This window comes from Camelus ferus, chromosome 13, assembly GCF_009834535.1.
Source record: "Camelus ferus isolate YT-003-E chromosome 13, BCGSAC_Cfer_1.0, whole genome shotgun sequence".
NCBI classification, from domain to species: domain Eukaryota; kingdom Metazoa; phylum Chordata; class Mammalia; order Artiodactyla; family Camelidae; genus Camelus; species Camelus ferus.
In genome coordinates this window covers 60,509,267-60,581,355 of record NC_045708.1, presented here as the reverse complement: position 1 = coordinate 60,581,355, position 72,089 = coordinate 60,509,267, and the positions used below count along the sequence as shown (strand labels likewise).

At 35.9% G+C, this 72,089-nt stretch overlaps 1 pseudogene; it reads right to left on the bottom strand.

Annotated features, from left to right (window-relative positions):
* Positions 1–59,463: 59,463 nt before the first annotated feature.
* LOC116668180 lies at positions 59,464–59,764 on the bottom strand (annotated as a pseudogene).
* Between the last annotated feature and the right edge of the window lie 12,325 nt (positions 59,765–72,089).

Here is a 72,089-nt window from a genome sequence, read left to right as displayed (position 1 = left end):
TAAAAAGGTGAGAATAAGAAATAGTTCTTTGGTGTGATTTTTATCTGAATAGGATAAATAATTAAAAAACAGGAAATATTAGCAAGAAAGAAAACTTTTAATAAGGTTTCTAGTTCACTTTTTAGAAGCAAGTGCCTCTTGGTTATATGTTTGTGGCTCATCCACTTTCTGTACTATCTAGGTTAAATCTGCACCCCTGGGGCAGACTTCTCCCTTGTCTGAATCTTTCTGGGTCAAGTCCCTCTTTCTGTGCCCTCTCCCCGAGGCAGTTTTTATGTCAAGGAATGCAAACCAATTTTAATATTAGCCTAAGGTAAACATAATTAGAAGCGTAAATTTTCTGCCCAAAAGGGGGAAATCATACAATGTATTTCAGACTGAAATGTAATTTTGTAAAACAAATTCATGTCCTATACTTCTCCAAAATACTGTCATATCAAAGAAGATCAGGGTTAGAGATCATCCCTAAATAATTACCACTTGTCCACTGAGGAGAGTAGCTTTGAAAATAATTTTGTTAAAATCACTAAACATGTATTTTTCTTGCAAGATATTCAACAAATCCCCTCTAACTTACCAACAAATTGCAACACCACAGATAAATATATAGAACTCCATAAATATTTAATATCCATAAAATGCATTCTAGGTAGTTGAAAAAATCAGGAAGTAAAATAAAGAAAATATGGAGAAAAGATAAACAGGGAGCATAATTATAATTAAAGAGTGGGGTGGTTTCGTGCACAGGAATGGAAAATTGGCATTGCAAGTGTGGGTCTGACCTTCTTGAGGATAGGTACTGATTGCCTTTTCATCATCATATTCTCCCAGCAAACAGAGGAACATTTCAGTAAATCACTGGAGAAGGAAGGGTAGGATAGGTTAGGCTAGGAGTAAAGCAAGCCTGAAATCTGTACATGAAAAAAAAAAAAAAGTAAAAAGCTGGCAGAAGGAAAAAGATGTATGAGTTATGAAAACAAATTTCATTTAACATTTTAAAAATGGCTTGATTTTCCTTATTTTTAGTTCTATAGATAAACTTTCAGGTCATTGTGATTTTTATGGTTATTTTCTAGTTTTTCCATGTTCGTGTTTTTCAGTCAACTTAGTTCTGTCTGTTGTGTTCCTCTGCAATACACATACTTGTATATGTTTTTAGTCTTTATATTTATGCCTAGGAGGGATGAACAATTTTCTAATTGGCAACAAAAGATCACCAACCCAGATAGCAGTTGGGTTTTAATAGGTGCCCTGCCACACAAGGGTGATCGGATTCTTAACTTCCAGGCTCAAGGACCTTCCTCCGCCCACTGACCTTCTGTGCCAGGCAGTGCAGAGCTGATGGGTTAGGAGAAGATGGGAATTCCTAAACACAACACTCGCTGGACAACAAGAGTGGACAAATTCCACATGCATCTTTAAGCATTTCCATCCCATCTTTTCTCCCATTGGCGCTTCTCTTGTTTGTAGCTTTTAAACATGGATCCCACTTATGCCACTGGTTAATCTTAAAATATTTATAGTACAGATTTGACCTATCCCCCTTCCCCCAAATTCGGGAAACTTATCTCACTTTCTCCACCAGCTTCGTGCTAAAGAGCTTTCCAAGGCGACCTGAGAACAAAGTCAATTACTATTAGTAAGAGTATTTTTGTGTTTTACTTTCAGAGCTCACAGTTCACCTGTTTTCTAGGCAGACAAACTGGGGTGATTTAGAAATAGTTCAGCCTAATGCTCTTTTGAATCAATCGTTTTGATTAAAAGAAAATCTGCCTGTTTAAGAGAAGGGCTCAGGTATTTCAGCGACTTGAAGTAGAGAGGCTGGGATCTACAGTCTAATGGTACAATACAGCTTTCTGAGAAATGAGTGGCCGCAGGAAGCAGCATAGCCGCATTGCAGCTCTGGGTCCCTGGATGCTTCTCTGGAGGCAGAGAGTAAATTGCATGAGCAGTGTCTTGGGGGAACAAATGATCTCCACAACAAAAAAGTTAAAAACACAGCAACTAAAACTAGACAAACTCTCTTATGTTGTAATTCAGTACTGGACCCTTTGACCTTAGTCCTCTTATACAAATGGATCTGGGATTTTAATGGGGGTTTTATGGATATTAGGTATGGAAAAGAAAGGAACTGTATAGTGAATTGAGGGAATAAGTTGCATATTTCTGTGATCTCTAAGACAAGAAAAGTTTGTCAGCAGGCAGATCTTGCCCATCTATGATTATTAATGGCTTTCAAGGTTTCAGAGGTTGGCAGTATATTGTCCGCAACATTTCATATTATTCTGTCCCTGTTTATCTCTCCCTGGTAGACACACATGCCACTTAAAATGAGGAGCTCTTTCTAAGAGACAGCTGCAAAGGGTTCTATTTATGCACACAAGACTTGAAACAAGACATATCCTAACCTTTAATTATGAATTACTACCTAAGTTTCAAGGAGTGTGAAAAGGGCTGGAAAAGCAATGAGAAAATCAGGCAGATATATATATTTTTAAGATGACAGAACCTTGAGGCTGATTTAATAGGGATTCTTTGACTTTAAAAGTCATATGCTGAAAACTCTCGTGGAAAAAAACAAGATTGCACAGGTCACCCTGCCAAGGATAAACAATCATTCTTAAGTCCTTTGTTTCAGGCCACAGTGAAACTTAATCCCCGAGGTGTTCCTGTCTGTCCAGGCATGCATGCGATCTCACCATTCCTCTAGTCCTGGTGCTTGTGTTCAAGCACAGAGCTCCTGACTGCAAGGCATTTGATTTCTGGTAATTAATCAGCTCATCATACACGCTGGGTTTCTCCCCCAGGCCCAGCTCAAGTGAGTGATCCAAATCTGGCTTCAGGAAAAAAGGAAAGCATTTATTCTGAGCACAGAATGAAACACTGATAAACACTTCTTGGTAAAACATTGAATTCAGATGGCATTATTTTTCTTTTCAAGCCATAAGTCATCTTAAAAAAATACACACAGCAACAAACAAGAAAACAAAATAAAAGTCAAACAAAACCATGTTGGATGCCCTTTAAATAGAAAACATTTTGTCCAAATAAGAGTTATCAAGATTTGGTGGTGTTTGTGAGTTTGGTGCTGCAGCCTTTTAAAGTGTTTGTCTAGATTGTTAATGTTCATTTTTTTAAACACCTTTTTGTTTGAATCTTTATCCACAGCATTTTATCTCAGACTATCTTGTTTGGCTTGTCTCTGTAATAACCCAGTTACTACTAATTTTATCAGTTGTTGTGAACAATCTGAACTTGTATTAGTAATTCTTCACGCCTAGAGATTTGGCGACTTTCACTCTTTTCAATTACTTACTTGTCTGCTTCAATAGCCATTTGTAAAGAAAGGTTCTATTTTTAAAACTGAGAATACCCTAGTGTATTTGTCTTGCAAGTAATTTTGAGCCCTTTTGTTTCTATAAATAATGTAGTCCTATACTGGGTTCCCTTTTCTTGCCAATTATTCTGCTCAAAACTGAGATTAATCAATCAATCAGTTGTCAAAAGAATTTTTGAATTGTCTGTGTTTGATTTATAGAAGCTATGCATGAATGTTAAGCAGTGGGAAACATGGTGTATCAAAACTGTAATAAACTTGAATGATTTTGAAGGCAGCATGAATTTCAAGTAAAGCCAACCCACATATGTTTCTTCAAGTCTGATAATTACTCATTGCTATGATGTAATAATCTTATCTTAAGGAATTATTTATTCTCGACATCTGACTCATAGACTTTTACAGTGATAGATTTCATCAGAGGTTCTCAAGATTTTGTTTCCTAGGAGACTTGGCCATTCTGGAGACGTTTTTGATTGTCACAACTGGGAAAGGGAGATATTACTGGCATCTAATAGGTAGAGGTCAGAAATGCTTGTAAACATGCTGCAATGCACAGGGCAACACCCTAGAACAAGGAATCATGAGGCCCAAAATGTCAGCAGTGCTATGATTAAGAAATTCTGGCCTACATATATATGTATGTTATTTATTTTTAATTTAAGTACGGGGTACAGAAAGTGTACATATCATACATATACAACTTAAACACATTTTACACATTGACTACAACCATGTAAGTAACAGCAAGTTCAAATAAAACAAAATGATCAGCACCCAGAAGCCTCCTCATGTTCTCTTTTAGCCCATAACCCCTCCAAAGGGGTTACCCCAATTTCTCAAGGTATCCAAATGGAATCACGGGATAAGTTACATACATATGGTACATAAATTCTGTTGACACACTTCTCTTCTTCTCTTTGATCCTAAGGGCCACTGAGTCCTACAAATTAGGGATAGGACTTCTTCGAAATCAGGGAAAATTGAGGAACGTTGAGTTTACAATACATTTATTGAGGGGTTCTATTTATGATTACTTAAGCAATGAAAGAGATGGTAGTAATTTCCAGTGTATATCTGTCTATACACCTCCATACTATCTCATTTAATCTTTGTTGTGATGAGAGAAAGACATGGTCTCTGGTCAGAGTCAGAACCTTTACCATGATGGGAAGGGGGAGACCTGGGTTCATAAAAGAAAGCAGACAAGATCTGGTCAATAAAATAAAATGAAGACACATTTTCTGAGCTTTTGCTTGTTTTATTTCAAACAAACTTACATACAAAGAGACACCCTTGAAGCCACTAGTAAATGATGCAGACCCTTAGCCCAACGAGAAAGTACCTTCTCTGTCATGTGTGGTATGCTTGTGCTGTTTCCAATTTTTCCTGCTTCTTAGTTCTAAGCATACCATCTACATCAATGCTATAAACCACACTGGGCTAGAGCTTAAGTTAAATATCAAAATCACTGCATGCTGACCGTGAAAACTTACTCAGGCTGAACATTTGTGGGTTATCGGGATCAAAGAAGACTTCGATACTTATCAAAAAATTTATCCTACCATGGTTTAGTCTTCATTAACCTGGTATGTATTTGAAGAATTCAGTAGAGTTAATGCCAGCCAAGCCTGAACTGAAATTTTTTTAACTTAGGAAAACACTTATCCTCTTGAAGAGATAGGTATCAGTTTTTAAATATTGAGAAAGGGCAGAATAACATACAGGTCCCACATGCTATTTGGTTGTCTGAACACAGTGAGCTCTCAGCAGGAATGAATTATTCTTTGTCCATGAAGAGACCCAAGAACAAATTTGTCTTCTCCATAATGCTTCTAGTAATGATTTGAGGTACTATGGGACATCATACTGAGTCTAGACAACACAATTTTTCTGGTTTAGATCCAGAACTCTTAAATAAGGACAAGCCCAGTTGCAAAAATCATAAGCTGCTACAGACATGGGATAAGCAGAGAGATTCCTCCGCCAAATTTCACTTATAAATGTTTTCCCCACGGAGAAGTCTGGGTGATGGGGTGGTCTCTTTTGAATCAGAGACAAAGAGATGTTTACCTTAAAAAAAAAAACAAACCTATTCCTTTATGGTATCATTGCCTGGCTGCGTACAAAGTGGTTAGATAGTTCATCATTCTATGTAAAAATTTCAATATTACAGTCACTGGTGTGTTTACTGCCACTTACCATTTCACTGTATTTCTTACTTAGAAGCAGGGCTATTTCATTCATTATATCTGTTGGGGGATAGTGCTGTTGAGGGTGAGGGTTAGAGGGAAGGTGAAGAAAGATCAAAAAGAAAAAAAATACGTTATTTGCATCAAAATGCTGAAGAGATTTTCCAGGTGATGATTTTCTGGTATAAGGGAAATACTCTGAATCAGAGAAGGACAGACAGAGGCGGAGGAAGAAACTCACAAATTTAAATCAAGAGTCTAAAAGTTTCCAGGCAAATAATTAGCACAGCACCTGTTATTATGTGATCTTACATATGCCATCTTATTTAACATAGGGATAAAAACATAATACATTTTTTTCCTAAGAAGGTATGCTTAGGAAAAAAGTCATTTGCTTTTATAGACTTTACTTCATTTATTAAATGTCCATTATTTAGACAACAAAAATAGAGATTTGCCATTTTCTCTTTAGCTATAGTTATAATTCAGTGCTGTGTTGTTTTCAAGGTCAGTTTTCTCCTATCTCTGAGAAACCCTGCTTTGGTAATAGAATTGCCTATGCATAATAAGTATGCAATACTAAAATTATTTGAAAATATTAGTTAATTTCTGAAACTACAGAATAAATTATCAAGGTACAACTTTAATGTCGCACAAGTTACCCCTGTGTTTTTTCTGTTAGTGCAAGGCATTCCTTGCAACTATGGTATACATAGCTGCAAACACTCACAAGAATCCTTTGGCAAGAGTTTTGCATTCATCTTAAAACAATGTTTCTACAACTGTGGTCTGAGGATCACCAACTTCAAATTCCTTGGGAAGCATAAGGTGGTTGTCAAAACATAGATCCATTGTCCCCACTGTAGTTCTGTTAAATCAGAATATCTGAGGGCCATGTCTAGCATGATGCATTTGAATACATGTGCGAGTAATTCTTAGGTAAAGCTTGAACCTCAGTGTTCTAGAAAAATGCTGATATGGTTACATCATCTTCAGAACTACAATTTCTCCTGGAAAATGAAAAGTATTAAAAAAAATCTATTTGGAAGACATTTAGAGAGAAACAAATAGCTTTGGTATAGAAGGTCTAGATATGAAACCATTTCAGAAATAAAATTTTGCTCCTTTTTATATGTTGAAGTTTTAATTTTAATGCATAAACAGATATCTGGATTTAAAAAACATTTTTTTTTGTTTGTATAGCTAACCTGTCATAGCCGTGTATTTAAGCTAACCTTGAAGTAGGGACTATCATTATCACTCTTACATTTGAGGAATCCTAGGCTCAGAGAAATTGTGACTTAGTCAAGGTTACACAGATACTAAATTGTGGAGCTGTCATTTACACAAGGCAATTTGGTGCTACTTTACATAGTGTCTCATGCATTTTTTAGACTTAAATATTGTAGGATATTAAATCTGATTTTTACCTCAAAGTCAAAGCTGAAAAGAAAAGATGCTAGGCAACTTGTCATTCCAACTCAGCTTGCACTACCAATGTCTGATTGGCAAAGGTACTGATACTTGAATTTCCTTTGCATCTGGAACCATGAAAGGTAACTGAGCTAAGGGAGCATTGCTGGTCCCTCGCCTTAGATCGGCCACCCCATACTGGATGTGGAGACACTATTTACTCCTGTTGAGGAGTTGAGTTGAACTTGAGCTTGAATCTGAGCCCAGTATTGAGGAAATTTCACTGGGCTAACCCACAGAGCACATTCACAGCCCAGGAAGGTCACAGCCCACATTCGGACAATGGTGATGCAGAAGGCACTGCCACTCAGTGCTGAACAAAGGAACTACAGCACTCTTGCCCTGTTACAAAACCAGATGTTTGCCCTCTTCCCCTCTGCTCTCTTCCCTAGTCCAACATCATACATGGAGGCAGAAGGGAGGTGTGCGGAGTGCAAGGGCTGCTTCTATCTCCACTCACGTTCCTCAGGCCCAGGAGCTCAGCCTCTGCTGGGAGAAGAGCTCTACAAAGCAGATACACGACTGACGCTTCGAACCAACTTGAACTGAATTTTAATTGTCAAAAGCGTCCAAAGATTTGAGAAATCTCCTACTCTCATTAAGGATTGAGGCATTAAGATTTAATACAGCATGAGAAATAGCAGTGATTGAGAAAAAAAATTAAATTTGTGCCACCCTCTCCCCATTTAAGACCTCTCAATAAGAGGTCTGTTTATGTAAATTACATATTTCTAGTAGAATTTCTTAATCATAATCCCCATCCTGAGAGTTCACAATAAGTACAGTAAGGTCTGGTAAGGACCTCCAGATGTTTCCTACAGGCTAGGATATAGGAAAGAGAGACAAAGCTGTATGTGAGCACATTCAGGAATACACAGCAGTATGAAGAATCTGAAAATATGGCCTTAGCTTTAACATTGGAACAAATATTTATAGACTTTAAAAAGTGAGACCATTTTCATGCGTCATCTTCTATCACATCCATGTAGGCTTGCAAATAATTATTGACCTCAGCAGATGGGCCCTGGGACCAAGCCTCTCTATGGCAGCGCTATTTCTGTTAGTCCAGCAATAAACTCTTTATACCAAGCCAAAGCGTCAGGATTATAATCCTTTTTGTGTTGTTCAGCTAGTGAGCTTCATCCACTGGCAAGGTGAATGTTGAACTGACCACATAGAAGAGGAACTTGGCGCCACTAGTGTGATTAGTAACCAGAAGTGAGGGCGTCAGAGCTTCAGAACTGTCTGCTTTGAATGCTTCTCACACAGCTCCTCTCTGCTTTATTGACTATACCTACTTGGCTTTCTGGAAGCTTTCTCCAAAAGCATAGGGCTGTTATGGTAAGAACGTCAAGATGGGTGTACAGGTGGTACACATGAAATGGCAAACATGAAAAGAACACAGTGAATCATTTAGGCTTGGAATGGGAACACAGCACAGTTTATCTGGATATTAATGCTGACTCTTAATTCAGTTGCTGGCAAGAAGTTTGTAACACTCATGACAGTAGCTGGCTAAAATTTTAATACTTTAGGAAAAAAAGAGGTGCTACCCTATAACTCTATAAAGTGTGTAGAGGATAGAATGCTTGATATAAATAAAGCCAATTGAAGAAGCCTCCAATTTATGTCACCGTAAATACTTTATATACATGTGTGGCGAAACTGCAGCTTACATTGTATTCACAGCACAGAGCAGAGTTCCGGTATGAAGAATCAGCAGGCCACCTGTCTTTATTGAAAATGACACATTGGAATGTATCTGCAGTTGTTTGAATTGGGAGAGTGAGCCAAATTATTTTACCAGAAATCCTCTCTTGAGGATGGAATGTTTGCATGTGTATATTGTTACCTGCACTCGGGGGTTGACAGAACACTTCCCTATTGTTGGGGACCTGTCTCATCATTCAAGGAATGTGTCTGGCCAGCCATCCGAGACATCTCATCACTATACGGAGGACTTATCCCAAAATGAAACAACAGGTCTGAGGGAGACCTGTTTATTCACTTCATTTCTTGCTATCCTAGCTTTCTTTGGTATTTTTCATCTAGGAAGTCAGCAGACACAGCTGTTTACTGATAAGCTTAGATGGGAGCAAAGTTCTGACCTGCAGGCTGTTGGTCATCTTCAGTTTATTATCAAGAATCAAATGTCAGGAGATAGAACACAAGCCAGCCATGTACCATCAACAGACTCAGAATCATCTGTCTATTAATGGGAAAGAAATGAAAACATTAAAGGAGGTTTTCTTTGGAGGTTATATAACTAAGTACTGTGCACTTGTTAAATATTAGGGCATAGGTTGAAAACAATTGCTTACAGACACATCATTATTTATGCGTTTAGTAAACTTGGCAAGAGGTAGTGATGACATTTGTAGACACTGTGGTGTGGTATGTCTTTCTGAACATTGTCAGAGGTAAGATGCAAAGTTTTACTTCATTATCAAATGCATTTGATATTTTGCCCTATTTAGAAATACTTCCTTCTACCAAGGGATCTACTAGCTTAGATTTCCATAGGCATATTCACTTAAAACTAGTTATTCAGCATAATCATAGAAGGTCATGTGTGTCCTACTTGTTGAAACCAGTGAATCATGTCTATGATTTAGCCTCTGATGCTCATCAAGGTGTATTTTCAGGCTTTTGGAGATGCTTGGCATAACATCACACTCCAAAAGGAATCCCAAACATTCCTCATTTGCTTAAAATATTCATTTATAAATTAGTTACTCTGCAAATGTATTCAAAATGGTTTTTGAACCCATTTAGCCATAAACTATCTTTTAAAGGTGATGACATTTTAATTATTGGGAAGCCCAAAGGTTTCTACAGCACAGCCGGGACGCCTATGTCATACTGGGCTCTCCTTCCTTCCTTGCTGCAAGCTGGCCAGATTCCTCTGTCAGTTTTCCTCTCTTCAGTAAGCACTGTCACCCACTCCATCTTTTGGGGTTTTGTTATCGACCCAGAAGAGAGGCAGAGGCTTGTGAAGTCTGGCCAGTTTGACCCTTTATTTACTTACCTTTGACAGAATCACACAGACTTCTTTTGTTTTAAGAGTTTTACTGCTAATTCCTCTGGGAAAATATTGAAGAGATTAAAAATAACAAACGTGGGAAAGTGATAAAGGTTACAGACATTTACAAAGTTCTTACAGACTTAGTCCCTTTGTGGTGGCTCCTTGACTCTCTTCTGAAGACAGGAACTGGAAACTTCCCTTTGAATTCTGTCCTATGATTTTATATCTAAGAGTGGGGCTAATCCAAATGTCACTTCTCCTCTGACCCATCCATCAAGTAAGGGATGTGCAATCTTTTCTCCTTGAGGGCTCCTGGCTCACTGAGGGAAAGGTTGAGGCAGCTGCAAATGTTCAGATGTTCCTCCATTAATCTGGTGTTTATTCACACAGGAGTTACAGCTTTCAGACACTTTCTCATAGTATGTTACAATCTATTGTCTAAAGTCTTGATTCCTTACCCATGTCACATAATGCATTTTCTCCCCAAAGTCCAGGTATATTTCCTTGTTCTAGTGTTTCACATTTCAATCACAGACCCTCTCAGTCTTAATTATTTTCATCTCGTCTCACATGTAACTTCATCTGTCGTCTCAATTTTTATGCTTCTTAGAGACTTTCTTGGAGTGTGACATCCAGGAATACAAATGATTCAGTTTTAGTACAAGGGCAGATTTTTACATTTAGTAAACTTGTATTTATCAGCTAGTAATTGCCAGGGACTCTTGTAGGCATTGGGGATGCAGCTGTGAGCAAAACAAACAAAAAAAAAACTTTGCCCTCATGAAGGTTACATTCTAGTGGGTGCAGAGAGACACTAGACAAAGAACTACAGCACATAGTGTGTTTAATGGTGAGAAATGCTATAGAGAATGTAAAGCATAGCAGGAGTAGAGATTGCTGGCTCGTAGGAGAGTGTTTACAATTTTAAGTGGAGTTGCACGGGAAGCTTCATAGAAAAGAGATACTGGAATAAAGGCTTTAAAGTTTAGGGAGAGAATCATGTGAATATCTAAAGGAACAAAAACTAAGAGCATCAGCGAGCCAGCTGTTTACTAGATAAAAGGAAGGGTCAGTGCAAAAGCCCAGAGGTGGGAACGTGCCAGGTGGTTTCCAGGAAAAGCAAGAGGTTTGGTGAAGGTGGGTAGAGCAAATGAGGGGAAGAGAAGCTGAACAAGCCAGGAGGATTAGAGAAGTAATATTCCTCCCCCACAACTCTGGTCACTGTTCTTCTTAACATACTCAGTGTTTTCTAGGACATTTTGACAAGAGCAGATATAGTGCCTTGTTTTTAAAGATACCTTCAAAGACATCTGTCCAGAGATTTCTTATTATTCCGTCTCCAGTTATCAAAAGTGCTATGTCTGGTTGAACTATTATAAATAAGTTATAAAAATCATAAAACAAGTTATAAAGATGCTTAGACATTTACCCAATTCTTGAATTACTTCCCGGCAATCATACCAGAAAACATATCAACATAATAAAACAAACAATGAAACAAAACAAAATAAAATAAAAAACAAATCAAAACATTGGCAAATCAGCTAACAAACCCTTTTTGGCTGAATAGCTGAGTAGCAAGAAGTTCCAGGGAGCTTAAAATCTATGCCAGGAACACCTGGGACTAAGAACAACTCGCTTTGCCAGTGCATTCTCATGATTATCAAAGATAAAAACCTTATTTTTTATTTTTTTATTGAGGTATAGTTGGTTCACAATGTTGTGTCAATTTCTGGCGTACAGCGCAATTCTTCAGTCATACATGAACATACACATACTCATTTTCATAATCTTTTTCATCGTAAGCTACTACAAGCTATTGAATATATTTCCCTGTGCTGTACAATATAAACTTGCTTATACATTTTATATGTACCACTCAGTGTCTGCAAACCTTGAACTCCCAGTTTATCCCTTCCCACCCCCCCAAAGAGAAAAACTTTGGATCATGTTCACTTTAGGAAGTTTTAGCAATCAGAAATCTGTTACTCTAAGCAATAACATCCACATTCAACTGGTTTAAATAATAAAAAGGGATTTAGTGATTCACATACAACTAAAAAAATTGAAGGAGGGAGTTTCAGCAATGGCCTCCTACAGCAGTGTAATGACAGCATGAGCCATTGTTTTTATTGTGACTTTTTTCCCACCTGAACACTGCCACATATAGAGTTGGCTTCATCCTGAGATTAGTTGTCCTCAAGATGCAAATTTTTTGTTTTCTGAAAACTTTGAGGACTTCATGTTTCCATGATACCACCTAGTGTGGGAGAACCCATATCTTTGTCCCAGAATTCTTGGCAAACTCGTAAGGAGTTTAGTTTGGTTGGTTAGATTAATTCATCTACCAATTTCTAGAGAATCATTTTAGCCAGGGGGATGCTATGTAACGGAAGCAAGGAAATGATACAGCTTCTCCTGAAGCTCACAAGTTAAAAGTGAGGAATAGGACATGTTTTCCCTGAACCAAACTGAGGGAATCTTGCCCAAAGGAAAAAGAAGATTCCAGGAAGTAGGAAATACAAATGTCCCCATAGTGATGCAATACAAGTAAACTGTCTTTGTATTCTCAGGGCTTTGTACTGTCTGGTATATGGTAGGTGCTTATGCTGATTCACTTAATGAATAAATGTTTACTGAATGAATAAACATTGCTGATTAAGAATATAAATGACAAAAAGATCCCTGTGTATATGTTGTGGGAAATCTAGGGTAAAAGCTATCTATCTCAGCTCTACTATTTCTAAGGAATGACCTTACCTCTAGTTTTATCTTTAAAATTCTCAATAGAATAATCTGGAGAATAAAACATGACTCTGGTTTGGAATCGAATTAAGGTACTCTGAGAGGGAAGAAGAATTTCATATCCAGAGAAGGGGAGTGAAGTTCAGGTAAGTGTTCTTTGAATCTTAAAAAAAAATCAAACAGCTTTTCATTGCCTATTCCTCTATGTCATCCGTCAAGTTACACTTTCAAGTAAACTCCTCTTTTGCAAATTTCTCAGTTCATCAGGTTATCAGAGAGTATTTAAAAGTTATGGCTTTGCACATTGCTAGATGGCTTATACATGTTATTTCATTTATTCCCACAAAAATCTCACAAGGTAGGATAGATCAGAGGTTAAGAAACCAGATACTGAAATCAGACTGCCTGAGATCAAATCCTGGCCCCTTCACTTACTAGCTCTGTGACCTGGGGAAGGCTCTGTAATCCACTATTTCATCATCTCTACCATGGGGAGATAATGTTTACTTCACAAGTTTGTTACAAGGAATCACTGAGTTAAAATACGTACAGTACTGAAGAGTATGCCTGGAACATGTGTATCTTGGTCCATGCTGAGCTAACGATGATTTCTGAGGAGTTACATTGGCATAAAACTGCATGAAAACATGTTATACACCAAGTAGAAACAATTCTCAAGAACTGTCAAATGTATGTTCAGTGGGGAGACAGAACATACATACATACACACACCATAAGCACCAAACACATCACAAACATAAAAAACAAAAATTCAGCAACTCAAATATCCATGCATTTGCCAAAGAAACTACTTATGTCAATATACTGTGCCTATTATATAGAAAGAACTTTAGGGTAAGTTGAGTCATCTAACAGATAAAATGTAGCATATTAAAAACATGATTAGACTTTGTCTTAAGAGGTTTGTTTGTTTGTTTGTTTGTTTGTTTGTTTACCAGAAGAAAAGGTTATTCTTTGTGTGTATATACACCTGGCTTATCCAAACATATTTAACAACAGGTCACAAGACTGAGAGCTAATTACATCATAGAAAACAATGGGCCTCCCGATCCATGTGTTTTCACTTTCCAATATTTAAAAGGAAGTTTAAAGACATGGCAAAAGATGCTTCCCGTGTGTGCTATTGTCAGAGGAATCATGCAATTTAGTAGGATCTAGAACATTTTGCAGTAAATGATCCAAAAGGAGAAAACCAGATTAGTCCGATCTCTCACTGGTGCTAAGCATGATCGAATTAAGCTGCATAACTAACCCAAAATCGCCAGCAAGGGAGATGGGCAGCAAGGTAAAAAGTCAGAAAAGAATACAGAATTTCCACAAGAAAAAAATAGGACCTTTTGTCTTTGGAAGTAGGGCTCCTGCCAAAAAGCGAGACTGCTTTTGAGTAGAATCTAATTCAGAGTATTGAGCCCCATAAAATCCCTTTGTCAGCACTTCTCACTTTATGCATTTTGTCTATAAACAAAGGGAGAATGGAGCATTTTAATGCTTTTCCAACACTTCCAATATGTAAGAATTATTTTTCATTCTTTTTATGTTGGAAATAATTAATACGCTGGTTAAAAAAATGATTTTTAAAAGCCTAAAGCACATCATGATTTTGGTTTAAACCTATTTTCCTTTGTCTTCTGTATTCATAGATTTACAATAATTCTATTTTTAATCCTCAGGAACTTTGGTCCTTGGTGCGTTCCTCTTATAATTCTCCTGCTCTAGTGTCTCTTCAGTTTGAATTAATCTTACTCTAATTCAGGTGAAAACAATGAAAGATATTGATATTTGCAAATGCTGAGTGTTTAGCCAGAGGATATGAACAGCAACAGAGGTTATGAGAGGAGCCATCTCAAAGGTGCAGCTAGGTATCCTGGACCTTCTTCTTTTTTTTTTTTTAAGTACAGTCAGTTATGATGTGTCAGTTTTTCTGGTGTACAGCACAATGCCCCAGTCATATATATATATATATACACACACACACGCATATATTTATTTTCATATTCTTTTTTATTAAAGGTTATTACAAGATATTGAATATAGCTATACAGAAGAAATTTGTTTTTTAATCTATTTTTATATATAATAGTTAATATTTGCAAATCTAGATCTGATTTTGAGCCAAGTTTCACTTTCTGTTTAAGACGTCACATTGAATCAGAAGCATGAGGTGCTTTGAAATGAGCTCCCTGAAACCTGAGACACCTAAGCTCCCTTGGAACTGTACCAAACTGTGAGTGTTTTCTGCCACAGAGTAATATGGAAGAACTCGGGTCTGAACTAGACCCTTACAAGCTGTAAAACTGGTCTGGGGTTTAGAGATCTGGACCCCACATTGTCTTGTGTGTATTGAAATGGTCCAGAAACTCTCTGTTGTCTTTTTTGCCCTGAGCCTGGGTTGTCAACATCGTGAAATGAGGGTTGCTAGAATGACGTGGTGGCTAAATACACTAAAATGATAATGATGTTCATGTCATTTTAAAATTTTGTTTTGTTTTCAGTCTGGTTAAAATGATGAAGCAAACAACAAGATATGCAGACACATTTACTGTGAAGTTGCGTCCTGAATCAATATTCAGTGCTTGCCACTCTCCTATCCAATTCTCAGCCTTGGGTCTCTCCTTTGCATTGTTATAGCTTTATTTATTTAGTTAGTTGTTTATAGCTACTTTATCTTCAGATTTTTCTTATTCAAGACAGAATTGTATTTAAATGTACTCAGCTAATCACTAAATGTGCTTTATGGAAAAGAAAGCCCAAGAAGGCACATCTGAGGCAGTGACAGCAGAACAATACAATCATTTATTTAAATGATTAACCTAAATGGTTTATGCATAAAAAGTTCAATAAGTTATAAATCTCAGAAGCTGGCCTGTGTTTATCAGAATTTTAAAACCCTTTTATCCTCTGCAAAATATTTCTATCTAAGTCATGGTCATGACATTTCATTTAAAATAAAAGTAAGGCTCTGAAAAATCCCCACAATTTCCCTATTTGTAATCAGGAGTACTGATTAACATAAGTTCAGTTTTCCATTACAGGGTAATACAGTGATAAGATAAAGCTTCGATTTCAAGGTTGAAATAATACTGCTTAATTCTATTGTGTGTTTTCACCTTGAATTTTTGTTTTTAACCAGAGTAGTTATGTTCCAAGTAATTAAGATGCCGACACTCTCTTTGAAGCCCAGAGAATCTAATCACTTACACAGAAAAGGTTTTATTCCCATAAGTTAACTGCTGGCAATTACAGATGTTTTTGAGCAGCCTTACATTCCAGAGTTCCAAGAGACTTCCTAGCTAAAGAACAGCATGAACTTTGCTTCTTAGTGTCATCCACAATTTTGTAAAAGAAAACTGATTCGTTTTTAATTTCGTCTAGATTTTAGCCCCTTTCACCAAAGCAGCATATAATAAAATGATTTCTATTGATTTTCCCATAGAAAGGCAAAGCTTTCTAAACATCAAATTCTATTTCCTTCGTAAGAAAACAATCAAGATTTGTAGCCATCACCACTCAGGCCTGTTAGCCTCGCTAATTCTCCATTTACACTTTCCTTTCAAATCCTTCAAAAGACAAGTTGCAAAGAAGAGGCCCATGAGCAATTTTTCTTGTAACGTTCTGCAATTGCCTTCTTGATTTTTTTTTTTTCGTTCACGAATTAGGTTTCTTTATTTTGGGGGGGCAGAAAGCCAATATTTTGACCTCCTTGAATTTATTCAGTGGCAGGATTTTCATCTTTTGACAAACGGGTTGTACCGATTACCAACCGAAGAGAGCAGAGAATAATTAGAAAGCAGAGTTCCAGTTGGCACCTGAGGTGATTTGGAAGCAAAGTGGCAGTCAGGTTTTACAATACATGTGACAGTTTCTCACACCTACAAGAAATAACTAAGGGACACTTTGAAGTAGACCTTATGGACTGTCTGACTTTGTAGGAGAGAATTGCCAGAATCAACAGATTGTGAAATATAATCTTATATCAAAACAAATATTTTTCTTATAAACAATATATACATTGTATTTATGGTCATGCTCTGACACTTGTTCTTTGGCCATGGCTTGACACTGGAGAGTTTGAAGAAATTTTTCCTATTACCATTCAAAAACGTACTGGTGCAGAGATTTGCATTTGACAGCTCAAGCTAGATGAGAGGAGATTCCAAACAAATGCCTTCTGTGTAGGCATATTTAATGTCTGTTGCAATACATACATGACAAAATACTATCGATAATTTTGTGACCTGAAAATGATGACCTCAAAAGTAAAATAGCGAATTTTTAGTGGTATCTACTCACATTAACCCTCCTCTGATATGTCATTACTGTGACAAGTTTAAAAAAAAAAAAAAGACAGTCAAGTCAAATTAAAAGCAACTTTTGATAGAAATAAGATTTAGGACATCAAAGCACATAAAAAATTAGAAAAAAATTTTTAAATTACAATATTTTTAATAGATTAGCTCTGATTATCTAAAATCTGAAGTAGCAGACGAAAGAGAAAATGTAAGCTTGTCATGAAAATTCAATCTCTTTTTGGAATGAAAGGCTCTTCTGTTACCAGGATAGATGAATATGTAATGTATTTGTTGAGTGCAAATATATGTGTTGATTGAATGCATGAGTGATTGAATAAATTAGATAACTTACTCATATTCCTATGAACATAATGTACACTGTTCAATCAAGGACCTTTTTATTATTCTTAAACGGAAAATCAGAACAACGTTGTCCTAAACTCCAAGTGGCTAATCCCCTATGAAATTGCTACTTATATAATATTGTGTTTATTCAACTTGATGGAACCCCATAGAAGTCTGTGAAACCTTTCCTGATTTCTATATAAAGAGTGTTGAAGGATTAAATTCAACTGAACGCTTTTTACTACTTCTGTAACAATGACCAAGGTGAAAATAAACCTCAGAATTCACCAACCCTAGAATCTGCTACATTTGACTATCCTTCTACGTTCATTCTTACATGGATGGTTCAGTTGGCTACAGATTGAGTTCAGTCCAGCAGGGCAGAAGCGCAGAAGAGCCGATAAACTGGCTCCTTGAACACTGTCTTGGAGACTTTTAACATTATCTTACAAAAAGCAAAAGTGGAGTAAGCATAACACCAGAAAGAAAATAGAGGAGGTGGTTGGAATTTTTCTTTAAAATTGTGAGTATTTCTAATACCATAACAAAAGTAAATCCACATTTTATCAAAAGAGCTTTGAGAATAACACTGAGAAAAAAATTTGTATTTTCAACATTGATCTGTGCAAATGTTTGAAAACAATATTTTAGAATGTATTGGAACTATTAATAACTCACCACACTATTGATCATTGACTTCATGATTTTGGACTTGCTGACAGGAGGGATGAGCTGGGATGTGATTCTGCTTTAGAGGATGGTCTTCATGGGAAGCGGAAGTAGAAGTGGAAGTGTGCAGTCTGCTTCTGCTGTTATCTCCATGAGTAGCTTTGTTCTGACACTGGAAAGCTGAGGAACAATCCTGATTGTTGTTGTTCTGTAAAATTCGAAATATCTTTCAGATTTTGAACAGTATGACCATTAAACTGTTGAATACCACTGATTCACCAAATGTCTCCTAAGTTGGCAATGAAAGACTCACCCTGAAGTGAAGGTAAGATAAGAATAACAATTTAGCCTTTAAAACGTTGCACTGATTTCCTTCCAAGCTCAGGGTACATTATAGACATTGTGTCATTAACCCCATTACACCCCCAAGTACAGCTCCAGTCAGGTACAAACAGGGGGAAATCTCCTTTCCTTCATTTATTATGTTAAAATTCTAATATCTCTGTCAGCTGGCCTATGAAACTTTGATCGTAGACACCAGAGAAACATTTAGATGGATGGATGGAAAATAGGTGAAGTTAAGGGTACACCAAGTTGCATGTCTGTTACTGTTGAGGATCCATTAACTACCAGTTTTCTACTTGAGCTTTTTCATTGTGTTAAAAGCCTCCATATTTTTTAGTGAATAGCTATCATCTTCCAGGCCCAAGACATCACTATTTCAACTAGGAGACAGTAAAACATGTCTGAACAAAAGAAACAGTGCAGACTCCCATGTAATGGATCCCTATTTATTTTTAAAGTAATCAATAGTGGTTGGCAAGTAATTGCACGGTATAATCTGTAAGTAAGGTAAGACTGAAAACACACATCTGAGTTATGAGATGGTCTCATCTGTTCAAATAAGGGGACAAATTACAGGATGATCCTAAGACGTCTAGTTTTGGTAAATCATCATTGTGACCCTTACAAGGCAGGCTTTGTACTGGATATTTCCTGTGAATTTCAAAGGAAGAGTAAACTTCCTTGAACCACTGAACTACAATACTGACTGAAGGACTGCATTTCTATAGAAATCAATGAAGCTAATCACACAAGCACAGTTCAACATTTCCCATTCAGCAGTCTTGAAAATACTCGAATATCATAACTGGTCTGCAGCTAAGCACATTTTGGTCTTTAGATCCAAGGGGGATGAAGTATTCTTCTCAGTTCACCATGCATACATGAATAATGAAAAATTTAAACCACAGAGTGGTGGTGTTTTTTGTTAAAGAGACTACTCTTGAAATGGTTACAGAGGGCTAAAGTCTCTTCTTCCTACCCTTTCTAAAATGACTAGTCCTGAACACTGCAAACATGCTATTTCCAAGCAAATAATGCATTAAAAACTAAAACCTTATCTTTTAGGGAAAAAAATAAATGTTTTTATCAGTAAAAGGAATTTGGGAATAATAAGTTTCAGAAGGCATGATAGGTCAAGACATTATGCTAAACACTTAACCCAACATTTGCTCTGAAAGCAGTACTTATGAAGAAGGTATTATTGTTGTCTCTGTTTTGCAGATGAGAAAACTGAGACTTAAGTCACCGATCCAAGTATATAGTCAGGGGTATCTGGATCCTATAGACTTGAGTTTAGATGTGTAATACTTATTCTAAACCGGCCAAACGGAATTACATATTTGGCAAGCAAAGGTGTATTCTTTCTCCAATGCTGCTTACATGCAAAGCATTAGTGTGGTGGGCAAAGCAGGAACATTGATTTTAGTCAGCACCTCGATCTCATTTATGCCTCAAATTACAGTGGTCCTGCTAATGTGAGCAAATCTCCTACCCTCCTTTCCTGTCTTTGTATTGTAATCTACAAAGTCAAGATATTTACCTTCTATTTATGGTATAAGGATACTGAGAATATTTTATTTGCATTTAAAAAACATTGGTAGATTGCTTTGACTGTTTTGAAACAGTTGCTTCTCAAATGGAGAGTCCAAAGCTGGGACTGTACAGCAATGTGATCCCAGGGACAGTCAGCCATGATGTCATCATGGTGTCCAAAATCATGAAAAGTGGTCATTTATGCATGTTTTGAGAGAAGAAAAAGGAGGGACAGTGTGGTACTTCTATAGAATGCAGTGTAAGCCCCATGACTCCAAGTAGCTCAAAGCAATGTTTCAATTATAGCTGCAAAAGATGGATTATTTGGGAGTCCTACTACAACATAAGCAAAATCCGTTCTACCTACTGTTTGTCCACTTAGGGAGAGAAATGCTTTGCCTTATTCAGGTTACTGGGCTTTTTGTCTACAACTGAATTTCAGTGAGGGCATTTTTCACAGCTTGTGAAGACTGCCACAAGGCAACTAAATTGCCTTTTTAGTATAATAAGTGGATATAGTTATAAATACAAGAACCATTTGCTCTACTATGCTTTTGTCAATTCCTATTATGTCTAGAAATCAACTCTTTCCTGACTTGTCCAATTCCTGCAGTGGCATTTCCTCCTTTCATTCTCCAAAGCTCAGTAATTTAGTTCTTGCCTCATGTATCCAATCAGTTGCCAGGTCAGCAATCTCAAATTCCTTCTGCAATGAAATTAGGTATAAATAAATTACAAAGCAAACAGACAACATCAAATCACCAAATCTTGTTCAATCATCCTCTCCAGTATTCTGAAGACCCTGGGTTTTTTTTTATTCCTATGTTATCGTTCTGTGTACTCTATAAAAGTGGGAATTATAAAGAAATTACTACAATTCTCAGAGAATTCTTCTTGCAAATTCTCAGTAAACTTCTCAGTAAATTCTTCTTCTCATCCCATTTGTAATACAGCTGTGTTGACCTCTTTCCATGTCTATGAACCCAATCTAATTGAGTATGTGCGTTTTCATGAAGACATCACTGTTTCTATGAAATTTTCCTCTATTTCCTCAACTGAGGTAGTTCTTCCTTCTTCTGAGTGTCAGTATCTCTACTTATGTTATTATGGCTTTGTTTTTCTACTTGTAATAAATTATGCAACTACCTCAGTATTGGTTTGTAAGATTCTTACAGGCAATTTCTTCAGAATCTGAGAGATATAGTCAATATCATCATGGGAATTTAATAAATATTTTAAAATTAATTATTTCAGTTTAACAATGTTCTATTAAAACTGAAAAGAAAGTAAATTTTCATTAATATATAAATGATTTCAAAAATTGCAATCCTCCCAGAAGTACTTGCGTTTTAAAGAAAAGATACAGCGGACCTTTCTTGTTTGACTTTGAAGTATATGTTTTCCTCTCTGTGGTAGTGGCATCTAAATTTCCTTGGAAAATCCCACTGTTCCTCTTGGGTGGAGCTCACTCCTATTGCTTCAGTTCCAAGGGTAGTGTGTAATGAATAAATATGGTAATTGAGACTGTTTTGTAAAATTTCCTTTGGCCTTAATGGTTAGATCAAAGATGAGCATGTGACCAAACCAAAGCCAATAGTACTCACAGAGGTTTTTGCTGTGTTTGCTAAGGAGGCAGATGATCTTTACCACTGGACTCACATCTGGGAAGATGAGAAGCTTGGGTTGTCACAGCTATCTCCCACCATACTTGAGAATTCAGCCAAGATAATAAAATGCAACACAGAGAGCTGCACTGGGTAATGTTAACACATATGTGCTCCTGGATCTGTCCTGTCTACAGTCACACGTATGCCTGGGTAGTTCAGTTATGTCAGCCAGTAAATTCTCTTCACAGCCCAGTGTAGCTTAAGCCAATATATTGATTAAGGTTCATTGCAGGAAATTGAAGCCACAAGATATTTTAAGCAGAAAAAAATTTAAAAGAGTGAATTAAATGGTTACAAAATGATTGGAAACCCCAGGGGCCTGAGCCTCTGGAGGGGACTTTAAAAACACTGAAGAGTTGTCCTCCCAGGGGATCTATAACCTAGGCTACATCTAGAGTGTGGAATGAGGAGCAGTGTTAGTTCAAGAACACAATGCAAGAGATAAAAGTCTGGGAGCAGGAACAAGGATCAGTAAGCCCCTCACTTTAGAATCGTTTTTTAAAAACCATTTTCAAAGCTGGAGACTACATACTGGAATAGGGTGCCTGGCTTGTCCATTTTGCCACAGCTGCTACCCAGCACCCACAGGGCTAGAGAGGGACACAATGGGATACTAGTGCAGAAAAATTCCACTTCTTTATGATCTTGCTGATCAGAAAAAATAACAAACATTAATAGCACATAGATTCTGCCTGCTTTCCATCTTCTTGTTCTTATCAGTGTGTCTAAAAGAGGATTTTTTTTCCCACATAGAATCCAAGAAGTCTGGGAAGTGTAGTTTTTAGCTTTTCAATCTCTGCCATAGATGAAGGTGCACTAGAAAGATGTGGGAATAAAAGATGAGTGTGTCAGTAGATCCCAGAGAGTTTGAGGAGAGTGTCATTCACTTGAAGTCAAAAGATTCTTGATTAATATGGAAGCCTCTTGTTAACTTAGGTCAATTCCTAAGTGATGAAATTTCAAGCAATGTAACCCAGTGCAAACACTTCTGCAAAATAGTGAAAAATAAATTCAGGAATAATCTGGCATCAGTTTCCTAAAATGCAGTATCAAACACATCATAAATCCTTAGAAAAATATTTGTTGAAATTGTTCGATGAAAGTGGACATTCTTGTTTCTGTCTATGGCATCTTCTTTTCCTCCAGTTACAAATTCAGATATTTCAAAGCTCTAAGTTTTTTTTCCAAGTCTCCTACAGCAAGAAAGGTGATGTGTAGGTTAAATATTTAGTATCATTTTTTAAAATGTTGATTAGTTTATACCATTTTTGTCATACCTTTTCCAATGTAACACTTTTTAAAAATTTCTGAATGATATTGTTAAAATGTCCATACTACTCAAGGCAATCTATGGATTTAAAGCAGTCCCTATCAAAATATCATTGACATATTTCACAGAACTAGAATAAATAATTCTAAAATTTATATAGAACTACAAAAGACCCTGAATAGCCAAAGCAATGTTGAGAAAAAAAGAACAGAGCTGGAGTTATCATGTTCCCTGACTTCAGAATACACTACCAAGTTACAGTAATCAAAACAGTTTGGTGCTGGCATGAAGACAGACACATAGATCGATGGAATGGAGGAGAGAGCCTAGAAATAAACCTTCACACCTATGATCAATTAACCTATGACAAAAGGAGACTAGAATATACAATAGAGAAAAGGCAGTCTCTTCAGTAAGTGGTGCTGGTAAAACTGGAAAGCCACATGTAAAAATGAAATTAAAACATTTTCTCACATTTACAAAAATAAACTCAAAATGGATTAAAGACCTAAATGTAAGACTAGAAAGCACAGATCTCCTAGAAAGAAACAAAGGCAGAACACTCTTTGCCATAAATCATAGCAATATTTTTTTTGGATCTGTCTCCCAAAGCAAAGGAAACAAAAGTAAAAATAAACAAATGGGGCCTAATCAAACTTAAAAACTTTTGCACAGCAGAGGAAATCGTCAACAAAACAAAAGACATCCTATTAGGCTATTGAATGGGAAGAAAATCTTTGCATCACATGATAGATAAGGCGTTATATCTAAAATATACAAAGAGCTCATACAACTCAATGTCAAAAATAAAAAAAACTCAATTAAAAAAGGAGCAGAAGACCTGAATAGACATTTTTCCAAAGAAGAGATAGACATTCCCAACAGGCACATAAAAAGATGCTCAGCATCACTAATCATCAGAGAAATGCAAACCAAAACCAAAGTGAGATATTACCTCACACCTGTCAGCATGGCTCATTTACAAGTAACAAATGTTGGCGAGGATGTGGAGAAAAGGAACACTAGTACATTGTTCATGAGAATGTAAATTGGTATAGCCACTATGGATAACAGTATGGAGATTCCTCAAAAAACTAAAAATAGAACTAACATATGATCCAGCAATTCCACTGCTGGATATATAACCCAAGAAAACAAAAACACTAATTTGAAAAATTACCTACACCCCAATATTCATAGCAGCATTATTTACAATAGCTAAGTAACGAAAGCAACCTAAGTGGCCATCACAAATGACTAGATAAAGAAGATGTGACTTATATAATATATATATAACCATTATTCAGCCATAAAAAAAGAATGAAATGCTTCCATTTGCAGCAAACATGGATGGACCCTAGAGGGTATTATGCTTAGTGAAATAAGTCAGACAGGTAAGTACAGATACAGTATGTTATCCCTTATATGTGGAATCTAAAATATAAAACAAAGAAATGAATATGACAAAACAGAAATAGACCCACAAATGGAACAAACTAGTGTTACTAGTGGGGAGAGGAAAGGGGGGAGGGGCAAAATAAAGGCAAGGGATTAAGAGGCACCAACTACTATGTATAAAATAAATAGGCTACAAGGACATATTGTACAGCACAGGGCAGAGAGTTAATATTTTTAATACCTTTAAATGGTGTATAATCTATAAAAATATTGAATCATAATGCTGTACACCTGAAACTAATATAATATTATAAATCAACTATACTTCAATTTAAAAATTTCAGATGACCATGATTGCTGTACTTTTTGACAGTAGATTGAGAATGTACTATAATAAATACTAAGCTAATTGCAATAACATTTTTACTGAAGTTTTAAAATCTGACACAACCAAAAAAAAGAAAAACCACAATAGATGCTACATACATTTTGTGGATAGGAATATACATAGAAAGAAAGACTGTGAGCAAGAAAGAGAGGTGTTCAAGACTTTTTATGCAGTGCAAAGACATTGTCTGGTTACACACACAGCATGAAGGACAGAAATCGTTAACATACAGTGGAGTAACATACTGATTACTGTAAAGATGTCTCTATACCACCTTGCTTAACTGGATGAGTTAATAACGTTTTTGAGGGTACTGAGAAAATTTGGATGGGTTGTAAATATTTTGTCCTTGGCTCATGGAATTTCACAGAACGTAGGACAATACCTTGTAGAAATGTCACCCAATATATTTTTAGTAATTCTATATGCTTTACAGATTTACAAATATTTCATCAGTTGTATTACCTGCTCTAGATTTAGGAAAAAAATACTTTATATATGAAATATTAATGGATAGCTGTAAAAATTTTGAACTAACAGCCCTCATGAGTGAAAAATGAATGTAAAAAATTGACTAAAGAAATGAATAATAATGTGCCATGTATGGCTGGCTCATACTTTTCCAGATAAAATAAACTGAAAAGTAACTGAAATACAGAAAACTTATATGAAAATGTAAAGGGCCAAATAAAAGTTGATACCCTGGGATAGTTCCTTAGTGAAACCTTAGACCTGTAATTATATAGCAATGAGAAAATATTTTCTCCACTCCCCTTGAAAATATACCTTAATATGACTGACTATCATTTGTTGAATTTCTTATGTTTTATACTCTTAAAATGTTATCAAATGAAAATGCAAACTACTCTGTACACTTACAAACATGTTTGATTAGCAAATAGATACAATCTGACACTTCAACTTAAACTTGTTTTTCACTATGTTAATGTTTTATTTAATAAGGCGGAAAAATAACATTTTATTCATTAAAAGCTTATTTTTCAATAGAAAATGTAATAAGTGGATCCATAAAACATGCATAAATATGAAATTCACACTAGATAGCATGCTAGAATCTGTGGAAATAAAATTTGTCAGCAAGAGGATTGCTGGAAGAATCTGAAGATTTCAATAAGATACCATTTAGATGACTGAATTTTGTCTTTCCTCTTTCCTACAAATTACTTGAGTACCACCATAGTGATTTTTATTGATGAGGGAGACCATGTTTCTCCTTGGTGTCACAGCAGATTAAAAAGCTTTGTTTATTTTTTCATAACTATAGTGAACATCTTCCATGTCCAGATTCTTATATACATCCAAGATTCCTTGAGATACATGGATTTAATGTTACAGGCATGATAATTATGATGGGAATTACATTTCAATTTATGTCATAGTGTAAACATAATTAAGTTTGAAAGATGTGTGGAGTTTCAAGAGTCTGGTAAAGAGATTCATTATTGCAACTACAATTCTAAACCAGTTGGAAAAAAAAAAAAGACAAAAGAGGAAAGCAAAAGGGAAATAAAAATATCAGCTTTATTATTACTGTTACTGTCATTGGCCACTGTGGTTTATGCCTGAATCTAAATCAGTTTCCTTATATTGAAATTCAAAATTAGCTAGAATTTTGAGCAGTCAAAACCTTCCATCATGAAAACAGATCTTTGGGGCCAAGTTGACTATTTGACCATAGCAACTGAGAATCTGTACCCTTTGTGGGTGGGTCTACTCTTGAAAGAGACAGAAAAGGACTTGGCTTAGCAGCACCAGTATTTATTACACGCTCTTCCATCTGATTAAGAACTCATATGTGAGGAGGAATAAAAGAAAAGTGGAGAGGCCAGGAATTTGCACAAGTAGGGCTTGCTTCACATAAAAGAAAACATCAGGTTGAGGGGAAATTGTTTCCACTTAATGAAGGATACTAAAAAAAATTGGACACCAAACATCTAAATAATCATTTGACCTTCAAATAGTTACGATATAAGTAGATGTATTTCCAGGGTCGAATCTTACTTAAAAACAAATAATCAAATAAAAACTTAAATCATTAATTCACATAGTCAATACATCTTTACTGAGTGATAACTATGTGTTAGGCACTGGTGATACAAATTGAAATTCATGTTTCTGACTTCAAGTTATTTATAATCCAGAAGGAGTCAGATTTTTGAGCAAACCAATGGAGTCTAATGTTATCAAAGTCAAAATACGTACAATATGAAGTTAAGACTTCAGAGGGGTAACTCCTTAGTCTGAATTGCCAAGTCACGGACGACTTCTTAGAGAAAGCAGCATTTGGGCTGAGACCTGAAAGGTAAGTAGGGAAAGTTGAATAAGTTAGGGAAAGTATTTTACACATAAGAACTTGATATTCAAACACACAAATGCATGGGAGAGTATATTTTGGAGAGGTTGGGGAACTGCAAGTAGTTGGATAATAAACCAAAGTTAACTCAAATAGCAATAACCCAAAACTTACTTTCTACTGTGTAGTTTGCTAAATGTTTTGTGTGGATCATTTTATTTCTCTCCATCACAACTGTAGGAATTAGTTAATATTTACTATCCCTGTTTTACTGATGGGGAACTTGAAGCTTAAAGAAACTAAGTGAAGCATCCAAGATTGGTGATGGACCTGGGAGTGAACCCCAGGTAGCTTGCCTCCAGAGCTGGGAAAGTAGCTCCTGGGTTATTCTGCTTCTGAAATGGGGGATTATAAGAGATGTGAGCAGATGTGTAGATGTAGATTACATCCTAAAAATAACTTCTAGCTCATGATTAGGAATTTAGATTTTTATCCTGCAGTAAATATATTTGCCATTAGGATGAACAGAATCTTTACAGAAGATAGATGCTTGTCCTATGAAAATATTTTTTTCTGTTATCAAATATTTATTTATAAATTACAACAAAATGGAAACTTCTTCACAGTTTAAAAAGAAAAATAAATCACAATTCTTACATACCTATTCAATTCAAAATGCATTAATTGCACTTCTTAACAGAAATGACACCATCTATGGATTCTTTTGAAGATAATGCTATAATTGTAGATAATCTCTACATTCCAGTTCTACATAACTGAATATAAGTGTTGATAGTCTTTAGTTAAGAAAACTCCCAAATCATTTGATCAATCACATACTATGCTAAATAATTTATTATCAATATTTATTGGGTAGCTAATATGTTTCAGTCTCTATTCTAGACAGTGAGAATATAGTAATAAATAAAAATTATAATAGGACAATACAATAAACAAACACATATAAAATGTAAGATGTCAATTGATAAGTGATGTGGAGAGAATAAAATGAATGGGATGGATTGGAAAGGTTGAAGGGTTATCATTTTAACTATAGTGATCAGAGAAGACCTCATCAAGATGAGCAAAGATCTGAAAGAGATGAGGGAGTGAGCAATGTGGCAACAATTCTAGGCAAAAGGAACAGTGTGTGTGAAAGCCATATGGAAGACACAAAGAAGAGGACCTAGGATGGTTGGTCTCAAGGAGTTCATAAGACTAGTACATGTTAATAATTAATTACAGGGTAGCGTAAGAGGCAGTGAAATGCAGTAATCAAAGCAGGCTCTGGTTTCCAGTTAATTTGGTTTGAATCCCAGTTCTTCTTACCCATTGTTTTAGCTTGGACAAGTCATTTAGCCTTTCTGCTTTATTATCTATAAAATGTGAATCACAATAGCTCCAACCGCTATGTTGTTCTGGTTTAGGTGGAACAGTGCCTGGCTTATTATAAGTACACAGGAAATGCTAGTAGTTTAGAAGAAAATTGTCATCTCATGTTATAGCCAAAGAGTACTGTATTATTTTCAAAGTACTTTTTTATAAATGTTTTTATAGGGTTTTGGAATTGAGTCATAGAAGGCAGCTATTAGACTCATTTTATAATAAACCCATTCCCTCATGGAAAAGGGAACCAGAGGTTTAGTGACTTACTTAAGGTCATAGCCTTGCTATGTATTGGGGCTGAAACTAAAACCCAGTCCTTCATTCTAGTTATTTAAACTTTGTCTATTTTCCACTCAAGCATCCCAGTGGACTCCACTGTCCTCAAGAGCCATGCAGATGTGGAAGAATTCTTCCAGAGCAAGTGGAATGTGGAAGACATAAAAAAATTAAGGTAAATGGAAAGGGGAGAGGAGGTCATGTCAAGCAAAGAGAAACAGAATTAGTAGTCAGATAAATCATGGGATTTTACTGGGGGCTGTGTCAACAGGGTGTTGGGGTAACAGTGATTAGACCACTTTAAAGCAAAATTATATATAGATGTACAGGGAACCAGGCAAAAACCATAGGCAAGTTGAGGCCAGATGGTAGAGAATTTTAAATGTCAACTTAAGGCATTTGAGCTTCATTTTTGGCATCAAGGAAACCATTGATGGTTTTTTAAGTAGAGGAGTGATATGGAAAAAATGTGCATTTTTAGGAAGAAATCTGGTAGAATAGATAGGTGGTAAGAAAGAAACAGAGAAATGGAGATGAATTCAGAGGCTATTAGGAGTAGTCCAAAGGAAAAATAAAATATTCAGAAAGGACCATATAAGGATAAATTAATACAGCTAAAATTAAATTTATTTCAAAACAGAAGCTTCCTAGGCTGTTAAAGCAGAGCTACCCCGTGTTTGGAAGTTTAGTTATTTCCAGGTGCCTCAGGTGAGACGCAAGCATGCACTAGACTCTTACTGGAACATTTTGCCTGTGTGCTGTTCTGTGTTTCAGATGGTGACAGTTTGAGTGTGATATGTTGCACATGCTGCTTTGGAGACATATGAAGAAACATCAAATGCACGTGTCATGCAATGCATAACTTAGAATACGACTCTTTTTCTTCTGCTTAGCAGCTGCAGTTAACACTTTGTGGAGTTTGAAATGCCCCAGTATCTCTTCTGCTGGTTGTTCTAATAGCAGCATCAGGGAAGCACCATAGCAGCCGGTCAGCTGTGTAATTCCCAGGGTGCATCTCAGGAATATAAAGTTACTTGATGGAAGGAAGGGAAAATGGTCCATTGTGAAGCAACGCATAGGTTAAGAGAGAACTAATAACCAAAGGCAATATGACCTGTGACATCCAAGACTTACTCATATCCATCTCTCCTCTCTCTCTCTTTTTTTTTTCTCTAGTTTGCTGATAGTTTAGAACAAAACAAAACAAAACAAAACAAAGGAATTACATACTTATGGCCAAGTTACTAGACTCACCAGCTATTACTGATCCTTTTTGGTATGTGTGTCCTAGTGCCAAGTGATCGAATGAGGCATTGTTTACAATGGCAGCTAGAGAAATCAATTACTATTTTACTGGACGCATGAAAACAAGTACCTGTTAATTAGCTTGGGAAAAAAAGTCCTTTTCAGGCCTGCAGCTATTTCTTGTCGAGTTGGAATCACATTATTTCTCACGAGCTAAGTGGGTTCTGAACTTGCAGCAAAGCCAGGGAGAACCCAGACACTTCCCCAAGGCGTGTAGATGACCAGGTGTGGTCCTTCTGCTCTCTGTAATGATGAAAGGCTCTGAATTGCTAAAAGTACTAGCACGGGCCCTTTCACAGTGAGATTCATACTGAGGCAAATGCCAACCACAATTCTCTGTGCACATTGTCTGTTACTTCCTATCACAACACAATCATTCCAGTAGAGGCAGATAAATATTTGTTGTTCTGTCTGAGTTTCCTTTGAAGACAGAAAACTTGACTGTTTCATGGCAAGATACTCAGTTTTTCCTGAAAGTGGATTGAAAGATTTTTTTTCCATAATCAACTGATGTAATTTCAAACTCTCACAAGCCACTTCATTTTCAAACCAAGCATAAATTGTAGGGCAATGGAGGAATGATCTGGAATCTAATTGTTGGATAATCCAGTGGACAAATGTGAATTTTTCTGATAGGCTTTTTATATTCTAGGTGGTAAATTCAGTTTTTGGAGTAGAGAGACTAAGAAAGAAGAGAACATCCAGTGGGAAGGAAGAAGAGAGAGGGGAGCTATTGCCAAAGAAAAAGAAAGAAAGAGGGAAAAAAGCCAGGAGACAGGAGGAGGTGAGAGAACAGAGGAGAGGAAGAGAGGCACTCATTTCAGGTGGAAGTACTGCTTAGTATCCCAGCCCAACCGACACTTAGGGACAACTGCTTCTTCTTAGAGTTTAAGTAGCTGCATGGCTTTCCTCTGATGATAATTCATGAACAACAAATGGTCATCAAGACTAATTTGTAGCAGAAGTCACTGGGCACTTCCACTGGAGATGATTCAGAACTAGCGGAAAAATGGCAGGTTAGGGTGTTTTCATTTACTTTGATGAATTATTTATAAATAAGATAGAACACACAAGTTAAATGAAAGTCTGCAATATTTACTTCCATTCCTCTTGAAAGTCTCTTCAGTGATTTCATGGGTATAATATAAGCCCTCACTAGAATTTCCTTCTCTGACTCTCCAAGTCATCAGAACGTCACATCAGGATGCCTGAAAGAGAGCTCTGTAGGTCAAATGGTACTTCGGTCCACTCCAGTCATTCATGAAGTTGTTGCGGTCAATGGAATTGTCCTCAGGATGGCAGCCAGAGAACTTGCTTAGGCCAAGATAAATGCATTAGAAAGCAAAAGAGGAATGCAGCTCAATGGGCAGTGAAAATCAATGAGAGCAAATTGGCCCATTTTTGCCTCACTGACTTGTACTGTCCATTAAGCTCTATTTGCTGGTTCATGGTTGTTCACTACATTTACTTCCTAATCCTTCTTTTGCCAGCTTGGCACATCTCCAGGTTCGTGCGATCCTGTTAATTGCCATCGCCTGCTACTGACTAACTGTGACACAGGCCTTATCACCTAGTTACAGGGATTGGACATGAAACTCTACACATGAAACCCAGCGTGAGGCCAGCTTCTTTTAGGATTGGGACTTAAATCAGATATGATCTCACAGCTTCTTGGGAATGGAGATTTTCCATGTCCTCATGCCTCCAAAGGAGCTGGGATTTGCTTCGGCTCACTTCACTTTTACAGTCTCATTGTCACTGTGATCACTGCAGCACTTTAAACAAGAAAGTTGGAAAGTGGAATACTCTATGATGGGACAGTTTTTAGAAATTTCTTTCCCTGTGGAATTCAGGCTCCCTCATCACTTGGTACAAGGACTGTGTTAGTGAATTTATTGTACTGGGTTGTAACTGCTGGTCTCTGTGTATTTTTCCACTAGCATGAGCTTCTTAAGGGCGAGGGAGTTATATATTTTTATTGTTTGTTCCCAGCAGCTAGCCCAGCACTGGCCAATAATAATTTGTTGATTCAGTCCACCAAACAGCTTTAATGGAGCACCCACCACAAACTAGCTCATTCTCAAAATAACACTGTGGGGCTAAATACTATTATTTCTATGCTCTTGATGATGGAACCTCAGGCCAAAAAGGTTAACTTGCATGTCTGTGATTGGCAAAGCGAGAATGGAAGCTCAGGATTCCTGACCTTAAAGCCCCTAGACTTTTCTCTTATCTCATATTAAAGCAACTTAATAGATTTGATTTCATAATGAGACCATTAGAAGTGAATCACATACATCAAAGCATCTTCTGTAAACTGAAGACAAATTCCAAAGTCTTAATTTTCATAACATTGCTAAATATGTTGACAATTTGAAAAACATATAAATCTTACTTTATAATATATTTCATTTTAATGAAATATCTATTAATGCAAAATCAAAAAAACCCTGCTCTTTAAGAACATTTTATTTTAATCTTTCTTCCCCCCCCCCCCCATATGGTATGTCTGGTTATTCAAAGAGAAATCAGTTTGGGACTGGACTTAATATTTAGTAAGAAAATTTAAGCTCTCAGAAAATATCTGGTGACTTTATTTTGTGAGTGGTAGTCCCTATCTTTTAGTTACTCTTTGACTCTCTTTTAGTTACTGAATAATAAATAGTAAAAAAAAATTCTCTTTTAGATCCTTTTGGTTACTGAATAGTGGTTGGAACTATAATAGTCTATCTTTTAGTTTCTGAATCAAAATATAATTGAGTGCAGAATCATCTTCTCATATGGAATTACGCAGAGTGTGGGCTTTCCATAAGCATTTGTACGTGTGTTTGACTCCATGATCCCACATGTAGGCTCGGTGTATATTTTCTCTAAATGCCATGTGATAAGCTACACTGACTCCCGTTCAGCCTCATTATTCTCGGCAGACTCCAATTTATATAATTATCTCTGTCACCTCAGTTCCCCCTAAAGTTTCAATTGAATACATTTCTCTTTTTCACTTTGTGTCTCAAACTCCCGCAGTGTTGTTTCAGTGTTTGATACATATTTTTATGTGAATTTATTTCTTAGCTTAAATAGTCCAAACACTCACTTTTTTCTTTTCATAATAAGTGTGAAGTTTTGCACTTAAAAAAGCCTCAGCCCATACTTTTTTTTTCACGTATGCAGATTTTGTGCACCAAATTTATACCTTTGCAAATATATCCCTTTCTTTTTTGTTTCACCTGCCTGCAAACTCACTTTTCTAACATATTGTGTTATCCATCATTCAACTCCACACCAAATTCGCAACTGTAAAGAAAATTTGTTTTTTGGTTTTTTTTTTAAATGCAATTATCCTTCATTTAAAGTCTGATTCTGGCTACCTTTAAGCTGGTTATTTAAAGTTATGTAAGATGTCTCTGCTTTTTTTTTTTTTTTTTTTTTTCTTATCTCACTGGTAAATAACAAAGCCCCCCAGAGGCAAGACAACAGTTGGCAACATTTATCCTGCAACCCACTACTTTCTATCAGACTCCCACAACCATTTCCATTTTTGTAGCACAGAATTCAATTGAGAATTTTTGAACTTCCTTTTGCTATTACAAAAATATCAGTTTAAGGTACTGAAGGTGTACATACAAATCTCTGATAATTTTTAGCTTTCCTGCTTTTGAACAGTTAGAAGCTCTGAGTCAATTTCTCGCCTCCCTTCTGAACCCATCCACCTCTGGGTACCGTGTCCTTCCAACAGTGAGGGTGTGAAAAGAGAGTAGGGACAAACACTTTGTGTAAATCAAACTTCCACCCATTTTGATCCTGAGTATTTACTTGCCCATTTATTCAATCTACTGATGCCCCCTGCCCTCTGGGATTTCGTGGTAAACATTACTTTTTCAGATCAGTGATGTGTGATTTTTGGTAAATTATTATTTGGTCTAGCCTCAGTTACCTTCTGAACCAAACCTGAATTTGAGAAGGCTGTATTCCTGAAAACTCTGTCAACTTTCTCTGAAGACTCCAGTTCTTATGTTTACACAGTAGAAAGATTTTCATCTGAATAAAGCACAAAGGAAGCATTTTAGTGATACCTCTTTTATCCCATGTACTGGTATTAGTTCGCAGCCTGCGTTTTGCAAGCACTGTTGTAATTTGAAGTCATACATCTGCAGTAACTTTTCATTCAGCCAGAATTCATACATAATGTTTAAACTAGATCAGGCCTTAAAAAATAAAATGGAAGCAAGTTTTGTTGCTAAGCAAATGCTGTACTATCGACCACAAAACAGCTTTCTCATTAAAAGCAAATGAAGAGTTTGATTTCTACTGTTTAAATTGTACATTGAGATATAGAAATTCAGGTGTTAAGTTCTGAATATGTGATTTTACGTTGCTTTAAACAAAAATATTCTAGTTAAGTGAGCAAGTAGTGAACAGTAATATTGATATAAAAGAATATATATATTTAAATAGCATAAGAAGAGGTATAGACATGATTTAATGCTTTAAAATGTAATATTTATAAGCAAATGCTTATAGTTATAATCTTTATATGCCAAAATGTCCCTAGAGGTATATAAGAGAAAATAATTATGAAAAGTAGATGCAGAGAGATCCTCAAGGGGAATATTATTATTCACAGTATGTTTTAGTTCTCAAACATATGTTAAAATAAGAATAATATTGTTGGAGTTGATTTCAAAATAATTTGGAAAATCAATAATACTTATTTCAGTGTTGTAGCTAGAGGAATATTTATTGTTTATCTGATTCCATTTCAGATGACTTAGGCACACAGAATATTGGAAAGAGAAATACAAAGTAAGGGACTCTAAAAAGTTATTTTCCCCTTATTGTTTCTGGGCTAATTAAGAAAATGGTGTTGGTGGAACCAAACTTGGATATTTTCACCACAATTCCACTGTTTTATTTAATTTTAATGTCAGTATCAGAATTCTAGTAGTTTAATTAAGAGTAAGACATTTAAACATAGGGAGTGAAGAAGGTTTCACCCATGCCTGATATCACCTAAGAAAATTCTTACTTAAGAGCTGCAAGGAAATGAACAACAAAATAAAGATACAAAGACACAGCATTTTCAAGAATTTTTTTTTTACTCTTGCAACTTTAAGGTTAACAAAATAAAAAATTCTAGACACATGCCATTATAATTTTTACAAATGTGCTTATGAATACATTTACAGCTTTAATTACAACATACATAACACATAAACAGGTTGCTAAATACATTCTTGAGTTCAGTAAATCCAAGAATTAAAATTACAGCTTAAAGCTGCTACATAATAATTAATTTGGTTGAATTTAGATATTTTGCACATTGTAATCTTCAAGTAAGGAGTTTTAGATATTTTAAAACCACTTTTTCATTAATTATTAATTGTATTTAGTGGATTCGATGGTTAAGATTTTTGGTATTTTCTTAAAAATGTGTGCATAAAAGGGACCATTTATATAAAAGTCCATAGCTCAGTAGGCATTAGGAAATTAGGACTAATGAACCATGGTATTTTGTGGCATTTCATTAATAAGATATTTTTTCTCTGTTCTTATATAGTTTTTGTATACTTAGAAATTTTCTGCCAAGTTATGATCAACTAGTGACTAATTTTCCCTATCATCTCTTTACTGAAAAAATGTGAAATGTCTCTGTGTCATAATCAGAAATGGACTTTTGGTAAGTGAAATATAATGTGTCAATCTCTGGTGTACAGCACAATGCCTTAGTCTTGTATATACATACTTATATTCGTTTTCATATTTTTTCCATTAAGGATTATTACAAGATATTGAGCATAGTTCCCTGTACTATACAAAAGAAACATTTTTTAAAATCTATTTTTATATATAGTGGCTAACACTGGTAAATATCAAGCTCCCAAATTTATCCCCTCCCCCCCTTTCCCCAGTAACCATAAGATTGTTTACTAAATCTGAGAGTCTGTTTCTGTTTTGTAGATGAGTTCATAGTGTCCTCTTTTTTAAGATTCCACATGTGAGTGATATCATATGGTATTTTTCTTTCTCTTTCTGGCTTACTTCACTTAGAATGATGATCTCTAGGTCCATCCATGTTGCTGCAAATGGCATTATTTTATTCTCTTTTATAGCAGAGTAGTATTCCATTGTATAAATATACCACAGCTTCTTTATCCAGTCATCTGTCAATGGACATTTAGGTGCTTCCATGTCTTGGCTATTGTAAATAGTGCTGCTATGAACATTGGGGTGTGTGTATCTTTTTGAATTAGAGTTCGAATTAGGGATTGCTGGATCATATGATAAGTCTATTTTTAGTTTTGCACAAAAGTTTGTAAGTTTAATTAGGTCTCATTTGTTTATTTTTGCTCTTATTTCCTTGCCTGGGTACACTGCCCTAGGAGAACATTGATAAGATTTATGTCAGAGAATGTTTTGCTTATGTTTTCTTCTAGGAGGTTTATTGTGTCTTGTCTTATATTTAAATCTTTAAGCTATTTTGAGTTTATTTTTGTGTATAGTGTAATAGAATGTTCTAACTTCATTGATTTACATGCTGCTGTCCAGTTTTCCCAACACCACTTGCTGACTGTCTTTTCTCCATTGTATATTCTTGCCTCCTTTGTCAAAGAATAATTGACCATAGGTCTGTAGATTTATTTCTGGGCTCTCTATTCTATTCCATTGATCCATATTTGTGTTTTTATGCCAATACCATGCTGTTTTGATTATTATAGCTCTGTAATATTGTCTGAAATCTGGGAGGGTTATTCCTCCAGCTTCGTTCTTTTTCTTCAATAATGCTTTGGCAATTCTGGGTCTTTTGTGATTCCATATAAAGCTGAGGATGTTTGTTCCAGTTCTGTAAAAAATGTCCTGGGTAATTTGAAGGGATCACATAAAATCTGTAGATTGCCTTGGGCAGTATGGCCATTTTAACGATATTGATTCTTCTAATCCAAAAGTACGGGATACCTTTCCATTTCTTTAAGTATTCTTTAATTTCCTTAATCAGTGTTTTGTAGTTCTCCATGTATAAGTCTTTCACCTCCTTGGTCAGATTTATTCATTCGTAAGTATTTTATTGTTTGGGGTGCTATTTTAAAAGGGATTGTTTCTTTACTTTCTTTTCCTGTTGATTCATCATTAGTGCAAAAAATGCAACTGATTTTTGTACATTAATCTTGTACCCTGCTATCTTGCCAAATTCTTTTATTAGCTCTAGCAGTTTTTGTGTGGAGTTTTTAGGGTTTTCTATATAAAGTATCATGTCATCTGCATATAGTGACAATTTTACCTCTTCTTTTCTGATTTGGATCCCTTTTATTTCTTTTTCTTGACTGATTGCTGTGGCTGGGACTTCCAAGACTGTTTAATAGAAGTGGTGAGAGTGGGCAACCTTGTCTTGTCCCAGATTTTAATGGGAAGATTTTCACCTTTTCACCATTGAGTACTATGCTGTCTGTATGTTTGTCATAAATAGCTTTTATTATGTTGAGATATGTTCCCTCTATAACCACTTGGTGAGAGTTTTTATCATAAATGGGTGTTGAATTTTATCAAATGCTTTTTTTGCATCTATTGAGATGATCGTGTGGTTTTTGTTCTTTCTTTTGTGGATGTGGTGTATCACATTGATTGATTTGTGTATGTTGAACCATCCTTGTGTTCCTGGTATGAAGCCAATTTTTTCATGGTGTATGATCTTTTTTACGAGCTGTTGGATTCTGCTTGCTAATATTTTGTTGAGGATTTTTGCATCCTTGTTCATCAGTGATATTGGCCTGTAATTTTCTTTTTTGGTAGTGTCTTTATCTGGTTTTGGTATCAGGGTGATGGTGGCTTCATAGAATGAGTTTGGGAGTATTCCCTCCTCTTCAGTCTTTTGGAAGAGTTTGAGAAGGACCAATGTGAGTTCTTGTATGTTTTGTAGAATTTCCCTGTGAAGCCATATGGACCTGAACTTTTGTTTGCACGGAGGTTTTTTATTGCTAATTCAATTTCATTTCTAGTGATCAGTTTGTTCAAGTGGTCTATTTCTTCTTGATTCAGTCTTGGTGGACTGTATGTTTCCAGAAACTTGTCCATTTCTTCTAGGTTATCCAGTTTGTTTCCATATAGTTGTTCATAGTATTCTTTTATGATATTGTGTATTTCTGTGATATTGGTTGTAATTTCTCCATTTTCTTTTCTTATTTTGTTTGTGTTCTCTCTCTTTTCTTCTTGGTGAGCCTGGCCAGAGTTTTGTCAATTTTGTTTACTCTTTCAAAAAACCAGTTCTTGGTTAAATTGTTTTTTTCTATTGTTTTTTAATCTCTATTTTATTTATTTCCTCTATGATCTTTATTATTTCCTTCCTTCTGCAGAATTTTTGTTTTGCTTGCTCTTCTTTTTTCCAATTCTTTTAATGTTTTAGTTACAGTGTTTATTTGAGATTGTCCTTCTTTTTTGAGGAACACCTGTATCTCTATGAACTTCCCTCTTAGGACTACTTTTGCTGCATCCCATAGTTTTTGTGTGGTTATGTTTTCATTGTCATTTGTCTCAAAGTATTTTTAAATTTCTTCTTTGATTTCATCATTGACCCATTGGTTTTTTAGTAGCACGTTGTTTAATCTCAATGTTGTCATTTTTTCTCCTTTGTTTTTCTATAGCTGATTTCTAGTTTCATGGCATTGTGGTCAGAAAAGATGCTTGAAATAATTTCTGTCCTCTTAAATTTCTTAAGACTTCTTTTGTGCCTGAGTACTTGATCTATCCTAGAAAATGTGCCATGTGCACTTGAAAAGAATGTAGGTATGGATTCAGGTTTCAACCCCGCCTCTGCCTGGGAGCTGTGCACAGGGAATACAGTGGCTGTGGCCAGGCCTGCCTCTCTTCTCCCAGAAGAGGCCAGCAATGGCACCGTGGGTCTGCAGAGACAAAGGCTACGGCGCCCTTCCCCCCAGCACACACCAGCCATGTTGCTTTGCTTTTTTTTTTTTAATTTTATGGGGGACCCAGGCTGTTCTGCTCTGTACCCTCCCAGCCATGGCACACAGCACACTCCAAGCCTCTGAGGTTGCTTCTATACAGTATGTCCCAGAACTCCATCCAGCTCGGACAGCCTGTCCAGTCCCACCCCAGCAGGTTTGTGTCTAGGTCTGGGGTTGCAGGAACCCTTTGTGCCTGCTTCACTTAGTTCTGTTGGTCAAGGGCTGTTCTGTACAGACCTGAGCCTCAGAGGTTCCCCCTCTGTCCCTCTGACCTCTCCATTGGAGAGGGGGAGACCTAGCGTCTGGGTGCTATTCCTCCTTTGCTGCTCCCTCCCCGCGGAACCAGTCCTGCACTAATTTCCTTTTTCTTCTTTCTTTTTTTCCTTTTCTCCTACCAGATTGTGATGAATTTTGACTTTTGACAAAGGTGATGTTCTGTCAAAGTTCAGCAGGTGTTCTTAAGAATAGGTGGGTCCGTGGATGTCTCTCTTGGTGTACTCATGGGAGAGGGTGAGCTACAAGCGTCCTTCTCCTCCACCATCTTGGCCGCTCCCCTGGTAAGTTCTTTACCAATACTCTTATTTCTTACATTATTGGATGGAGAAGCAGAATAAAAATATCCTGGATAAATTTGTCTAAATATTTTGGAAACATTATTTGAGGGAAGACACCAAAATCTAAGGAGACACGCACACACACAAAATGTCCAATCAAGGGGATTATATTCCACAATGTTTCAGACCCTTCTTGACAATGTTGTAGGTAAAAAAAAATTATCTTAACAACTTAATTAAATCATACTTCAGATCTTAGAGTTGTTTGTCAAAATCTGGAAAATTGAAAGGTTATTGGGGACCACTGACAGCTATTTCATTTCATGAAACTACATCTCAATCTTAATTTGTCAATGCTCACATTTCTTATTTTACCACAGTGGACTCAAGCTACTGATTTTGAGGTTTATTATTTTCCTACTTGTTTTCATATCTTCTAGCCGTGAATTTTATAATGCCTTGTTCAATATAAGCACTTGATAGAAGTTTGACTAGTTCACCATGGTTGCCTTGAAGAAGCATTTTTCCTGTTTACTTTTCATTTTTAAAAGGAAATAAGTATACATTGGCATTGAAAAAAACTGTCAAAGACCAGGATAATGCTAAAAATTGAAATCAGGGTTTCTAGTGAAACAGTAAAGCTTTGTTGCACACCACAGCTGAGTCAGAACTAAGTAGACAAATTCAAATTGAACAATGCAGGTTGCTGCACTTCTGGCTGCAAGGCTCAAATAATCTGGGCCGGTGCTAATTATCCACCAGAACACACCTGTCTAGGCCCTGATGATGAAGCAGGAACCTGTTTTGATTAGTCAGTTCTGATGCTCTATCTGTTTTGAAGATCAGTTCTATATGTAGGGGAGTAGATGGGCAAGAACGATACTAAAGGTCTGTAGGTGGGAAGAGAAATGATTAGAGACAGAAAGGGAAAAGAAAATGACATTTCCCTAGTACCTACTATGTGTCCATTCCTGCCTGAGGACTCTTTATATCTTCACAGGATCTCCATTATAAAGTGAGAAAATCGAAGCTTAGGGTTCAAGATGAAATAAAATAACAAAAGTAAAATGCCTAGATCAACACTTCTGCTGTTAATAATCATTCAAAAATTTTAACAGATTCATAAACCTGTGCTCCCTGAAGTGGAATCTGTTGTAATTTGCAAATCCTTTAAGCCAATTTTTGCTAAATGCCAGTGATTTACACATACAAACTGCGTAGTGCAGTCAAGGGGTGGCTTTCTTAGAGGGCAGTAGAGATTGTTCGAGTGAGGAGTTAGCTTTTTGATGACATAATGTAACCTTTGGCTTTCAAAAAGCCATGAAGTCATGCAACAGAAAATTATATGACTTTCTCAATCCTGGCATTGGTAAAGTCAGAATTACAAATTTGAATCTACCAAAACCTATTCCTATGTCTTTACACTGGTCTATACTGTTAATAAATTGGAAAAGTATAAGCTACTTGAAATTGAGACCACATTTTCTGTTTTCTTGGCATTAACTCTTCAGTGCTAATATATATTTCAGTATAAATGCAGCATTTGATTACTATTTGGTTGACTCATTCATTCAACAAATATTAAAAAAAAACCTTTTTATATAGTAGATACTGTGTTGGAAAAATGTAAACTTAAAAGTGATATTTGTTATTGAGGTTACATAATTATTAGGTGAGGTAGACAAAGAGAGAAATACTAATTAGACCATGTGGGAAGTATGGCAGTGGGAGGGGAAGCGTGAGCTAATGACAGAAAGCCTGGGTTTACATTTTAGTTTTGTGCACGTAACTGTGTCTTGCACAAGTTACTGAGTTTCACTGAATGACTATTTCGTCATCTATAAAACATAGATCCTACCTAATAAGCTTGTCATAAGGATTTGGTCCTTACTAGGACATGATATTATGCAATTATTATTATTATTATTATTATTATTATTATTATTATTGTTAATTTACCAAGTGCTATAATTCTGCAGAGTAGATCAGGAGGGATACTTTTAAAATGTAGATATTAGAAAGGAATTTGAAGTATGAACAGGGAAATATCAAACAAACAAGGAACTATTATATGTGCAGTGAATGATCAGTGCAAATAGAAGCTCACTTTATTAAGCCTGAAATGGTGAAGTTACACATTCGGGTGGGTAGCAGCTTTGCTAGTCTTGTACTGAAAGTAATATAAACTCAATGCCTCATTCACGGACTTACCCTGACAAAAGGAGTGTGTGTGCGTGTGTGTGTGTGTAAGTGTAACACTTAACTCTGAACTTGTTTGAACATGATCTTCAGGAAAATAGGAAGAATGTTCTTCACAATCTAGAGGTCATATTTTTTCACAGGTGCTTTACAGTACAAAGTGAAGCTGTTCTCAGCCAACAGGCAGATACAGCAGACGTTTTGCTGCATGTGCAACAAATAATTAAACTTCCTTAAATGTTAACATGTTATGGGTATCTTGAATAACAAATTACGAAAAGCACTTTCTGGTGCCAGAAAAATTTAACTGATATACCTTCATACCTAAAATTGGTGTTTGATAATGTGGAGATAGACATGGTGAAATTTTGGTTATATGTGTCTCAGCTCTGATCAGGATCAGTGAACATTCAGAGACATGATGGCATGGGACATGGGTGGAAATCAGCAGATTCAGAGACCCTAAACAAAAAAGACCTGGCTGGACTAGGATTGGTCATGTCACATTATGGAGAAGGTCCTATAATCAATCATCTCCACTTTGCCAGGAAAAAATATGAAACATGGGATCATTAAATAATTTGCTCAAGGTCACAGCTAGCAAGAGGAGAAAAATCAGGCTCCAGAGGGCATGTTCTTAAACACAATGTAGTTAGGATAGGATCAGTTTGGAGCACATTGCATTTGATATCTAGTTATAGGTGTTCAGATATATTGAGCTATAGAGAGCTGGAAATCTGGTTCTGGATGTTAGAATAGAGATATTATCTGGAGGTAGATTTGGAAGCATGAGTGTAGATGAGCTCCCCGCAAAAAGAATGTCTAGAAGGTTACACTTTTGACTGAAATAAGACACACTAGAGAAAAAAAGCATGATGTCCTTAGTTACAGATGATACCTGTGGTAGGAGATGGAATAGCACAGGGAGATAACCAAATGAAGAAGGATTGAAATTTAGCAGCCAAGTTGAGACGGAAATGAAAAGGTTGAAGAAAGTTAAATGGAACAATCAGAGAGGTAGGAAGAAAACCGGAAAAATGAACGTTTTAGAAGTCAAGTCAGGAAGGAATACTGAGAAGATGAGGGCAGTTGACTGTGTTAAAGCCAAAAGCAATGAGATCTAAAAAGAAGCCATTGAGATTTAATGATTAGTTGTCATTGGTAAGCTTTGGTGAAGTGGCAAAGACTGAAGTCAAATTATCGTGGATTTAATAGTGAAAGGAAGTGAGTAAAGACGTTAAATAAAATCAGACTTTATTCACCTGTCTGGCACTTACAATACCACCTAGATATGTCTCCATTGCCTATTCCAATATTAAGACAAAACTTCATGTATGCCTGGTAATGACCCTGCATGGACATCAGCCCGCTGTTGCTCACAGGTTCTAAAACTTGGGAAAGAGCCATCTGAGCAGGTTTAGAGTAGAAAGTGTGGTGCTCCACAATTCTCCTTCTCTCATCTCAGTCCATCTGAGTATCCCAGTGGGGAACCAGTGGAGAGTGCTTTACTGGGTGAGGCTGGGGAGTAGCAACTCTGAGTCTGAATCCAGCCGTGTGACTTAGAAACTCTGTGGCTTTGGGGATGTTTCTTAAGCTCTCTCAGTCTCAGGCTTCTCACCTATTAAATGGAAGTATTGATAGTGCTTATTTCACAAGTTGTTCAGATGATCAAACGGGCTACTGCAAACAAAGTATTTATCATTATGTCTCACATCATTAAGTGCTTAATTAATGGTAATTGCTGTAATTATTATTTATTATTATTACTACCAATTCTACTTTCATTTAATTTAATGCATAGTGACTTGTCATCTGGGAAATTGCCTGACTTCCTTCGTGGATGTAATTCAGTCATAAATACAGAGCACTGTTGTCATTTGGCATAGACAGACAGACAGACAGACACACACACACACACACACACACACACACACACACACACACAGTGTGTTGCAGTAATGGAAAGAGCATGGGATTTGAAATAAGGTAGATAAAACCCTGAGTCTGGTTACATTGCTTTCTAGCTGTTTTATCTCTGGAAAATGTCTTATCCTCCCTGATATGTAATTTCCTCATCTGTGTAATAAGAAAAATAATACTTTTCTTACAGGACTATTATAAAAATTGTATAAGGCAACGTTTATTTAAAGGGTTTTGTACTGGCACTTATTAAGTTCAATATAAAGATACATTCACATTCATTCATCTTCAGGATTAAACATGAAAAATGAAGTCTTAGGTCATTTTTTTTTTCAGGTGACACTTTTTTGGTTGAAGATATTTTGCTATTTCTATTTTTTTTTCTCTGTGAAAAAGCTCCCGCTAGACCCAAGGGTCAGTATCTATAGAGAGCCAGCCTGTCTCATGAAAATATATAAGCACAAACAACAAAATCACTTTCAAGAAGCTTTTATGTTGGGTGTGGGAAAAGATAACAGCTCTAAATAGATGAGCCATGTGCTTACCATCAGGGCTGGCACTGCCAGTGGGATCTCATGGGAATCTAGTGGCTTCAACATATTGTTACATTTTGCTCTTATTCTCACACTCTTTAAACCAGAACAAAATTTCCACTTCAGTCTTTTGATAATTTCATTTACCTAGTGGAAAAACTTATGTATGTCCAATATGCTAGGTTCCCTTCAGTAGTCTCCATTTTATTGCTCTGGTACTTGATAGAATTTCACTTTTAAGTAAAATGGTTAATAATTCCTCTGGTGTATTTGAGATTTTTAAAAGTATTTTTTTCAATCTAGTTTAATCTGTGTTTAATTTAGTATATTAAATCTTAATTTAATATTTTATAATTTGAGCTAATATATTTAAAATGCATTACATCTTAATTTTATATATTCAATCACAGTTTAATAAAGTTTCCTTTTAACATCTTGATTAAAAGGACTGTTGCACAGTAGTCATGCCTTTCAATTAAACTCCAAGCACTGTGTTCTCAGTGGGCTTCAGTATTCCATCAAGGGCTAGAAACCTGAAGTCCAGACAAGGAGGAAGAACACCAGTTAAAAAAATGTTGAAGTCTTATTATTGACATACCTCTCTGACCTTAATGTCTTCTGTATTAGTAAGGGCGATGCTAGTGGCTGTAACAGGCAAATTCGCAAATTTCAGTGGCTTAAAACAATGGAAGTTATTTGCATATTCTACCAAACTGGTGTTCCTGGTCCATATGTAGTTCTCCTCCAAATAGCGATTCCAGTACCCAGTCTCCTTCCATCTTATTGATCGACCATCATCAACATTTTCACAAGGTTATCCAGAAGGTGAAAGAATGTTGTGGATCTCATGGGATGGGATTTTGTGAGCTGGATCTGGAAGTGGCACATGTTACATTTATTTTTGTTCAGTTGGTCAGAACTCAGTGACATGAGCACACCTAATTCCAAGGGATGGTTGGGATGGTAGCTGAGCTGTGTGCAAGGCAGAGAGAGGAAGCAGGCTGTTCATATTTAAGATGCTATTACTGTATCTCAAAGTACATGAAACATTAGATATTTTATTTTTTGTATCATGTCTTTGCACCAAGCATTAAATTTAATACCTCTGAGGAAATTAAAACCCTGACCAGAAAAACTGCTATATGAGAAAGAAAGCCAACAAAGTACATGGAAAATGTTGTCATTACTTCTGTATGTCTGAGAATCAGAGCCTGCTTCCAATCAGTAATCTCCAGTAGCCAAAGTAAACAAACAGACACCAACCAGATATAACCGCCACACAAAATATTCTGAGAGAAACACTCAAGTCTTTCTATGTTTAGGTAACTATACCTTTGAAGGAATCAAACAGAAGGGTGCGTCACCTTTTCAGCCATTCAGTACAGAGGCAAGTACTGACTGGAAACAGAAAATATAGATGTCTTGACCCACCCATCTCCCAAAAAAGATAGAGGATTGTAACACAGAGCCACAGATTTTCATTATGAATGTAGCATTGAAATTTTGCTAACAAGCGTATTTTTAGTGATTTGTTAAGATCTCACGATATATGGATGACAAGCCCATGAAAAAACTCTCAACATTGTTAGTCATTAAGGAATTGCCAACTGAAACCCCAATGAGATATCACTACACATCTTTAGAATGGCTAAAATTAAAAAGTCTGACCCTACCAAGTGCTGGCGAGGAAGTGACCAAACTGGACCTCTCATCCAACGCTGGTGAATGTAAATTGACACAACCGCTTTGGATAACTATGTGGGAATTTCTTAAAGAGTTAAACATACACCTACCATATGATCCAGTTATTTTGTGCCAAAGTATTTCTCAAGAGAAACAATAACAAATGTCCACACAAAGACATGTGCATGAATGTTCATAGCAGCTTTATTTGTAATAGTCAAAAAATGGAAACAACCCAAATGTCCATCAACAAGTACCAACAACTGTGGTATACCATGCAATAGAATATTCCTTGAAAATAAAAAAGGAATAAATATTGATACATGCTACAACATGGATGAATCTCAAAATAATTATGCCAAGTGAAAGAAGCCAGACAAAAAATAGTGCATATTGTATGATTCCATTTATATAAAATTCTAGAAAATACAAACTAATTTACAGTGACAGGAAGCAGATTACTTGTCTGGGAATGGGAGAGGATTGGAGGGAAGGATGACAAAGGGCTCCAGGATACTTTGGGGAGAGTTATAGATAAGTTCTCTATTTTAATTATAGTAATGATATACATATAGGTCAAATCTTATCAAATCGTACACTTTACATATGAACAGTTTATTGCTTGTTAATTATACCTCAATAATGTTACATAGGATAATCCCATGTTTATAAGAAATAAAAAAGTAATGTAATTAGAGGTGATGAGGTTTCAGGTTGACAAATTACTCTCAAATGGTTGAAGACAACTATGTCTTTGGATTATTTTTAAAATTTTGTTTCAATTTGTTATTTCAACAGCAATTTAAACAATTGAACAGTTTAAAACAAAAAAAAAAATCTCTCAATAATAAGAAAACAAAAAATTCAAATGAAAAGGGCAAAAGGCTTCAACAAATACTTCATGAAAAATCATATGTAGATAGCAAGTAAGTATATAAAAGGATGTTTAACATCATTAGTCACTGGTGAAAATGCAAACCAAAACCACATGGAAATATCAGAAAACATGTATTAAAATGGAAAAGTTTGACAATGTCAAGTGTTTGGCGAGAAAGTGTAGAAACTGGAATTCTCTTACAGTGCTTTGGAGAATACTGTATGGTAAAACCACTTTGGAAAACAGTTTGGCAGTTTCCTAAAGAGCTAAATATATACTCACCATATGATCTAGTCATTTCAATCGTAGATATTTATCCAAGGGAAATGAAAACACATGTTCATTCAGACTTGTTCACAAATATCCAAAGATTTATTAGTGATATTAAAAATTGGAAACAACTCACATGTTCATCAGACGGTGATTGTATAATCAAATTGCCATGTATTTGATGCCATGTAATTGATGGACTGCTCCTCAGCAATAAAAAGAAATCAATCACTGATACACAAAATGTCATGGATAAATCTCAAAATAATTATGCTGAATGAAAGAAGTCAGACAAAAAAAGTACATACTTTGTGATTCTCTTTATATAAAATTCTAAAAAATGTGAACTAATCTATAGTGACAGAAATCATTCATTGAGGATGAGAGAGGGGCTAGCCAGAAGGAGGGATTAAAAAAAAAAGGCACCAGGAAACTTGAGGGTGATGGATGCATTCATTCTGTGATTGGGTGGATGTTTTCAATGCTGTTTATATAAGTCAAGATCCATCAAATTGTACATTTTAAATATGTGTATTTATTGTATGTAAATTATACCTCAGCAAAGGTGATAAAGAAGGGCAGTCAGAAGAAAAAAGGCTTAGTTGAATGCTAGATAACTTTAAGAAGCAGTGAGCGCAAGCTTATCTCCCTGGTGAGTGCCTGGACTGCTCAGCTCACTGTTACCAGTTGAAGGTAGACATATTTGCCTAACAGACAGTGAAGCTGAGATTATGGTTAACATTGTTTGGTGAAATCTGAGGAAGCTAACAGAATGCTTTAGAGTGGGCCAAGGGAATTCCCTTGAGCAAAGCCGAGGCAAGACTCAGAAAAATTTTTTTCAGTCTGCTCTACCTTCTAAAATGAATAATTATGAATAGTTTTAGATTTCCTGGTATGGAAGTATTTTACAGAGAAGCAGAAGTCCAAGGATGCCAGATAAATTCAGTTCTCCCACAGGAAATCTTAGAGACCTGGTACAACTAAATGCACCTTTAAACTTTAAACTTTACTAGCATTAGGATCTGTGCTGGGGCAGGTCAGTTCAGGGAGCTGCTGTCTCTTACAAGTGTCAGGGAGACCAAAGAATACCAACACCAGCTTGTCTTTGCTAACTAATCAAAGTCAAGGCAGAAAGGCAATGTGCTGCTCTTCCATCTCCTTCCTTGGCTTGGCAGCCTTTTTTTCTTCTAACCTTCCCTCAAGAACTGATCCCTCAAGCTAAGCCACTGGAAAGAAACCAGGTATCTGAAGCTCCATGAAGCCATCCAGAAAAACCCTTCAGGAAGGGCAGTTGTGTAGTGATAATCATTAGGGTGTTTATCAACATATTTCAGATTCCTCTTCCTTTAGGACACTTGTAGTGTTGTTTCCTGCAACTGGCACACAACCCGCATCCCCGTTCCTGCCCCTGGGGGTCATGTGACTACTTGTGACCAATGTGTTGTGACTGTGTCATTTCTGGGCTAGAATATTGTGATTGTTCCTTGCAGAGCTCTTTTTCCTTTGGCTCAGGAACTGGCAATGAGGGAAACGGCTTCTCATTCAGCCTGATCCCATATGGAGTCCAATGAGCAGGATGCCTCTTGACTGCTTTCAGTGCCCATGAAGCATGGGCAAGAATGAAGCGTCTGTTGATTGGAGACACTGCAATTTTAAATTGTTTGTTACCACAGCACAGTCCTAGCTATCCTGGCTCATTGTTTCAAAAGAACCTGCATTTCATTAGTTACAAATACTGGTTTCCTTCTTTTAAGGTCCTCTGTCGTAAAACATGGACTAAATGGTTGATAGAAGCAAACTGACCCTGAGTCCAAAGCTCAGCAGCTAGGATTTTCTGCTGCATCAATTAAATTTGGAATATGGAAAATGTCTCCATTATTACAGGAAATAGTCCGTAAGTATTCCATTGTAACATTTGCATTGAATTCTATATAATTCAGCCATAGAAGTCATAAATCACATTCTTCTAGACCTAAGATTTGGTCAAGAAACAGGTAGCAACAAAGATGATGTGGGCTACTGAGTATTAAATGTGCAAGGTTCACATCTGTTACCTAGACTGATGTACTGAATTACCTGTGGCCAAATTTAAAACAAAGGTGGTACCTCCTAGAGAAAAGAAAGTAAATGCTTGTTTATTTGAACTCAGTCTTAAGAATAACGTAGCTGTCTTAAGAAAAGTTTGAAGATTACTATGATAGAGGCCCAAGCAAATCCCAACAAATCTTTTAAATTTTACTGTTTATGGCGTTGGCTCCCCCAAATGTAGTAGCTAATTCTAAATACATGGAATATTTCAGAAAGATACCAGAGGGTTGGTTTTTTTTTTTTTTTTTCTGTTCCTCACTGAGGCATGATGTTATAAAATGCTCCTTTCAAGAATTTGATAGACTCAAGCTTTGAGCCAGAGAGAGCATCTGTTGGAAAACATGGCAATATTTTTCCTATTTATGGCTCTTTTCAGACTAAACCACAACCTCATTTCTGTTGTGAACATCCATCCCTTGAAAGCACAGAAATCACAATAATGAGCTTTTGGAAGAAAGGAATTGTGGAAATCACTCAACACCTCCCAGCAATGGGAAATATCTCCCTCTGTCTACTAAATCCAGACTTTTTTTCATAAATTGTTCTATGGAGTTGGCCCCGGCCATGGCTCAACCAAAGAGGGAGACTGAGACATGGAGCCAGAAATGAAATTAAAGAACACACATGAGTCACTCCATTTAGAGAGCATTTTCATACCAGAGAAGTTATTGACTGAACCAAAACCACTGTGTTCCACCTCAGAAAGATTAATAACTGACAACACAAGTGATGTTCCAGAAATTAGACTGGACATGTATGATAAGGACAGAAAACTAAACAGAAGGCCATGCATGTTTCTAATCCTCTTAATGTTACTCAGCTGCCAGCATCCAATAACTTGGGGGGAAAAATCAGAAAAAAATAGATTTTTTCCTTTTTCATAACTTGGAAGAATTTCTATGTTTATGAAGTTGTTTTTCTCACCAATTACAGTTTTTATAACTTATAATGAATAAGCCAGTAAGAGGCAAAAATGAAATATATCTGCTTATTATCTAAAATTACTGGATCACAGATATGCTTATGACTATTTAGCAACTTCTGAAAAGCATGAAAAGCTTCTGTAAATATTGCTGTCATCCATCTGGACATTAGGGTCTGGCAGCTCTAAATGCAGTGGCTCACGCTCTGGTTTCTTCATCAGAAGAGACTTCTGTCCTTTCCTCCATACAGGGGGTCAGAGGTGGAGCTCTGAATGTTTGCAGGAACTGTTAGTGACTTCGTAACTTAGAAAAAAGGGAATAGAGGCCAAGAAATAATGGGAAAATAAATTAGGAAAGACCAGGAGGAAAAGTGACCATGGAGTTTGGAGGATGTCATTTTTTTCCTCTATGGAAAGGCTCAGAGTCAGAAAGGGATCCAGGCTGCAGGCTGTACTGTTGTCCTTGATTCCCTGCTTTCACTCTTTTCTACCCTGTCACACGCTGCTTCATACCCTGGCCCAAAACACATCCCATAGTCGGCAAACAAGGTCATCTCCTAAAATTCTATGTTATATCACAATACTTTTTAGCTGAAAATCCTCCAGTGACTTCCTCCTAAAAATAAAATGGAATTTTCCTTAGAATACTGTAGGATACTGTCGTTAATTTGACCCCCAGGGTACTGGTCCTTTCTCGTTTCCTATCGCTCTTTCCTTTGTTCATTAGGTTCCCAGTGCAGTGACTTCCTTTCCCATCCTAGAACACACCAAACTGGTCCTGTTTTTGTACTGTTGTCCCTGATGGTTACTTCAGCAGTTGAATGTTCCTCCAAATGTTCACGTGCATTGCTTCGTCTTTCTCATTAATAAGTTCTCAGCTCAGATCTTTCCTCTTCAGAGCGGGCTTTCCATGGGTTATGTGCCCCCTACTCCTTCTCTGTCACAGAAACATTTTTTTAATTTTGGGGATCATAATTAGCACTATTTTAACTCTTATTTATTTCTTTTGCCTGTTTTAATCTGTCCTTACTCCAGGTCTAAAATAAGACATGGATTGCATTTTACCATTACCCAATCCATAGAAAAGTACCTCTCACACCATAGATACACAATCATTTTTGAATTAACCTAAACATTTTTTGTTCAAGTTGCGTTCAGGGAAAACTACTGAAATCCAGATCAGCATAAAATGAAGTTGGGAAATTAACAAAACAGCAAACTAAGGAAATAGAACATTTCATCAGGGAAAAGTAATTGTCTTTCTTGTTTCAGCTTGGTAATGTGTAGGATTTTCTGTTTCATGTTTGCCCCATTTGAGAATCAAAAAAATGAAATACACACAAGATAAACCAAATTGGCGGTTAAAAAAAAAAAAAAAAAACCTGCCTTTGCAGAGAAGGACAAGTTGAAAAAAAAAAAAAAGACATTCTTATAACCAGGAAGAATTTAACTCACGTGTGTGAGACACATTTGTCAACAGTTTCCACTCCGTGTTTTTCTAAGGAAGACTTGCCAGCCTCATCATAAATGTCATCTATACATTTAAGCCAAAGTTGTGTAGTGATGGTTTGGGAGCAGAGAACTTGAAGTTTGGGTACTAGTGAGGCCACAGTTAGAGTCTCATTTAATTTCACTGAGAACAACACCTCTTTGTTTGGCCATGGGCACAGCCCTTGAATCTTGGCCAGCTGTGTGCAAAAGGCATCTCCCTTCTCACAGAGCAGGGATCATGCCAAGGAAGGCAGGCAAGTCTCTAGTGATCTGTAACACGGGCATGGACATCCTGCTGATAAATTAGTAGCATGTTCTTAGACAAAAGTCAGAATTTGTATTGAGTTATTGGCGAAGACAAATACACGTAAAGGTCCTGAAAGAGTGCACACTTTTGGAAATAATGCTGTCTTTTAAAACTATGAAAGAAGACAATTATTTAAAAGAAACTTTTAGGGAATTCTTTCCTAAAAAGGAATAGGTATTTTGTAAAATGGCCAGGGGTTGCTTAAAATGCTTCCTGATTGGGTCAGTTTTGTTCAGAAATTAGGTGAGGCTGGTCGTACTGAAATCAGTGCCTGCAGATTAACAAAAACAAAAAGAGCAGATAGCCTTAAAACATGATGTTTTAGAATCTTTTTATGATTAGGATCTATTACTGACACACACAAAAACATGAAAATACACTCTTATATAGATGTTATGTATCCTTATACACGCTGAAGTTTATTTTGATCTGACATCCTTACACCATAGGTGGGGGGTCCCTGTATGCCATGTCATGTGTTTAAAGGGGCCCATTCTGGCCCTCATCTGGTTATATTTCTCCCTATAGGTAAGGGGTCCTAGGCTTCAAAGGTATGTGCTCATCCATAGCCCACTGATCTCCTGGATCATTCTGTAGGTTTCAGGACTCCTAAATTTGCAGCTCAAATGTCACTGAGATTGTTTCCAAGGCCTATGTGGGTCATTTCACCAGTTGTTGATGCTGAATTTCACCTTAGATGTGGGGCACGTGGATAAAGCATGGAAAGACTGGCTGGAGTGTCCTACTGTATGAGTGTGAGGCCTCTCTGAGTGGCAGAGAGCTGCAGGTGAAAAGAAATGGCCCATCAAAGCAGTCCTGGGTCCTGGCATGGGACAGCTTCTCTCTGCTCTGTCATGTTCTGAGGAGAAACTAGCCTCCCCTGTCTTAATGAAGATTTATTTGTCAAGATGGAAAGTTAGAGCGTATTTTATGTAATAGTTTCATGGCATGTCATAGCTTTTAAATATTTAGACATGATATGGGAGCCTCCATGTATATTGTTGCCTAGGGCCCTGCAAATGTTAGGAATTCTGTCGGAGTGTTTACTACGTTTGGAACTGTATTAGAAACTGAGCTTTGAAAGCATTTGGAGGTCTGACACTGGCTCGCTGCGTGTCTCCCCACAGAGCTGAAAGTCCTCACTCTGGTGTATCCAGGCAGATGTGACCGAGGGCAGCCTCTGTGTCCTGCTCACCTCGCCTAGGTGAGGAGGTACAAGTGAAAAGTGCATGTGGCTGCCTGAGAGGGCACTGCTAAAAGATTGGCCAGTTCTTGATAGGAGCCACTCCTTCAGACTGGATCCTGTAATAAAGATTGACACTGAGTGGAACTGCCATGACTATTAATGAATATACAGCCCAAGCAAGAAAGAAATCTTGTTATAAGCCATTGTGATTTGGGGGTTATTTGTTACTGTAGCATGACTTAGCTAAGCAACAGAGGTAGGTATAATGAAGACACACCAGGTGAACTCCTCAACTGGAGGCCACAAAGATCACGCGTGTCAGCAGCGCATGCCAGGCGAGCACAGGACGAACACATTATGCAACAGTGGAGAGCCCCAGGAAAAGAGGACAGCACGTGGGCTTGTGGACCAGACGCCCCGACCAGATGCCTGGACTATAATTAAGCACCAGAGATGAAGAAATGCAAAGGGAGCAGGTATGAAAACCTTAATTAACTGGGTCAAAGTCCTGACTTGAGTTCATTTTAAAACCAGATGTGAGTGTTACCTTGAACTGATAAGAAATTTAACACTAGCTGGCATCAAGGCTGCAGACCTCTGTTAACTTTAATTTTTCAAGAAAAAAATACTACCTTTTCACTAAAACAACTTTGAGACTGAAAATTTGAACTCATTATAATAATAGTCTCTAGTCAATGTTTCCAAGCACTTAGGAGTCATGACAACTAATGAAGAGGTTTTAGCATTATCTCAGTTTTGTCAGGGAGTAAACTGAGGTCCCCGTGTGTGTTCTCTTGCCCAGAGTCTCATAGCACCTGCCCACAAGCCCAACAGCATCGTTCCTTCTACCTACCCTTCGTGTCTATGTCCTAACCTACTGAACCCTGAGCATAGCCTGTTTGAGGCCTGGCCATTGGCATCTGATGTCGCCACCATCCAGTTGACTGAATTTTGCGTACAGGGTGCAGGACGGACATGGAGGGAGAACATCATAGTTACCCCGTACACATGGATAAAGATTTCACCTTGTTCTATTTAATAATAATGCACATTTATGAAGTCAGCGAGGTAGAAGTTACTACTCACATTTGATAAATTAAGAAAGAGGTTAAATAACCTACTCAGAACCATGCTAGTGGGCTGAAGATAAGAGTCCAGAGCACGTACTCTCCGAAGCTCCATGTCTTGAAAAAGGGGTAGCATTTTCTCTATTTTAAGATCATAGACAAAGACACTACAATATTCAGAACTAAGAGAGATTATGTAATTTCCATTTTAAAATCACAGTTAAAATCCTATTAGGAAAATGTGTGGGCAGCTCTGTAATAAATGACTTAAAAAATGTTACGGACTACTGAATCTGAGCCTGGTGGTAAGTAGGTCGGTATAGACTGAAAAGGACCATTGTTGAGATGACTCCTGAATCTAGCCCTCATTGCTCTCCAGAGCTTGCAATCTGCATTTCCAGAAGTTTACTCTGTAACTCTGTCTGGATACCTTGTCAGTACTTCAGATAAGCTCAGCCATCTTCTTCCCACAGCCTGCTCCTGCTCCTGATTTCCTAGGCTCTGTGATATGAGCACAATTCTCTCAGCTACACATTACAAGCACCTCAGGGTCATCTTTAAATCTTCACGCTATATCACCCCACAACATTTAGGGACTTGTCTTTAGGTTCTCTCTCTCCTTTGTGAAAAAGCCAAACCTTTCTTTCCAACCTTACTGACACCAGTCTAGTTCAAGCTTTCATTCATTCTCTTCTGGATCATTAAAATAATCTCTTTGCTGATCTCGACATCTCTACCTCCTCACTCTAGAGAAGCATATTTAGTATTACTGGGCTAACTTTGGTTCTAACCACAACACTAACTCTACCATGCTCTTTTTCAAACCTAATCAGATGCCCACTGTCTATGGAATAAAATACCAATTTTGTTTCCAAATTTAAATTCAAAGATGGGAATATTATTTCTTTAATGTGATGTCATTGCTCCACTGCGTGTGTTATCAATGCTAGTAAAAGCAAACTATTTATTTATAAGATGCCCTATAGTTCCCCACTATTCCTTTCATTCTTGCTATTTCTATAATTGGAAATCTTTCTCCCATGCCTGTCATAAATTACTGCACCTTCATGAAGGCATCCCTGCTTAGGAAGATTAAATATTATCTTCTTGTAATCATGAAAGATTATGTATTCTAAATCATCACCGATACAATCACAATTGATATCTTCATATAATCATGATTGATATAAAGTAAGTTTAACGTTAAATCAATCATGTGAAACTTAGCTATAAATATAAACAGCATACATTCTAACTTTGCTTTATTACCTAAGCCCACATAATATTGTTAGGTCTTAGAGAAGAGAGATTTTTTTTCCACTATTTTATTCCATGTAACATATTATAGCTAGATTGTATTTGAGAGACACTTAAAAACTATTTATTGAGATGAATTAAAAAACATTAACCTAAAATTGTGGTATACTTTCTAATTGCCCCAGAAATAGTTGAAACTATTATGTTACCCGCTGCCAATGAAAACATGAGGTCAGAGACTGAACTACTGAGAAACAAAGCTGCACTATTTTATTATTTTTAAAATATATATTCTCCATTAATAATGAAAAGACAATATTGATTTTGGATATAATCTTATAAGGAGGATGATTAAGAATTACAGAAACCTTTTGTTCTCGTTGGTTCCCTATGACTCTTATGAAAATTTGAAACTGTGTTTTATTATCATCAAATCATTTATAGAGGCCCACATAAATTTTAAGACTGGAGCCCTGTGCAGCATAGCACCAAGATCAAAGGCATATTTTCTAGTAAATTAGAATTCAGATCTTTATATCACAAGTTTACAAATTTATGGAAGTATTAGCCATGAAATCATCTGTCATCTGATCATTGGATTTCAACACTGAAAAACTGAAAAACTTAACCTGGGTAGAAAAGAAAGTTAATTAGGATATCAGAAAATAGACCTATGAGGGACATTCAAATTACAGTTTAGAATTTGGGTATGTTTATAGAGTGAACCTAACTGTCCACAGAGCTCTGTTTAAGGAAGCAGCATGTTCCTTGAGTTATATCTTAGTTCAAAAGCCACAATATTTAATGAATATGTTGTCAAAATTGATCAATGTTTGAAGTGCACTTATGCCACAACTGAAAATAAAAAGATACCACGGGTAAAAGCCAGCAGTCTAGAGGGTACAACTGATTGGGAATGAGAGGTAGCAGGGTTAAGGTAATGTGGAGCCCTGATGGGAGGAAAGATCAAAATCCAATGACTGCCTCTTGAGGACATAAACAACAGGCAGGTCAGTAACAGTTCAAACAGGGACACGAGCTGAAGCCCATCTGGGGGTCGGTGCCTTGGGCAAGACAGCGCCAGGTGCTGTTCCAGTGATCATGGTGACTGTGCTGCCTGACAGTCATTGCTGGCTTCTGTAGTATTCTCGACATCTTTTAATGTCTTCAAGAAGTCCACTGAAAATTCTACAATTAGAAAATGTTCCGTTGACACAAAACAACTGAGAAACACTGCCTTAGACACGAATGTAACAGCCAATAAAATATTTCATAATAAGATTGTAAATTATTGCAGAAAGAAAAGTCTGTAGACCTTATCTGGTTCGTTTTCTAGATTTACCTTTGGACATAAACTACTACATATGCCTAAAGAAAAATTTGATATAGACATTAAACTTTTAGATGTACTTACTATATGCTGGAATATTTCAATATTCCAGCAAAATATTTTATTTTATTAGAAAAGGTGTTTTTTTCCCTAGAAATTTATCAGTTTGCAAATGCTTGCTTTATAATAAGAAATAAATGTTTTATTTAGCATCAAGGTAATTAGGGTACACAAAACTTGGCTGAGATTTTAGAAAATAATTGAGGGCTTCTTAGTGAAAACTATCTTAAAATTATTTTTTTGGTGGCTAATTGCTTGCCAATAAAGAATGAGTCATTGGAGGTGCTGATAGATAAGATTTAGACAATGGAGATGGGGGTGTATATTTGGCTATTTGTATGTAGCAAAAATTAACACTGATAATTTTTTCAATGAGATATGTGGCCTCATTCAGAGTTAAAGCTTTTCTAGGCTATGTTGATGAAACTGTAAAACACTAATTCAATTCAATACAATACAATTTTGAATACAGAGCTATATAACCACTTCGGTGAATGAGCTTGGTGAAACTGAATACAAGTTATTTTAACGTTGCTTAGGCAAACAATGGAATTCAGGAAGAATGGTTTATTGAAGTAGGAGACCATAGTAACTTAAAAATATAATGCCATTCAGAAGTTGAATACCAATGATCCACATCTTTCAAAGCCCATCTTCTCATTAAGGATTTCCATGACTATATGAGCCTGAAAAGACTATATGAGATGAAATAAATTATTCTAATCCAAGATATCAATAGTTGCAAGTAATTTCTTACTAATAACAAAAATCAGGAAAGCTTATACTTTAAGAAGAAAAAAGATGATCAAGGGAGGTCCAAATTTATTTCTGTGTTGACAGTTCTCTCATTGACTAGTATATAGATAACTTTATTATACATATATACATATTTTAAAAACCTTAAAGAATGTGAAAGTTTTAGTGAGTGAACTAGGAATTATTTATCATCCATAATATTTACTCATTGGAGTGTCCAGCTTGGTGAAATCACTGTGTGTTTCATGAAAAGAATCTGAGAAATGCTGATGTGGACATTTTTGTTTGTGAAGGAAAGCTATCTATTTTTCAACTAAACTGTAAATTCTTCCAGGGAAAGATCCATACCTTTGATTTATTTAAATATCAAATATAGTGTTAGGCACTTAGCAGCCTTTTAAGAAACAATAGAACCAGATCAGCTAATACAGTGACTTGTTAATTACTACTAGAAACTCTGAATTACAAATAATCTATTTTATAAGCCTGAGGGAGAAAAACATGGTTATGTAAATACTGGAAAATAACAGAAGGTGCTAAAATCTAAGAAAAGTTTCTGGGATCTTATGAAAAAAATTAGAAATGTAAATTGGATGAATAATTGTAAAATGAAATTGGTAAATGTAAATTGCCTTTAAAAAGGTCACAGAAAACATTTAGACTAAAAAAAAATCAAGATTTTTAAGTTGAGTGTAATGATGATTATTTGCAATTGTATATATATTTATCCAATATAATTAAAAATTACCTGTTCATGTATAAAAACAGAAGTTGATAGGCTGAAACTACCTGAAGCAGCAGAGCATAGCAGTTAAGGACACAAGTTCGAGAGCCCAAGAGTCAGGGTGTGAAACTGAGTGCCACTTCCTGTCTGTGTGACTAGGGTAAGCTAGACTGACTCTCCATCTCTCTGTGACTCGTTTCTCCTCATTTGTAGAATGGTGACAGTGATAGTATTTAGCTCACTGAGGTGTTGTGAGGTTCACATTCGCTGATAAATAGGAAAGCATGTAGAAGAGAGCTAGACACATAAGCTCTACATGATGTTTTCTGTTCTGAGGATCATCTTAGGTCATTCCTCACTTAGCACTCTATCAGTGACTAAAAGAAGTACTTAACAAGTGGATACACACACACACGCACACACACACATATTAATCATAATATTTTAATTGGATGAAATGACTATTATCAATACAAAGCATACATTTTAATATCTCATGTTAAAAAAAAAAAAGGTCAGTGCTGTTAAGACATATATAAAGCACTAAATTTTCTTTCATTGGGAAGGCAGCTAGGCTCACCACTAAACCACCAATGCTTCTGCCTGAATTTTCTTTCATTTGAAGCGTAATATCTGTGTCAAAATTTTGTGAGAAAATAAAAAATACTCATCTAGTGAATATTATTTGATTGAATATTATTTTGACTATTACATTCTTTTGATTTTAGAGATATACTCTTCCTTAAAATGTGTTTTTGAAAATAACTTTTATTTTAGAATGTTTCTTTTTACCTTAACCATCACCTTTTTTCATCAATATGCAGTCTAAACACATACATCTTTATTTTCTTCCATATCATCTCTGAGGGAAATTAGTACATGTTATCTCAGGTGTGTATGTTTGTGTGTGTGGGGTTACATTTACTTGAAAATATGCACTTTTATTCATGTTAACTTAGAGCAAACACCAAAATATTAGCAGAGATTAACCCTGAGAGAGGAAGTTAAACATGATTTTTTTTTTTCCATTTTGGAGTTCTTTTGTGTTTTTCTTTATATTCCCAAATATGTATTATAATCTAGGATTTCTTCCATAACATAAAAAAAGGTTACATTTTAGAAGACAGTAGTTGTTGTCAAACTCATAGTTCATTCAGTCTAAGGTCTTCAGAAATCATATATGGTTGCAAAGATTGATCAACATCACAGAGAGGAATACTTTCTCAAAGTCTTAATTTCACTTATTATTATGTTTCTCTGCATCATGCATTTATTAAGCACTTGGGAAATGATGTATTTTTTGAGCCATACTTTAAATTATTGGCAATGCCAATCTATGAAAAAGACAGGTATTTTTTTCCCCCATGAAGTGAGATCATTTTCAATCTGTCATAACATGTGCCCACACAGCTTCACTTTGAAAATGTAGCATTCACGTTTAGTCAGGGTAGATTATTCCTTTTTGACTTTTACAACTTTTATGTGGCTGCCAGAAGTCTTCTCGGCATTTGCTTTGAATTCTGTATTCAGTTTATCTCTCACTGCTTTTCCACAGATCTGGGAGTACCGGAGGTAGCTGAGTCCAGCCTGTCACCAGTATATCACCATGGTGTCACAAGAATGGAGCGCCTTGGGTCGAATTGCAAAGACGTGGTCAATGTCTTAGTGTGCAGCCAAGTTTGGGAAATGGTATTTTTAGCTTGCACTAATACTTGAATATATAAAATTAAGTACATAAAGCACTTGGGAAAATTTGGTCTGTTAACTTCATGTTATACTTTCTTGTTACTTAATGATGGTTAAGAATTCTGTTAGCCTCATAAGTGTGCTACCCATCGGGTCAAGAGATCTAATTTGTTTGAAACTTAACTCCCATTGTACCCTCTATATTTTAGTATTCCAATACTTGGTGATGTTATAGCCCCTCACAGACAATATTTTTTTAGGTCAAAGAGTGCCCAATATGTTTATTAATTGACTTACTTGGCTATTAATTCTCAGGGAGGCAGGCTGGAATTAAACTGTGTTCACTCTTATCTACCTGTCAGCTGATACCTTGCGAGGTATTTAGTATTGACTCTAAGAATGGATGTTTCCATGTGCTGGCTTTCCTGATATGTGCCCACCAAACCTGATCCATCCGAAGTCTTCCACACCTCAATTAGTGGTATCTCCATTCTCCTATAGTCTTGGTCTTAAACCTGTGGATTTATTTTTAATTCCGATCTTTCTCTCATCCATCTCTAGATCCAAAATCTATCCAAAATCTGACTTCTTCTCATTGCATTCACTTTGGTCTCAGACTCCTCCACTCTCACTTGGATCACCACAACAGCCTCCTGATTTCCTACTTCCATTCCTCTCCCCCTGCATTCTGTTCCCTCTACTGCAGCCAGAATCATTCTCTTGAAATGGATATTAGTTCACATCCTTCTTTTTCAAAACCGTTGACAGCTTTAATTTCATCCAGAGTAAAAAGTCAATGCCACCCAAAGGTCTACCTGATCTTGCCCTATACCCCTCTGACCTTTCCTGCTCCTACTCTCCCCAACTCCCTCCTCTCCAGTGATCTGGCCTCCCTGCTCTCAGTGAAGGCTGCAGGAGCCTTAGCACTTTTGCACTGTCTGTATATCCATACAGCTAAATCCCTCACTTCAAGATTTTACTCACATGTCGCCTTCTCAGTGGGGCTTACTTTACCATCCTTTCAAAATGTCAACCTCTATCTCCTTGCTAGACCTCTTGGTTCCCTTTTTCTTGTTCTATTTTTTTTTTCCTACAGAATGTATGACCTTCTGGAATATTATGTATATACATATATACACATACATACATATATATAATTTAGTTAGTTTCAGTCTATTAAAATATAAACTCCAAATCAGGTTTTCCTCCCCTCCCCACTGATTCATCCCAAGTGTCTAGTACAGTGCCTAAAACATATTTGTTGACTGAATGATTGAATTGTGTTCTGTTGACTGTGTAAAGTGTTCTTTTTCTGTTATTTGTAGTTTGAGTGTATGTTTCATTAAGGTGTAATTACCACTTTATTTCATCTATGCCTGCATTTTGCTTCCATTTTAGTGCAAGCTGTCATTGACCTTATTTGTTTATTGAGTATTGATGTGACCATACTGACTGTGTCTTTGCTTCATAATAAAAAATACACTGGTTAGGAGAATCAGAGGGATATGAATGTCAAGGCAATCTCAGATAATGGAAGCAATATTTGAATATGCTCTAAAATAGCAATGATAGTCATGTATTTAATAATCTAAGGGCTATTTAATTGATAAAGTGAGATTCTAGGTTCTTAGCTCTTCGCTGATGGAAACTGCTTTTAAGGTGAACTAACAAGATGAGAATTATTGAAACTGTTTAAAATTCACTTTTGTGCATGATAAAAAGCCTCAAACCACATAGTCACTCACAAAAATAAACTGTTTTATCATTAAAATTAATCAGATTCATAAATCTAATCCTGAACAAGATAAATATCATAGTGGTTGACCTGTATAAACAAGTAAATAAATACATAAAATAACAAATAAATGTTTTTATGTAAAAGGCACATTCATGTTAGATGGTGATAACATTTACTTTCCCTGATTATAATGTAACAGAAATGTTAAATATTCATGTTGACTAATTTTAACAAAAAGTGTAGTGTACGTATTATTCCATTTTCAGGTGAGGAAATGAAGGATTTCAGTCAGTTCCCTAACTAATGAATGAACAGGTGAAATCTGCGTGTCCTTTTCTCCACCTTCATGCTTTCAAATTTACCATTACCTTTCAACAATTTTCTTCCAGTAACCATACCTTCCTCTTACAAAATTATTGCTTTTTCTCATTTTCAATATTCTCTGATATCTCAGCTGTGACTTCACTTCTTCTGATGACTTTTGTCGTCACAGAACTTTAAAAAAATGTATTTTTCTTCTCTAGTTTAGACCTTGTCGTGCTCTCTACCAATATAGCATTTAAAGCTAATGATTAACTGACATTCTGAATATAGTTCCTTTTTTAATTATAGTTTTATTGATGTATAATTGATACACATTAAAATGCTCACATATAAAGAATGTTAGTTGACAAAGTTTGACAAACATATGCCAGTGAAACATCACCATAATCACCATAATAAACGTATTCACCAACCTCAAAACTTTCCTTGTGTCCTGTGTCTACGTTGTGCCTCTCCTTCCCTGTCCCCTACCAACGACAACCTTGATCTGTAACTGTAGAATAATTTGCATCTTTCTAGAACTCTGTATAAATTGAAACAGGCAGTATGTCCTCTCTTTCTTCTTTTTTTTTTGCGGGGAGGGGTCTGGTCCTTTTCACTCAATATAATTGCTGTGAGATTCATCTGGGCTCTCGCATGGATCAGTAGTTCATTTCATTTTACTGTTGAGGGTTATTTCAGTGTATGGATGTATGACAATTTGTTTTCCATTCACCTACTGATGGACATTTGGATGTTGTCAGTTGTTGGCTGTTATAAATGGAGCTGCAATGAACATCTGTGTATAAGTCTTTGTGCAGACATGTATTTTCATTTTTTCCAGTAAATACATAGCCTGGATCAGAGCATCAGGTATGTTTAATGTTTTAAGAAACTACTGAACTGTTTTCCCAAGTGCCATTTTACATTCCAACAAGCAGCCTGTGTGTATTCCAGTTGCACCAGTCTGTATGATTGGGCTTTTTAACGGCAGCCATTCTAGTGGATGTACAGTGACATCAGCAGGGGGTTACATTTACATTTCCCTAATAACAGTGATACTGAGCATCTCTCCATGTGTTATTTGCCAACCGTCCATATTTTTAGTATCAAATTTTGCCCATTTTTCATTGTGTTTGGTTAATTGAAAGATTGAGGTCTTTATATACTCTAGTTGCAAATCTTCTGTTGAGGATATGTTTTGGAAACATGCTCTAGTCTTTGGCTTGTCTTTTCCTTTGCTTAGCAAAGTCTTTTAAAGAGTGAAAATGTTTCATTTTGGTGAAGTCTTACTTACTAATTTTTCTTTTATCTGAATATTTTGGTGTCCTGTTTACCAACTCTTTACCAAATCCATGTCACTAAGAGTTTCTCCTATGTTTACTCATAGAATTTTATAGTTTTAGCTCTGATGTTCTGGCTATGACCAACGCAAGTTTATATTCTGTATATAAAGCCAGGGTCAGTGTATTTTGGTTTTTGTTTCTGCGTATAAATTTTTAGTTATTCCAAGATCATTTCATGAAAAGATTATCTTCTCACATTGAATTGCTTTGACACCTTTGTAAAAAATTAATTATATATATAGAAACATCTGTGGGTCAATTTCTAGACATTCTACTCTGTTCCATTGACCTATGTGTATCTATCTTTGTGCCAATACCATGCTGTCTTGATTACAGTAGTGTTTTGAAAGGTCTTGAAATCAGATGTTGCGTGTCCTCCAAATTCGGAAACTAATCCTTTTGAGGCTTGCCTTTTAGCTCAGAACAGTTAAAATGAAGTAAGTGTTAATCTGTGGCTATTTTCAACCTTTATATTTCCAATATGACTGGTCTGTCAGCCTATATGTTTTCTCCTTCTAAACTGCCATAAAAATAATAGCATCTACTGTTGTTTCATGTTTCATATTTGCCTGATATTTTTCTAAGCATTTTGAATGTTTCGTCCTAATTTAATCTCACAATAACCCTTGATCTTGAAACTATTATTTTTATTACACAGAAAGAAACTGTGGTAGAGATGCCTGAAGCAATCCGGATAACAGGAAGCAGAAGTTGGCTCCAGATCTCTGACCTTGACTGTAAGCTTTTGAGCCTCATTGTAGGGTCTTAGGTCTCAGACTACTTTCTGTTGATTTCCACTTACTTTTCATATTTTTTTTTTTACCTCTGTTATATTCTGTGTTTATGCCTTTATATTATCTTCCATTTTATTAATTTTCTCCTTAGCTGCATATATATAGACTTTATTGAGTTTTCTTTTAAATGTTTTTCCATTATTTTTCTCTCTAGATTCAGTATGAATAATCTTGACTGGTCTTAAAGCACATTGATTCTTCCTTCTGATATGTTCCACAGTACACATGATGCCACGATGAAAGGAAATTTCTATCTAGTCTCCCTGTACTTCTATTTTCTGTTTACCTCTGTTATTTTTTAGCTCAACTATAAATAGTCTAAATAACGTCTAAATAACCAACCGTGCAAACATTAAGACCTCATTCTTTCTAATGAACAATTTATGTCATTTCCTTGTCCAAAAATCTCCAATGATTTTCTATTGCCCAGAAAATTATTTATCAACTCTTTAGCCTTGTGTTAAATGCCCTTCACAATCTAGTCTCAACTAATAATATTCTGGACTATCTCCTATTATTTATTTATTCATTCAACATATATTTATTTAGTGCCTATTAAATGCCAAGCATTGTACTATGCACTGAGAAGCAAATACACAAAATCAAATATAGTTTCTCCCTCAAAAATGCATAAACTCTGGTGGTTGAGTTATACACGAATATAATGATCACAGTAAAAAATTATAAAATTACAACTATAATTATAGTAGCAGAGTTTCATGGTGCAAAGAAATAACATATTATTTAATCACTATTATCTTGTAAATCATACCAATTTTGTCCTTTTGTGACTGGCTTATCTCACTTAGCTTAATGTCTTCAAAAGTCATCCATTTTGTTACATGTCTCATCTCTTCCTTTCTTTTTAAGACTAAATCATAGTTCATTGTGTCTACCTTTTATTTATTTCTTCATCCACTGATGAACATTTGGGTTGCTTTGACCTTTTGGTTATTATGAATAATGCTGCTATGAATATGGGTGTATAAATATCTGTTTGAGTCTTGGCTTTCAATTCTTTAGGGTATATACCCAGAAGTAAAATTGCTGGATCACATGGTGACTCTATGTGTAATTTGTAGAGAATCACCATATTGTTTTCTATAGCAGCTGTACCATTTTACATTCCTACCAGCAACGCACAAGGGTTTCAGTTTCTCTGCATCTTTGCCAATACTTTGCCCTTTGTCAATTTTTATTATTTATTTATTAATATATATTTTTATTGAAGTGTAGTCAATTTACAATGTTGTGTCAATTTCAGGCATACAGCATAATGCTTCAGTCACACATGAACATGCATATATTTGTTTTCATATTTTTTCAGCATAAGTTACTATAAGATATTGAATAGTTCCCTGTGCTATACAGTATAAACTTGTTTATCTATTCTATAAGCATTAATTACTGTCTGTGAATCTCGAACTCCCAATTTATCCCTTCTCACCCCCTCCCCCCACTGGTAACCATACGTTTGTTTTCTGTCTGTGAGTCTGTTTCATAAATAAGTTCATCTGTCTTTTTATTTTTTTTTAGATTCTACATGTAAGTGATATCATATGATATTTTTCTTTCTCTTTCTGGCTACTTCACTTAGAATGACAGTCTCCAGTTCCACCCATGTTGCTGCAAATAGCATTATTTTATTATTTTTTATGGCTGAATAGTATTCCATTATATAAATATACCACAGCTTCTTTATCCAGTCATCTGTCCATTTTTAATCAGGTTGGTTTTTTTTTTTTTTTGAGTTTTAGAAGTTCTTTATATATTAGGGATATGAACCCCTTTCCAAAAGTATAATTTTCAAAGATTTGTCAAATAACTTTTAAGGATAAAAACTTACATTGGTCTGAGGTTTCTACAAATAACACTTAATGCAGTAGAAAATAGAGTACAATACCCAAGACACTCTAGGAAAGTGTGAGCCAAAGATTTTTAGCCTGTTAAGCTGCCTTCGAGTATATAAGTACAGGGGAAAAAAATATATTAAACATACAAGAACTCAGAAAATATTCTTTCCACAAAAATGTCATAAAGAATCTACCAATATATTAGCCTCAGTGAACAAATGTATGTGATGAACATATTTACTTGCACAGTTGAGCTTAAAACAAATGTGAACATGTGAAAGAAAAAAGTAAAGCTATAGGTTATTTCAAGGTAGAAATAATACAGCATAAAAAATTAAACATTAGTGGGAAAAAATGGTAGGAAAGATAATAGTTACACTGATGACATTATTTGTAAGAATCAGTAGCCAAAGGACTTAATTTCAAGCTGACAAATAATGTTCAAAAAAGTACAGTTATACTTCATTGTAAAAAACAAACAAACAAACAAACAAAAACAATTGGAAAGCTAATACTTCCAGAGGGGTGCTAAAAATTGACTAATATTTTAATGTCCATTGTATGCTTACTTAGGTGAAAAACCAAAGCCTGCGTTAAGACCAGGAATGCAGAGATTTCAAGAAAAGAGAAAAACAATATAGGCATTTAGAATAAATAACAACAGCAAAATGGCATTTGGCATGTAAGTTGACTTAAAGTATAGTGAAGAAGAGAAAATAATCCTGTGGGCTTTAATTGGAGGGTTGGTAAAAGAATAGTGATGCTTTTTGAATTAAGGAAGATTAGCATAAAGGTAGAGTTAAAAAGAAAAGTGAACATTTCTGCTTTTCTATGTTGATGTTGATTTAGCTGGATTGTCACCTGACCTACTGGCTATGCCAATTCTGATTCCAAGTGAATCAGGATAAGAGTGCAGGACTCAGTTGAAAAGACAATTTCAAGGGGCAGATACTGATCAACTTCATCTTCTGTTTACCCATAGAAAGAAACAATGTAGAAAATTCTCAGAAAAATAGACAACTACAGGAAATCCAGGCCAATGGGGTGCATGGTAGTTGTGGGTAGAAACAACAGATGTCAGAAGGGTAGAGAAAGGCTAATTAGGTGGAACTGAGTCTTGATACTTCTAATTTTGAAAAACCAGTAGGAGTTGGAGATGCAGGGGTACGTCATTTGTCTATCAAGAAATATAGATGTTCTCTGTTTTCAACACTGAAATAAAGAGTATATTCCGAAGGAGATATATCACAACACATCAAGAAATATTTTTAAGCTCTGAGAATGAAATTAATCAAGCTAATAATATGTTGTAAAATAAATCTGAAATGATATAAGGAAACTTGGTTGAGGAATGTAGAAATAAAATAAGAGTTGCTATTAACATTTACTAAAAATGAAATGTGTGTGACAAACTGTTAGGCAGAATACGTATACATATAATTCTCAGTATATAATAACAGCTAGTTTACATGATAAGAAAGAACAGGGGTATTACCTGTTTGCGGTATTCTTATTAAATAAGAAAAGTGTTTTCAGACTTACCTGTGTACTTTGGGGGCTATTATGAAGAGAGAGAAATTTAAAGAAGGCAAGTATCTCTTGTATAAGACTAGGATAAAAAGGATTTTGAGAAAAGAGGAGTAACTCACAGGATATAAACTCCTGGCACAACAATGGGCAGCTGCTCTTACTATCGACTGAGAACAAAACAAGAGAAAAATAGTCTTACATTGTACAGAAAGGGATTTAAATTTTGTGTAAGTTAAAACTTCCTAACTCAAAAAGTTTTGAGATACCGGTTGGATGTCTTTTTTGTTTTTGTTTAAAAAATTACTCAGTATAAGTCAGACTCTCATTTGTGTTTTCAGCAATGCCAAAATTACATAAGGCTGGACTCATATTACTAATATGGGTGTTTAAGCATAGGAAGACTTCTAATGCCAAGAATGCTGGCCAGCTTATCTGTATCAATTTTAAACAAGAGAGCAAATGATCTTTAATTGTATCAGGAGAATTTGGTTAACTACAGAGAATTTCCTGCTGGAGAGGAATGTTAAATCTCGAAATGAAATCCTATGGGACCAGGCGGTAATGACTAGATCCCAGGGAGATGAGGTGCAGCTGGACGATGACTGAGTAGGAATTTCTCTGCTGAGCTTGTCAGCCAGGTGTGCCCAGAGAGTCTGGTTCAAGCACCCATTACCACTGGAGTGGCGGGCAAGTGGGAGAGTGGAGTCTCGTAGCATTGGGGCTATCAGAGAAATGGTTTGGGGATCACTTCAGATCTTTCAAGCCCACACTAGACTACCTTGAACCAGTCAAGGGCTAATGCTGTCATGTTCACTGTGTACAAATCTCCCTCCAAACCAGAAGGACTTCTAGGATAGGGGAGTGTGGAATGAAAACTCCCTAGGGTTGACCCCACTATTACTTAAATGCTAGGTGCCTTTTTTTTTTAAACAACTTTACATGCATTATATTTAATCATTATGAGGACTGTGGTAAGGAAGTGAAAAAAGTATTATTTGAATTTACATTTTACAGAAAAAGATATTAAGACTTTGGATATTAGAACTTTACCCAAAATCCCATAGCAAGTGAAGCAGGTCAGTCTTACTCTAGAGACCGTATTTTCACATATTCTCAATCATTATTCTATATATTAATTCAACTGTATTTTGAAAATGCAGCAGATTTCAGTAAATGTGGTTTTCAACAAGACAAATCTGTTATACTATGTTAATTTATTTACTGAGTTATTGATTTATTTAGAAAATTATAAATATTTAGAAAATGTACTCTCATTAATAATTACATTTAGTTATAGATAAGATGTCTAATTTCTCGTTTATGTTATGTTAATTTCAAATATTTAAAAAGCTTATTAAAATGCATCTATTATTTACTGGAGTTGAAAGATTAGCCGCTCCCCCTTGTGCATGAGAAAATGGAATACTCCTCTTTTCTGACAATTTTTGAAGAAACTGTGCTCTAGAGGAAAATCAAATTTCAATCATATAAGATTTGCCTTTCAATAACACATTTATGTCCTTTATTTGGCCTCCAGTAAAATATGATTATGTTAGATCACATTTCTTTAGATATATACAAATTAAGCATATTGCACAATGGCTAGGAATTATTTTCCTAATGTTTCACAATAGCTAGAACTAATTGAAATCCTTTAGGGTATATGAGGCCGGAAGTATGTCGTGTTCATGGTATAGTAGGAAATAATTAGATCTGTGGTGAAAAGACACTCCCAATTAAATCTTTGTGGGAAAATGATTCTGAAATTAGCTTTAAGGAGATTGAATGGAAGCAGATCATAGGCAAAATGTAACACTCATGCATAGTATTAACAAGTATATTTTATATCTGTGCATGGAACTATGTTATCTCCATACCCCTAGAATTGGGATATGATTTGTGTGACATTTTAGAGAAAGTTAGCTATCCCAGATGAACTGAAAAAAAGCATGGAAAACATATTTTTTGTCACAATGGGAAGTAATGTTTATAGCCAACATTCAGTGTTTTACTTACAAAGTATGAATGCAAGTTAATATTGTAGAGTTCATATAATATACAGATTGATAATATAAATTTGTTTTGTTTCCATTTTTTATTGAAGTATAATTGACACACAGCCCTGTATCAGTTTAAGGTGTACAGCATAATGACTTGACTCACACATACTGTGAAATGAGTACCACAGTAATTTTAGTTAACATCGAAAAAAATATCTTAATTGTTCAATTCTGGAAGTTGTTTCCAAATCCCTCTGTTATTAAATTTATTTTATTAATATATTGTTGGCTAGACCACATTAAAATACTACACAAGATCTTCTATTTCTGATTTAATTGTTAAGTTTTATACAATGAAACTGTCTTGAATTCCCATGAAATAGGATAGATTTTGAAAAAGTCCAAAGGAAATGTATGTGTTTGAGTATGTATGCTCCAATTTTTGTTTTATTGCTTTGTCTTGGAAGTTCTAAAACAACTTCTTTTTCTTTTATTTCCAACAACACTTAAATCATATTGTTTCAAAGCATAAAATGTTTGTATAACTCTTGATACAATTGAAGCACTCTAGATTGGGTGATGGGGGAAGGGGAACTTTCTAATTCTATAAATAAGAAAATGTAGAGCTAGGAAGTTTCAGTAACTGGAAAAATTCAAAAAGTCCAGTTGCTAATTAGTGACACTTCTGCAACTAGAATTGAATTTTTCTAGGTTGTAAATGTAACCAGGATGCTTCTAGTAGATATCTGCTTGCTTGTAATCATCCATCCTTGGACAAATGTTCAGTGTACAATGAATAGAAACATTTTTTAAAAGTTAAATTGCAGAACATTTATGCTCACGCTGAGGTGCAGCTTTAAATGTTTTCCTGGATCATTATTGACATTCAATTATCTTCTGGAAAGTTTGTGGCCTCCAGGTCTTCACCATAACACTCCAATTATAATTTACATAGTGTTTCCCGTGATTGGCAAGGGGACTGCAGTGCTATTCACTTGCAGAATTTCAGTCTTCGATGAGTAAGCTATTATGTATAAAAGAAAGCATTTTAAGCAAATTGATTTTCTGTGTAGACCTTTAGCCCAAAAAGACTTCTCTGTACAAAAATCAAGATCAATAGTTTTAAACAAAGCTAAATTGAATCATGTCACTGCTTCAATTTTATAATAGTTTTAATGTAAGATAAATAATAAACTTGCTCTGGAATCTCTCTTGTTGGTTGTCCTAATTTCAATAACAATCAATGCACGTTTTACTACACCTCTTGCTGTTGACATCAGAACCTTATGTAGAGTTTACGGCTGGGGAAGGACATGTTATGCGTGTCACAAAGGCAGCATACCTGACAGGCTTTGTCATCTGTTTAACCAAAACATGGGCAAGCTCAACTCTGCAATAACCAAACTGAATTTATGGGTGTCATATGAAAAAAATGAACAAAGTAATTCTTGCTACTGTAAGGGAGTTGAGGACAACGTTTGGGTAGCTTTATGTCAGTGCATTTGATTATGACTAATGGTAATATTTTTAATATAAGAGGTGTGGTATCTTCAAAGAGAAAGTGCTGTTAGGGGATTTAAATCATTATTCTGACAATTCAAGCTTAAAATGCATATTTTTTCCAATAACAGAAATATGTGGGGAGAGATGGACTGATATAAATCATTAGTTGAAGGACAGGGAAGTCTCACTTGTCGGGTACTCAGTGTGTGCCAGGCAGTGTACTCACGTTACCCTGCACACTCACCAAACTAACAAGACACGTATTTTTAAACTCCTACTATGCTTGAAGTCAGATGTTTAATGATGGGCAAGAAAGATATAGTTTGTGTCATCGTGGAGTTTACAATAACCTTGTATTGGGCATCTAAAGTAGCCCACTTTATGAGTAAGAAAACAGACTCAAAGAAGTGAAACAACTTGTTCAAAATCATACTTTTAGGAAGTGGCAGAAGTAGGATCCAAACCCAGGGCTCCCTGTCTTCAAAGCTTGACGTGTCTCACGCCATGGTGCCGTGAACAAATTCACGCAAACAGCGAGCGTGTGCTCAAACACGTAATAACAAACATGCCCACATCGATTTATTTGGCAGACTCTTAGTCCTCTGGATTTCTTGGGGTTAAAAAAAAAAAAAACACTTCATTTTTCAAATTTTGGCAGGTGCTGAAGTCTGGGCCTGAGTACATTTCACTACATTTCACTGTCACACATAAAAGCTTTTTTTTAAAAAAAAAAAACTGTAATTTGCACATATTTTTGAAAATTAATTTAATAAAATATTCACTGAAAACAAAGATTAATTACTCCAGGTTTGTCAGCCAACACACCAAGAGATGACTGTGGTTTTCTTTTTTGAAACAGTTGTTACTCAGACACAAATTATGATGCATTTTTGGAAGCAGATACTTCCTAAAGTCATATTAACTGCTTCATAAATCATAGGCCAACTGAAAAATTAATGAAAACGCTCTAACATGTAGGCGTGTGTAAAAGTAGGCAAATCTCAATCTAAAAAAACTAAACTCTCAAGACTTTTTATTTCTTCAAAAATTAGTTAACTGCCACTGTTGATCCCATTAGGAAATACATTTTTAGTAAGAAATTTCTGAAATAGTATTTTTTAGTCAAAAGAAGTATAATTATCTCCTTTTTAAGAAACTAGTTTAAAAATCTTTAAGCATG